This window comes from Arachis ipaensis, chromosome B9, assembly GCF_059453495.1.
Source record: "Arachis ipaensis isolate K30076 ecotype BB chromosome B9, ASM5945349v1, whole genome shotgun sequence".
NCBI classification, from domain to species: domain Eukaryota; kingdom Viridiplantae; phylum Streptophyta; class Magnoliopsida; order Fabales; family Fabaceae; genus Arachis; species Arachis ipaensis.
This window is the reverse complement of record NC_142444.1, coordinates 124,305,445-124,377,533: the sequence shown is the minus strand read 5'-3', so window position 1 is coordinate 124,377,533 and position 72,089 is coordinate 124,305,445. Positions and strand designations below refer to the sequence as shown.

The window sequence follows — 72,089 nt, the reverse complement described above, 5'->3', positions numbered from 1 at the left end:
CATGAGTGGGCTCTCTTGTTTTCTCCATCCTTTTCTTAGTGATGGGCTTGTCCTCATCAATGAGGATGTCATCCTCTATGTCAATTCCAGTTGAATTGCAGAGGTGACAAATGAGATGAGGGAAGGCTAACCTTGCCAAAGTAGAGGACTTGTCCGCCACCTTGTAGAGTTCTAGGGATATAACCTCATGAACTTCTACTTCCTCTCCAATCATGATGCTATGGATCATGATACCTCGGTCTATAGTAACTTCAGATCGGTTGCTAGTAGGAATGATTGAGCGTTGGATGAACTCCAACCATCCCCTAGCCACGGGCTTGAGGTCATGCCTTCTTAGTTGAACCGGCTTCCCTCTTGAATCTATCTTCCATTGAGCGCTGATGAGCGGATAATTTATACGCTTTTTGGCATTATTTTTAGTATGTTTTTAGTATGATCTAGTTACTTTTAGGGATGTTTTCATTAGTTTTTATGTTAAATTCACATTTCTGGACTTTACTATGAGTTTGTGTGTTTTTCTGTGATTTCAGGTATTTTCTGGCTGAAATTGAGGGACTTGAGCAAAAATCAGATTCAGAGGTTGAAGAAGGACTGCTGATGCTGTTGGATTCTGACCTCCCTGCACTCAAAATAGATTTTCTGGAGCTACAGAACTCAAAATGGCGCGCTTCCAATTGCGTTGGAACGTAGACATCTAAAGCTTTCCAGCAATATATAATAGTCCATACTTTTCCCGAGTTTAGACGACGCAAACTGGCGTTCAACGCCAGCTCTCTGCCCAATTCTGGCGTCCAGCGCCAGAAACAAGCTGCAAAGTGGAGTTCAACGCCCAAACTGGCACAAAAGCTGGCGTTCAACTCCAAGAAGGACCTCTACATGTGTAACACTCAAGCTCAGCCCAAGCACACACCAAGTGGGCCCCGGAAGTGGATTTATGCATCAATTACTTACTTCTGTAAACCCTAGTAGCTAGCTTATTATAAATAGGACTTTTTACTATTGTATTAGACATCTTTGGTCTCAGTTTTAATCCATTGTTCATCTTTGGATGCCTGGTTCTTAGATCAGAGGGGCTGGCCATTCGGCCATGCCTGGACATTTCACTTATGTATTTTCAACGGTAGAGTTTCTGCACTCCATAGATTAAGGTGTGGAGCTCTGCTGTTCCTCAAAGATTAATGCAAAGTACTACTGTTTTCTATTCAATTCATCTTATTTCGCTTCCAAGATATTCATTCGCACTTCAATCTGAATGTGATGAACGTGACAATCATCATCATTCCCTATGAACGCGTGCCTGACAACCACTTCCGTTCTACCTTCGACTGAATGAGTATCTCTTGGATCTCTTAATCAGAATCTTCGTGGTGTAAGCTAGAATGATGGCGGCATTCAAGAAAATCCGGAAAGTCTAAACCTTGTCTGTGGTATTCCGAGTAGGATTCAATGATTGAATGACTGTGACGAGCTTCAAACTCGCGATTGCTGGGCGTAGTGACAGACACAAAAGGATAGTAAATCCTATTCCAGCATGATCGAGAACCGACAGATGAATAGCCGTGCCGTGACAGGGTGCGTTGACCATTTTCACTGAGAGGATAGGATGTAACCATTGACAAGGGTGATGCCTCCAGACGATTAGCCGTGCCGTGACAGGGCATTTGGATCATTTTCCCGAGAGAAGACCAAAAGTAGCCATTGACAATGGTGATGCATCACATAAAGCCAGCCATGGAAAGGAGTAAGACTGATTGGATGAAGATAGCAGGAAATCAGAGGTTCAGAGGAACGAAAGCATCTCTATTCGCTTATCTGAAATTCTCACCAATGATTTACATAAGTATTTCTATCCCTATTTTATTAATTATTTTCGAAAACCCCATTACTATTTTATATCCGCCTGACTGAGATTTACAAGGTGACCATAGCTTGCTTCATACCAACAATCTTCGTGGGATTCGACCCTTACTCACGTAAGGTATTACTTGGATGACCCAGTGCACTTGCTGGTTAGTTGTGCGAAGTTGTGAACCATGGTATTGGCATCATGTTTTTGGCACCATTTCCAGGGAAAGAAAGAGCAATGAATTTTACATAATCAAAGTGTAATCACAATTTCTGCGCACCAAGTTTTTGGCGCCGTTGCCGGGGATTGTTTGAGTTTGGACAACTGACGGTTCATCTTGTTGCTCAGATTAGGTAATTTTCTTTTTGTTTTCTTTTCAAAAATTTTTCAAAAATCTTTCAAAATTTTCTCCTTTGTTTTCGAAAAAATTTTAAAATATAAATGTTTTCAAAAATTTTATAATTTTATTCAAAATTTTTAAGAATGAATTCTAGTGTTTCATGAAGCATGTGAAGCCTGGCTGGCTGTAAAGCCATGTCTAAATTCATTTGGACTGAGGCTTCCAATTTATTATCAAGAGCAAGCTAGTTGGTGCTAATCCACCTACTGCTGTTCATGATCTACCTGTTACATGCTAAAGCTTGGCTGGCTATTATGCCATGCCTGACCATTTGATTGGAGCTTTAGACTAAAGAGCATAAGATTCCTGGAATTCATATTAAAAATTTTGGAATCCTTATTTTTGTTTTTCAAAATGATTTTCGAAAAATTAAAAAAAAATATAAAAAAAATTAGAAAATCATAAAAATAAAAAATATTTTGTGTTTCTTGTTTGAGTCTTGAGTCATGTTATAAGTTTGGTGTCAATTGCATATTCATCTTGCATTTTTCGAAAATTCATGCATTCATAGTGTTCTTCATGATCTTCAAGTTGTTCTTGGTAAGTCTTCTTGTTTGATCTTTGCATTTGCATGTTTTGTGTCTTTTCTTGTTTTTCATATGCATTCTTGAATTCTTAGTGTCTAAGCATTAAAGAATTCTAAGTTTGGTATCTTGCATGTTTTCCTTGCATTAAAAATTTTTCAAAAATATGTTCTTGATGTTCATCATGATCTTCATAGTGTTCTTGGTGTTCATCTTGACATTCATAGCATTCTTGCATGCATCACATGTTTTGATCCATAACTTTCATGCATTGCATCATTTTTCTTGTTTTTCTCTCTCATCATAAAAATTCAAAAATCAAAAAAATATCTTTCTTTTTTTTTCTCTCTCAAAATTTCGAAAATTAGATTTGATTTTTTCAAAAATTTTTAAAATCTAGTTGTTTTCATGAGTCAAATCAAATTTTCAATTTAAAAATCTTATCTTTTTTCAAAATCTTTTTCAAAAATCAAATCTTTTTCATTTTTCTTAGTTATTTTTGAAAATTCCAAAAATATTTTTCAAAAATCTTTTTCTTATTTTTATATCAAATTTTTGAAAATAACAATAACAATTAATGTTTTGATTCAAAAATTTCAAGTTTGTTACTTACTTGTTAAGAAAGATTCAAACTTTAAGTTCTAGAATCATATCTTGTGATTTCTTGTGAATCAAGTCATTAATTGTGATTTTAAAAATCAAATCTTTTTCAAAACTAATTTCAATCATAGCTTTTCAAAAATATCTTCCCTATCTTATCTTTTTCAAAAATATGATTTCAAAATATCTTTTCTAACTTCCTAACTTCTCATCTTTTCAAAATTTGTTTCAACTAACTAACTAACTTTATGTTTGTTTCTTATCTTGTTCAAAACCACCTAACTAACTCTCTCTCTCTAATTTTCGAAAATATCTTCCTCTTTTTCAAAAATTCTTTTTAATTAACTAATTATTTTAATCTTTGATTTTAAAAATTTTCGAAAATTACTAACCTCTTTCCAAAACTATTTTCGAAAATCACTAACTCTTTTTCAAAAAAATATTTTCAAAAATCCTCTCCCTCTCTCATCTTATTCTATTTATTCATCTACTAACATCTCTTCCTCACATCACTCACCAAATTCGAACCCCCTCTTTTATCTGTGTTCGAATTTTTCTTCTTCTTCTTTTTCTACTAAAAATAAAGAACCTCTTTACTGTGACATAGAGGATTCCTCTTCTTTTCTTTTTCTCTTCTCTTTTTTATGAGCAAGGACAGAGAAAAAGGCATTCTTGTTGAAGCTAATCCAGAACCTGAAAGGACTCTGAAGAGGAAACTAAGAGAAGCTAAATTACAACAATCCAGAGACAACCTTATTGAAAATTTCGAACAAGTAAAGGAGATGGCAGCCGAACCTAACAACAATAATACAAGGAGAATGCTTGGTGACTTTACTGCACCTAATTCCAATTTACATGGAAGAAGCATCTCCATTCCTGCCATTGGAGCAAACAACTTTGAGCTGAAACCTCAGCTAGTTTCTCTAATGCAACAAAACTGCAAGTTTCATGGACTTCCATCTGAAGATCTCTTTCAGTTCTTAGCTGAATTCTTGCAGATCTGTGATACTGTTAAGACTAATGGAGTAGATCCTGAAGTCTACAGGCTCATGCTTTTCCCTTTTGCTGTAAGAGACAGAGCTAGAGTGTGGTTGGACTCTCAACCCAAAGACAGCCTGAACTCTTGGGATAAGCTGGTCACGGCTTTCTTAGCCAAGTTCTTTCCTCCTCAAAAGCTGAGCAAGCTTAGAGTGGATGTTCAAACCTTCATACAAAAAGAAGGTGAATCCCTCTATGAAGCTTGGGAAAGATACAAACAGTTGACCAAAAAGTGTCCTTCTGACATGCTTTCAGAATGGACCATCCTGGATATATTCTATGATGGTCTGTTTGAGTTATCAAAGATGTCATTGGACACTTCTGCAGGTGGATCCATTCACTTAAAGAAAATGCCTGCAGAAGCTCAAGAACTCATTGACATGGTTGCAAATAACTAGTTCATGTACACTTCTGAAAGGAATCCTGTGAATAATGGGACGCCTATGAAGAAGGGAGTTCTTGAAATTGATACTCTGAATGCCATATTGGCTCAGAACAAAATATTGACTCAGCAAGTCAATATGATTTCTCAGAGTCTGAATGGAGTGCAAGCTGCATCCAACAGTACTCAAGAGGCTTCTTATGAAGAAGAAGCTTATGATCCTGAAAACCCTGCAATAATAGAGGTGAATTACTTAGGTGAACCTTATGGAAACACCTATAATCCATCATGGAGAAATCATCCAAATCTCTCATGGAAGGATCAAAGGCCTCAACAAGGCTTTAATAATGGTGGAAGAAACAGGTTTAACAATAATAAACCTTTTCCATCATCCACTCAGCAACAGACAGAGAACTCTGAACAAAATACTTCTAATTTAGCAAACTTAGTTTCTGATCTATCTAAGGCCACTGTAAGTTTCATGAATGAAACAAGGTCTTCCATTATAAATTTGGAAGCACAAGTGGGCCAGCTGAGTAAAAAGATCATTGAAATCCCTCCTAGTACTCTCCCAAGCAATACAGAAGAGAATCCAAAAGGAGAGTGCAAGGCCATTGACATAAGCACCATGGCCGAACCTGTAAGGGAAGGAGAGGACGTGAATCCCAAGGAAGAAGACCTCCTGGGACGTCCAATGATCAATAAGGAGTTTTCCTCTGAGGAACCAAAGGAATCTGAGACTCATCTAGAGACCATAGAGATTCCATTGAACCTCCTTATGCCATTCATGAGCTCTGATGAGTATTCCTCTTCTGAAGAGAATGAGGATGTTACTGAAGAGCAAACTGCCAAGTTTCTTGGTGCAATCATGAAGCTGAATGCCAAATTATTTGGTATTGAAACTTGGGAAGATGAACCTCCCTTGTTCACCAATGAACTAAGTGATCTGGATCAAGTGACATTGCCTCAGAAGAGACAGAATCCTGGAAAGTTCATAATACCTTATACCATAGGCACCATGATCTTTAAGGCTCTGTGTGACCTTGGTTCAGGAATAAACCTCATGCCCCTCTCTGTAATAGAGAAACTGGGAATCTATGGGGTGCAAGCTGCTAAAATCTCATTAGAGATGGCAGATAATTCAAGAAAATAGGCTTATGGATAAGTAGAGGACGTGTTAGTAAAGGTTGAAGACCTTTACATCCCTGCTGATTTCATAGTCTTAGATACTGGAAAGGAAGAGGATGAATCCATCATCCTAGGAAGACCTTTCCTAGCCACAGCAAGAGCTGTGATTGATGTGGACAGAGGAAAATTGATCCTTCAATTAAATAAGGACAACCTTGTGTTTACAACTCAAGGATCTCTCTCTGCATCCATGGAGAGGAAGCAGAAAAAGCTTCTCTCAAAGCAGATTCAACCAAAGCTCCCACAGTCAGACTCTAAGTTTGGTGTTGGGAGGCCACAACCAAACTCTAAGTTTGGTGTTGAACTCCCATATCCAAACTCTAAGTTTGGTGTTGGGGGAGTCTCAACAATGCTCTGAACATCTGTGAGGCCCCATGAGAGCCCACTGTCAAGCTATTGACATTAAAGAAGCGCTTGTTGGGAGGCAACCCAATTTCTATTTATCTAACTAATTTTTCTTAGTTATATGTCTTTATAGGTTCATGATCATGAGGAGTCACAAAATAAATATAAAAATTGAAAACGGAATCAAAAACAATAGAAGAAAAATCACACCCTGGAGGAAGCATCTGCCTGGCGTTCAACGCCAGAACAGAGCATGGTTCTGGCGCTGAACGCCCAAAATGGGCAGTATCTGGGCACTGAACGCCCAAAATGGGCATCTTCTGAGCGCTGAACGCCAGAAATGCACCCTGGAGAAGAGCTGGCGCTGAACACCCAGAACAAGCATGGTTTTGGCGTTCAACGCCAGAAATGGGCAACAAATGGGCGTTGAACGCCCAAAATGGGCACCAACCTGGCGCTGAACGCCGAGAGTTGTGTGCAAGGGCATTTTACATGCCTAATTTGGTGCAAGGTTGTAATTCCTTGAACACCTCAGGATCTGTGGACCCCACAGGATCATCTCAGGATCTGTGAATCTCACAGGATCCCCACCCACCTCACCCTCTCTCTCTCCATTCATGGTCATCCCTTCTGTTTTCCATTCACCACTCACATCCATACACACATCCCTCTATCTCCTCCATATCTTCTTCTTCATCATCTATTCTTTCTTCTCTTGCTCGAGGACGAGCAATATTCTAAGTTTGGTGTGGTAAAAGCATAAGCTTTTTGTTTTTCCATTACCATTGATGGCACCTAAGACCGGAGAAACCTCTAGAAAAGGGGAAGGGAAGACAAAGGCTTCCACCTCCGAGTCATGGGAGATGGAAAGATTCATCTTAAGGGTCTATAGCTCAGTGGTAGAACGTGTGGCTACAAATCAAGAGATCCCTGAGATACCTCAGGGGATGCACTTCCCTCCACATAAATATTGGGAGCAAATCAACACCTCCCTAGGAGAATTAAGTTCCAACATGGGACAATTAAGGGTGGAACATCAAGAGCACTCCATCATCCTTCATGAAATAAGAGAAGATCAAAAAGCAATGAGGGAGGAGCAACAAAGACAAGGAAGAGACATAGAAGAGCTCAAGGACATCATTGGTTCCTCAAGAAGGAAACGCCACCATCACTAAGGTGGATTCATTCCTTGTTCTTATTTCTTCTGTTTTTCGTTTTCTATGTTATGTGCTTATCTATGTTTGTGCCTTCATTACATGATCATTAGTAGTTAGTAACCATGTCTTAAAAGTTATGAATGTCCTATGAATCCATCACATCTCTTAAATGAAAAATGTTTTAATTCAAAAGAACAAGAAGTACATGAGTTTCGAATTTATCCTTGAACTTAGTTTAATTATATTGATGTGGTGACAATGCTTCTTGTTTTCTGAATGAATGCTTGAACAGTGCATATGTCTTTTGAAATTGTTGTTTAAGAATGTTAAATATGTTGGCTCTTGAAAGAATGATGACAAGGAGACATGTTATTTGATAATCTGAAAAATCAAAAAAATGATTCTTGAAGCAAGAAAAAGCAGCAAAGAACAAAGCTTGTAGAAAAAAAAAGAAAAAAAATATAAGCGAAAAAAAATAAAAAAAAATAGAAAAAGAAAAAGCAAGCAGAAAAAGCCAAAAGCTCTTAAAACCAAGAGGCAAGAGCAAAAAGCCAATAACCCTTAAAACCAAAAGGCAAGGGTAATAAAAAGGATCCCAAGGCTTTGAGCATCAGTGGATAGGAAGGCCTAAAGGAATAAAATCCTGGCCTAAGCGGCTAAACCAAGCTGTCCCTAACCATGTGCTTGTGGCGTGTAGGTGTCAAGTGAAAACTTGAGACTGAGCGGTTAAAGTCAAGGTCCAAAGCAAAAAAAGAGTGTGCTTAAGAACCCTGGACACCTCTAATTAGGGACTTTAGCAAAGCTGAGTCACAATCTGAAAAGGTTCACCCAATTATGTGTCTGTGGCATTTATGTATCCGGTGGTAATACTGGAAAACAAAGTGCTTAGGGCCACGGCCAAGACTCATAAAATAGCTGTGTTCAAGAATCATCATACTGAACTAGGAGAATCAATAACACTATCTGAACTCTGAGTTCCTATAGATGCCAATCATTCTGAACCTCAATGGATAAAGTGAGATGCCAAAACTATTCAAGAGGCAAAAAGCTATAAGTCCCGCTCATATGATTGAAGCTATGTTTCATTGATAGTTTGGAATTTATAGTATATTATCTTCTTTTTATCCTATTTGATTTTCAGTTGCTTGGGGACAAGCAACAATTTAAGTTTGGTGTTGTGATGAGCGGATAATTTATACGCTTTTTGGCATTGTTTTTAGTATGTTTTTAGTAGGATCTAGTTACTTTTAGGGATGTTTTCATTAGTTTTTATGTTAAATTCACATTTCTGGACTTTACTATGAGTTTGTGTGTTTTTCTGTGATTTCAGGTATTTTCTGGCTGAAATTGAGGGACTTGAGCAAAAATCAGATTCAGAGGTTGAAGAAGGACTGCTGATGCTGTTGGATTCTGACCTCCCTTCACTCAAAATAGATTTTCTGGAGATACAGAACTCAAAATGGCGCGCTTCGAATTGCGTTGGAAAGTAGACATCCAGGGCTTTCCACCAATATATAATAGTCTATACTTTGTCCGAGTTTAGACGATGCAAACTGGCGTTCAACGCCAGCTCTCTGCCCAATTCTGGTGTCCAGCGCCAGAAACAAGCTGCAAAGTGGAGTTCAACGCCCAAACTGGCACAAAAGCTGGCGTTCAACTCCAAGAAGGACCTCTACACGTGCAACACTCAAGCTCAGCCCAAGCACACACCAAGTGGGCCCCGGAAGTGGATTTATGCATCAATTACTTACTTCTGTAAACCCTAGTAGCTAGCTTATTGTAAATAGGACTTTTTACTATTGTATTAGACATCTTTGGTCTCAGTTTTAATCCATTGTTCATCTTTGGATGCCTGGTTCTTAGATCAGAGGGGCTGGCCATTCGGCCATGCCTGGACCTTTCACTTATGTATTTTCAACGGTAGAGTTTCTACACTCCATAGATTAAGGTGTGGAGCTCTGCTGTTCCTCAAAGATTAATGCAAAGTACTACTGTTTTCTATTCAATTCATCTTATTTCACTTCCAAGATATTCATTCGCACTTCAATCTGAATGTGATGAACGTGACAATCATCATCATTCCCTATGAACGCGTGCCTGACAACCACTTCCGTTCTACCTTCGACTGAATGAGTATCTCTTGGATCTCTTAATCAGAATCTTCGTGGTGTAAGCTAGAATGATGGCGGCATTCAAGAAAATCCGGAAAGTCTAAACCTTGTCTGTGGTATTCCGAGTAGGATTCAATGATTGAATGACTGTGACGAGCTTCAAACTCGCGATTTCTGGGCGTAGTGACAGACGCAAAAGGATAGTAAATCCTATTCCAGCATGATCGAGAACCGACAGATGAATAGCCGTGCCGTGACAGGGTGCGTTGACCATTTTCACTGAGAGGATAGGATGTAACCATTGACAAGGGTGATGCCTCCAGACGATTAGCCGTGCCGTGACAGGGCATTTGGATCATTTTCCCGAGAGAAGACCGAAAGTAGCCATTGACAATGGTGATGCATCACATAAAGCCAGCCATGGAAAGGAGTAAGACTGATTGGATGAAGATAGCAGGAAAGCAGAGGTTCAGAGGAACAAAAGCATCTCTATTCGCTTATCTGAAATTCTCACCAATGATTTACATAAGTATTTCTATCCCTATTTTATTAATTATTTTCGAAAACCCCATTACTATTTTATATCCGCCTGACTGAGATTTACAAGGTGACCATAGCTTGCTTCATACCAACAATCTTCGTGGGATTCGACCCTTACTCACGTAAGGTATTACTTGGACGACCCAGTGCACTTGCTGGTTAGTTGTGCGAAGTTGTGAACCATGGTATTGGCATCATGTTTTTGGCGCCATTGCCAGGGAAAGAAAGAGCAATGAATTTTACATAATCAAAGTGTAATCACAATTTCTGCGTACCAAGCGCCCTCCTCACAGATGTCTATGAGGACTTGGTCCAACCTTTGATCAAAGTTGACCCTTCTAGTGTAGTGGCGTGCATCTCCTTGCATCATTGGCAAGTTGAATGCCAACCTTACATTTTCTGGACTGAAATCTAAGTATTTCCCCCGGACCATTGTAAGCCAATTCTTTGGATCCAGGTTCACACTTTGATCATGGTTTTTGGTGATCCATGCATTAGCATAGAACTCTTGAACCATTAAGATCCCGACTTGTTGAATGGGGTTGGTGAGAATTTCCCAACCTCTTCTTCTAATCTCATGTCGGATCTCCGGATATTCACTCTTTTTGAGCTTAAAAGGAACCTCGGGGATAACCTTTTTCTTTGCCACAACTTCATAGAAGTGGTCTTGATGCACCTTTGAGATGAATCTCTCCATCTCCCATGACTCGGAGGTGGAAGCAATTGCCTTCCCTTTCCTCTTTCTAGAGGTTTCTCCGGCCTTTGGTACCATTAGTGGTTATGGAAAACAAAAAACTTTAGCTTTTCCCACACCAAACTTAGAATGCTTGCTCGTCCTCGAGCAAACAAGAAAGAAAGGAGGAGAAAAAGAAGAAATGGAGGAGATGGAGGGTAGTGAAGGTTTCGGCCAAGGGGATAGTAGTGTGTATATTGTGTGAAAATAAAGGTAGTGAGGGGGGTATTTACAGGGTAAGAGAGAGGGTGGTTTCGGTCATGAAGGGGAGGGTTTGGGAGGGAAATGGTTTGAATTTGAATGGGGAGGTAGGTGGGGTTTAATGATGGATAAATGTGGGTTGGTGAAGAGATTATGGAGAAGAGGGTAGGATTTGATAGGTGAGGGGTTTTTGGAGAAGATGTATTGAGGTGATTGGTCAATGGTGGGTGGGAAAGAGTGTTATGGTAAGGTGTGAAGAAGAGAGAGAGAGTTGAGGTAGGTGGAGATCCTGTAGGGTCCACAGATCCTGAGGTGTCAAGGAGTTCTCATCCCTGTACAATGTTGGTGTGTAAACACCCCTGTGAGTGCCAATCCTGGCGTTAAACACCAGGTTGCTACCCATTTCTGGCGTTTAACGCCAGCTTTTCTCCCCTTTCTGGCATTAAACGCCAACTGTCCTCCCTTTTCTGGCGTTAAACGCCAGCTTTGTGCCCCTTTCTGGCGTTAAACGCCAGTCTGGTGCCCTTTTCTGGTGTTAAACTCCTAGAATGGTGCCAGGCTGGGCGTTTAACACCCATTCTGCTACCCTTACTGGCGTTTAAATGCCAGTAAGTTCCTCCTCCAGGGTGTGCTATTTTTAATGCTGTTTTTCATTCTGTTTTTGCTTTTTTAATTGTTTTTGTGACTCCACATAATCATCAACCTAGAGAAAACATAAAATAACAATAGAAAATAAATAGATATAATTAAATAATATTGGGTTGCCTCCCAACAAGCGCTTCTTTAATGTCAATAGCTTGACAGTGAGCTCTTAGAGAGCCTCACAGAGAATCAGAGCATGATGATGGCCTCCCAACACCAAACTTAGAGTTTGAATGTGGGGGCTCTGTTTGACTGTGCATTGAGAGAAGCTTTTCATGCTTCCTCTCCATTGTTACAGAGGGAGATCCTTGAGCCTTAAACACAAGGTAGTCCTCATTCACTTGAAGGACAAATTCTCCTCTGTCAACATCAATTACAGCTTTTGCCGTGGCTAGGAAGGGTCTGCCAAGGATGATGGATTCATCCATACTCTTCCCAGTGTCTAGGATTATGAAGTCAACAGGGATGTAGTGGCCTTCAACCTTCACCAGAACATCCTCTACAAGTCCATAAGCCTGTTTCTTTGAATTTGTCTGCCATCTCCAGTGAGATTCTTGTAGCTTGTACCTCAAGGATCTCTAGTTTCTCCATTACAGAGAGTGGCATGAGGTTTATACTTAACCCTAGGTCACACAGAGCCTTCTCAAAGGTCAGCGTGCCTATGGTGCAAGGTATTGAGAACTTTTCGGGATCCGATTTCTTCTGAGGTAATGTCTGTCTAGTCAAGTCATTCAGTTCTTTGGTGAGCAAGGGAGGTTCATCCTCCCAAGTCTCATTACCAAATAACTTGGCATTTAGCTTCATGATTGCTCCAAGGTACTTAGCAACTTGCTCTTCAGTAACATCTTCATCCTCATTAGAGGAAGAATACTCATCAGAGCTCATGAATGGCAGAAGTAGGTTCAATAGAATCTCTATGGTCTCTGTATGAGCCTCAGATTTCCATGGTTCCTCATTAGGGAACTCCTTGGAGGCCAGTGGACATCCATTGAGGTCTTCCTCAGTGAAAATCACTGCCTTTCCCTTCTCTATGCATTCGGCCATGTGGGACGTGTTTATGGCCTTGCACTCTCTCTTTGGATTTTCTTCTGTATTGCTTGGGAGAGTACTGGGAGGGAGTTCAATAACTTTCTTACTCAACTGACCCACTTGTGCCTCCAAATTTCTAATGGAGGACCTTGTTTCAGTCATGAAACTTTGAATGGTCTTAGTTATATCAGAGATTATGGTTGCTAAGTCAGACTGGCTCTGCTTAGAATTCTCTGTCTATTGCTGAGAAGATGATGGAAAATTAATAAATCAATTGGATATTCAGGAGTCAATAATTCGTTAATTGAATTTGAAGAGTCATTTTGAATTATTCGATTTTTTAGGTCTTGAATCTTGATTAATTTTTTTTCTTTCGAAATTCATGGAAGAATAAATCGAGGAAAAACCTATGAATGGGACAGCTAAAAGAAAAGATCTCATGGTAGTCAATATGGGACCTCACCACCCATCAATGCATGGTGTTCTTCGACTTATTGTTACTCTAGATAGTGAGGATGTTATTGATTGTGAACCATTATTGGGTTATTTACACAGAGGGATGGAAAAAATTGTGGAAAATCGAACAATTATACAATATCTACCTTATGTAACACGTTGGGATTATTTAGCTACGATGTTCACAGAAGCAATAACCGTAAACAGACCAGAACAGTTGGGAAATATTCAAGTACCCCAAAGAGCCAGCTATATTCGAGTAATTATGTTGGAATTGAGTCGTATAGCTTCTCACCTATTATGGCTGGGACCTGCTATTGCTAAACCTATTTCTTCCACCATTACTGTTGTTGAAGCCTTGTTGTGGCCTCTGTTAGTCCTTCCATGAGAGATTTGGATGATTTTTCCATGAAGGATTGTAGGTGTTTCCATAGGGTTCTCCCATGTAATTCACCTCTTCCATTGTTGGGTTCTCAGGATCATAAGCTTCTTCTTCAGATGGAGCTTCTTTAGTACTGCCTGTTGCTGCTTGCATTCCAGACAGACTCTGAGAAATCATATTGACCTGCTGAGTCAATATTTTATTCTGAGCCAATATGGCATTCAGAGTGTCAATTTCAAGAACTCCTTTCTTCTGAGTTGTCCCATTATTCACAGGATTCCTTTCAGAAGTGTACATGAATTGGTTATTTGCAACCATTTCAATGAGTTCCTGAGCTTCTTCAGATGTCTTCTTCAAATGAAGAGATCTTCCAGCAGAGTTGTCCAATGACATATTGGATAGTTCAAACAGACCATCATAGAAGATGCATATGATGCTCCATTCTGAAAGCATGCCAGAAGGACACCTTCTGATCAATCGCTTGTATCTTTCCCAAGCTTCATAGAGGGATTCGCCTTCCTTCTTTCTGAAGGTCTGGACTTCCACTCTAAGCTTACTCAATTTTTGAGGTGGAAAGAACTTTGCCAAGAAGGCATTGACCAGCTTTTCCCAAGAGTTCAGGCTTTCTTTAGGTTGTGAGTCCAACCATGTCCTAGCTCTGTCTCTTACAGCAAAAGGGAATAGCATAAGTCTGTAGACCTCAGGGTCAACCCCATGGGTCTTAACAGTGTCACAGATTTGTAAGAATTCAGCTAAAAACTTATGAGGATCTTCCAATGGAAGTCCATGATACTTGTAGTTCTGCTGCATTAGAGAAACTAATTGAGGCTTAAGCTCAAAGTTGTTTGCTCCAATGGCAGGAATAGAGATGCTTCTCCCACAGAAATCAGAAGAAGGTGCAATGAAGTCACCAAGCATCTTCCTTGCATTATGTAAGACCCAGAACCTTTGAAAAGTCTTTTTATGATCAAGTCTCAAATCATATGGTTATTTATAGCCTTAATTTCAGAAATTATTTTATTAAAGGTAATTAAGGCAAGTTTCGATTTATTGAATTTGAGATAAGTTATGATTATTATCCAATTTTATAATTATTGGATTATTTTCTATATTTGAATTATAAAGTTGATAGTTATGAAATAATAAGGATTTTATACGATTTGGATTAGATAAGTAATATTTTAAATATTACTATTGCTATTTTGGAAAAATGAAGAAAGTAAGTATATTATTTCTAATTATTTGATTTGGACATTTTATTAAAAGTAATTTGTAAAAAATTGATGAGCAAGTAGTATTTTCTATATACCTCTAGTGTTGGATTTAATTTGGGTTTCAATTACTACATTATTTCCAATTTTATCTGAAATTACTAAAATGCCCCTAACCCTAATTTTTGAAAATGAAACCCTAACCTTGGAAACCCTAACCCAACCCGGTTTCCCCCAGCTGCTGCAGCCCCTCTCTTCTAACAGCAACAGCAACACTTCCCCTTTCCTCAAACCAATACACTCAGCAACAATAGCAAATCTTCCCCCCTTCCCCCAACAGATCGCAGCACACCCGGCTTCCCATTTCCACGAAAGAAAGGAACTGAGGCAGAGAAGGAGGGGGAGATTGAGTTGCGGCTGAGGAGAGGCGGAAGGAAGCTCACCACGTTGCCGTCACCTCGCCGCCGCGCCAACACGTCCTACCGTCGCCGCCGTTGCTAGCCGAAGGGAGAAGAAGGATCTGTTCGCGCCGTCACCACGTGGTTGCTGAGCCGTGTTGTCGCTGCCATTGCCAACTGGTCCTTGGAGCCTGAGCCGCGCCTCTGTTACCGAACCAGAGGAGCTCATCCTTGCTGAGTCGCCGCCATCTTGCCTCTGTCGGCGAGCACGAAGAGAGAGGGAGGTGGGAGTTTGCACAGCAGAGAGAGGCAGAGCGCGACAGGGGAGACCATCACCGCCTGGGTCGTCGTCTAAGCCCGTCATCCCCAGTCGCGTTGTCGCCATCTCTGCCCAGCGCCGCCGCAGATGATGGGTCGCCGGGAACCGCCACTGAAGTCGTGTGGTCGTCATCCTTGCCAACAGCGAGAGAGGAGCAAGATAAATCCTTCTGTCTCCGTTGTTCTGGTCCGCTGAGAAAGGGAAGATGCTGCCTTTGTACTTCATGCGTCGCCAACGAGCACGGAGAAGAGGAGCTGTGTCCGCGTCAGTGCCGTTTGAGGGGCTGTGCTTGGCCGCCGTTGTACCGCCCTGCTTCACCATGGTTGAGCTCTGTCACTCCCTGCTCTTTGGGCTTGTGATGTTGCGGGAATCACTACAGGACGAGGAACAGGCTGAGTCACCATGATTTGGGCTGCTGGGACTGATTATGTGACTTTCGGGATCACCGCCGGAGCTCCGGGCTGAGCTTCTGCCACTTGAGACCCTGCTGCCACCGTGTTCCACCGCCGGTAAGATTTTTGAGTTTGGTTTCTGTTCTGTTGGAATTCCAGAAAGGTTAACGCCGCGTGGTTGTTACAGTTACCGTCATCGGTGTTTTTGCTCGCAATTGTCACTTAGGGTTACTGACGGAGCCACTACCGGGTTGATAGGGAGCTGCAGCTGCTTCATTTTGTTATTTCAGTGAGTATTTCGATTTTCGAAAGCCCTGCGTTAGTGCTCTGTTCCGTGTAATAAAGTATTTGCAATGCTAATAGTTTTAGGAGTTAGAATCCGGTTTGCTTATACCGCTTGTAGCTATTTCTGCTTTCAAGAGAGCAAGCCGAGCCGGGTTCTGATTGCCGGTGATTTCAGGCAGAGCGAAAAGAGTGCAGTTGACACGCTTGGGTTAAGTTTTGCTTGCCGAGGTAGGGGCGCTTTCCAAAAACTATGTTTTAACTATTGGAATTATTACATATGGATACTGTTGTGAGATATTGTGTATTTGGTGATTGTATCTGCCTTATGTGTTATTTGATTGACTCGAGTGATTATGGATGTTGGTTTGGTTGAATTGTTGTGCGGCTTTGTGAAATGTAATGTTTTGAAGTGATTCTTTAAAGATTTGAAATCTGAGTTTAATCCGTTGAGGATTGATTTGATTTGAGTCAATCATTTGATGATGTGGAAAGTCGAATGCACTTTTGAATTCAGCCTGGTTTACTTTAATTAACTTGATCTTGGACAAATGATTTGTTACTGAACCATTTCTTTAAAGCTTTGGAAACGAGTTAGATCGGTTGATATTGAGTTAATTTTGAAATGGTTTTCTTGAGATAAGCCACTAAGGCGACTGTTGGATTTAGCTTGCTTTGAATTGATTTCTGGTTTTGAGCTGTTGAAAAGGAATGAGAAACGGTTTAGTTGGGACCCGAACCGGGTGGCAAAAGTCCAAGTTTTAGGGGAGGTGCTGCCGAAATTTCTATGAAATCCTAGTCTTGTTTGAAAAGTTATTTAAAAAGGATTGGATTTGAGAAGTTGTATTATTTGATTTATTAAGAAAATATTTATATTTTCAAGCTTAATTTATTTAGTGAACTTTATGCCTTGAGTTTGACTTATTTAGAAATGAACTATTTTTACCGTTTGAATCACTGAAGGAAAGAATGATGCTCTAATATTGATTTCAATATAAAAAGGAGCTTTTAGTGATTTCAAAGGAATCTAGACATTTGATTTAGTAATTAAGTTTGAGGCATTTTGGAAGAGTTAGAAAAATGGATTCCAAAAAGAAACCTGAAAGTGGTTTGATTCAAATGAACCGGTTTCTTTTCAAATGAGTTAATTTTTGGACCGGGTTGGAACTTGTGATTTTGTATGGTCGGTTTCATAATAAATTCAGTTTTATTTACTTGAACCGAGAATCCATGATTTTAAGAGTTTCAATGAATTTTGAGGAATTGATATAGGTTGACCTTCCCTAAAGACTTGGGACTCTGCCGAAAAACTTTTGTTATAAAATCCCATTGTTGTATGGGTGATTTTGAATACTTTGAAATAAATTCTTAACTTGCCATGGTTTTGGAAGTTTTGGAAAGAGAATGCCGAGAGTGGCTTTGTTTTAAAAAGGGAACTCACTTTGAGTAAATTTGGCTTATGAGCCTGAGATGATTTGAGAAACGAGATTTCTAAAGCCAAGGCTGAAAAGAGTTAAAACTTAATTTCAAAGTAGAATGATTTGGGAAAAAGTGATTTATGGCTTAAATGCCAATTTTATGAATTGATGATGTTGAATGTGGAAGTGCTGTTTTGTTGTGAGCCGGAATGGCTGTGTATGATTATACATATTGGTTGGTTCTGGATTGAACCGTGAGCCGGAATGGCTGTGTATGACATGAATATTGGCTGGTTCTGGAATGAACCGTGAGCCGGATGGCTGAGATGGATGTTGATCCATGGATGAGATTGAATGCATGTTTATGCTGAATCATTGATAAATGTGAATGTTGCACTTCCACTATCGGAGATAAGAGTTTTCCTGGGAGAAAGCAGTGGCTAGCCACCACGTGCTCCAGGTTGAGACTCGAAGCTCTTTTGACCCTATGTCGTAAGTGTGGCCAGGCACTGTGAAAGTCTCGGATGAGCTCTCCCCCGTAAATATTCACCAGTGAAGGTGATGGATATGGATCATGATTATTATCAAGTTTATGATGAGTATAACTCGAGTTGGGGATGTGCGACAGAGGGATAGTCCAATGGTTAGCTACCAGGACTTGTCGGGTTGGCTCTATAACCGACAGATGATATCATCAGCCACTAGGGACAGGCATGCATCATATGCATTTATGTGACATTGTTTGGGTGTGCATATTATACTTGGTGTGCCTATGTGATTAATTGCTAATTGTTCTACTTGCAATAACTGTTTGTTTGTGCTTGCATCTTCCTATTTGTGTTTGCTACTGGGACTCTGTTGGCTGTGGTGATTGGTTGATGGTTGGATTGTTTGGGCCTAGGGCCGTGGTTGAAATGAGATGAACCGATGGTTGATTTCGGTTTTGTGTTTCTGGTTTGGAATAAAATATGAAAGGCTGTTTTGGTTCAGCATAGATAAACCGTTTTGAAAGGCTTTTGAGTTTTGAGAATCGAACGGTTCTTCTTTCAGAAAAGATTTTCAGACTTTACTTTTACTGTTAACCGTTGTTTTTGGAAAGGAGGCATAAGACGGTTATTAATCACTAGTACGGTTTATCTTCACGTATCCTATTACAGTAATTCCCAAAAACCCTCTACTGAGAACCCTTTCGAAGATGATGTTCTCACCCCCCTACATTTTTCCCCTTTCAGGATATGGGTGCAGAAGTCACGAAGAGTTTATTTAGTTATTGTTGAGATGCTCTGTATTATTTTAGTTATGGTTTATTGAACCCTCGCCTTTATCTTGATATATTCTGTAAGAGGGATAGGAATTGTATTGGTTATTGCTTGTAATATTATTTATATATATTTATGTATATATATGGATGTACTCTTTATGAGTTGTTGTAAGTTGTATGGTATTTATGGATGTACGTTATCGAACGAAAGTATTTTTGGGAGCGGTATTGCGGTTTAAAGTTTCAAATAGGCTCATATTTTAGTATTAAATAGTATAAGTGTCGTCGTAATGCCCGAGCTATCAGAGTTGCACAGTCGGAAGCGTGAACTTCGGTAGTTAGGGTGTTACATTATGGTATTAGAGCAGTCCTTCCTGTAGAGCCTAAGGAATGGACCGACTATGCTTTAGTTGCATACTCTGAGTGCTTGTCATGTATTAGGTCTTGTCGAATGACGAGAATTAGAGCTTTATGCACATGACGATCTATTGATTGACGTCGTTAGTCTTGCATTGCATAATTCTTGGTATTAAGTTTGGCCGGCTTAATACTAGTGAATTATGTACATGAGAGCACCGATGGGTTATCATAGGCGATATACGAGTTTTGAGTAAAGCGAATCGCGGGTTTTGGGAACGTTGGAAACTATTTCTCGAGGCTATTCAGTTGTGTATCTTGAATTCTGTTCGAGTCGACCTGTTCTTTCATGTCCTAACTTGAAGTTCTTGTTTGCTAATCCTTTTGAAAAGTAGTTTGATTCTTCAATTCTATTCCTCTATTCCTATGCATTTTTGTTTGATCTTAATTGCATATGCTTGTTTGCAATCCTTATTACATCTATCTTTCTCTGTTTGAGTTCTTCTTGATCCAGGTATTCTTTGATATAGCTTTGAACTTGTCTTAAGGCACTGTGCCTTTTGACTCCGGGTTCTGAGTCCATTCTTTGAAAAATTGTTGATTCGGTTTTTCTCTTACTTGACAGTGATTACAGCCAATTTTGAGATTTTTATAAAAAGTTGCTGTTGACTAGATATACACTTATTTATATGTGGAACTTTGAAGATTTCTTATACAGTTTAACAACTATTTATTTCTAATACCTCCCCTGTACTTTTACTGGTGTGTGGAACTGCATTTACTTTAAATACAATTTGACTTCCTAGTAATTTTACTATAGTTCCAATGCACATCTTCAATTGATTATATATTTGGGGTATTTTTCAAAATTTTGGAAAGAAAGGGGATTTCTTGCTTTTATCCTGGTTGAGTTTCGTTTGGTGAACTTCACTTAATTTATTTTGATTTGAGTTTGGTTTAGCCTACTACATTATTTATGTCATGGTGGTTCTTTTGAAAATGATGGACTCGTAGCTTTCTTCTTATGAACGGGCTCATTCTCTCTTAAGCTTTCCATCTCCATGAATGTCTTGTTTGACTTTGTTTTTTTAACTAATCTTTTACATCATGTGAACATTACCATTGATCTTGATTTTTCCTCTCTTGTGAATCTCATTCTTATGTGAGTCAGCTTGATTTGTTTCAATTTCGTGCATCGTCTATCCTCTCATTATCTCTACAAGAGTTTTTAGTCAAAGATTTATCCTTGAGAAGTTACTAATGATTGAGTTGTCTTTTTCTATGACTTTTGTATTCTTTTGAATCAATTGAAAGCTTGTTTGATGTTTCATGCCTAGTGGATCTTGTTTGAATTATCTTGGTTTAAGATCCTTTCTTGCATGGCTTGACTCCTTTTTAGTACATCTTAAACTTCTTGAATGTTCTTCTGAGATGGTGATTTCAAGAACACTTTTGGAGTCTTGTTTTGAACTTTTTAAAGAAGTTTTGGATTCTCTTTGAAGAAATACGAAACGGAAATTATTTTCTGTTGCTTGATTGAGATTGAAATCATTGTTCAATTTTGACGAAGTTTAATTTAAATTTGGCATGCGCTATTTTAAATGAGGTTTTGGAAAGCTTCCTTATTTAGTGGAAACCAGTTCGTTTGTAACGCACCACTTATTTCCTTTACCAATTTGTAAGCAAACTTTTATCTTGGATTTTCTTTTCCAAATAGAGTTTAATTTTCTCTTTCGACCTTGCTAAGATTTTTATACACGCTTGTTTGAATATGGACTTTGGAGATTTTTGAACAAGCATTTGATTACTTCCAAGTTTTTATGAACTGCGTTTGGTTAGGCTATACACCTAATTATCTTTCTAAGATATTTGAGGAAATATTTTAGCTCTTAGCCAAACTTGTGTGCATTTTGTTTTTAAAACTTTACATAATCTGCTTCAACATGAAATTGTATTGAAGTAAAGCCACGTTTATGCTTTTGCTACTCTCTTAAAGAATGTTTGTTGCTCAACTTTTCTTCTAGACTGCGAAGTGGTTTTTTTTGCAAGTTTTCGACTCTTTCATGAACAGTGTATTCAGAAGTATTTTTAATCATGCTCTTGAGATCTGTGAGCTTTGTCTTGGGTTTGAAGTATTCTCTTCTGTAAATCTCATGCTTCCTCGACTCAACTTGAGTTTGCTTCAAAATAATGCGTTGAATTTTCTTCTTATTGGTCCTGTTGGATTTCTTTGATACAAGGGTTATCTTTGAAGTTGTCAATCGATTTATTTCTAGCAAACTTTATTGGTTGAGTGTCTTTGTTTACCTGGATTGGATACATTCTCCCAAATCTATGAGTATTACTCTTGACATATGTCTTTCCTTTCTGAATCTGGTATCCTTCTGAGTAGACTCGAGAATTGTTTTGATATCACGTGCGACTTGTAGACATAGTAACACGATGCGTTAGTTCTTTAAGACGTGATATGGGTATACAGAAGTTGAAGCGGTAGGTGTGTAACGTTATGATGAATTGTGGGTGTTTTGTCCCTTGCAAACGAGCTTGCGGGTGTTAGGCTTATGATTGGCTATGAGGTTGAAAAGTGCTTGACGAAGTTGGAAAGTTGAAGCCTTGAGGTTGATATGAGATTAGTGTGCGGATGTTAAGCACGTCATTTTAACCCCATCATGTTTTATAGCCTTCGATGCCTTGCTTTACTATCACATGTTTGAACCATGTCATCTTTGCTTTTTGAACGCCTATCTTGATTTGCACCCTATTTTGGCACCTCAAGTTTTTGTGAGGCATTGAGATCATATGACCTTGTGCATTGAGCCTATCTTATAACGTTTGCTTTACTATCACACTCCTGCCTTTGTATCTTTATGCATACGACCATCCAAGTATTTGAAAACCGTATATATGTTTATATGTTGAGATATTTTTGCTTCTTCCTTAAATGTGTTCAAGGGTGAACTGTTATGAGATTTCTTTCGTTTTGTATCAATTTTCGAGGACGAAAATTTTTATAAGGTGGGTAGAATGTAAGACCCAAAACCTTTGAAAAGTCTTTTTATGATCAAGTCTCAAATCATATGGTTATTTATAGCCTTAATTTCAGAAATTATTTTATTAAAGGTAATTAAGGCAAGTTTCGATTTATTGAATTTGAGATAAGTTATGATTATTATCCAATTTTATAATTATTAGATTATTTTCTATATTTGAATTATAAAGTTGATAGTTATGAAATAATAAGGATTTTATACGATTTGGATTAGATAAGTAATATTTTAAATATTACTATTGCTATTTTGGAAAAATGAAGAAAGTAAGTATATTATTTCTAATTATTCGATTTGGACATTTTATTAAAAGTAATTTGTAAAAAATTGATGAGCAAGTAGTATTTTCTATATACCTCTAGTGTTGGATTTAATTTGGGTTTCAATTACTACATTATTCCCAATTTTATCTAAAATTACTAAAATGCCCCTAACCCTAATTTTTGAAAATCCTAACCTTGGAAACCCTAACCCGACCCGGTTTCCCCCAACTGCTGCAGCCCCTCTCTTCTAACAGCAGCAGCAACACTTTCCCTTTCCTCAAACCAATACACTCAGCAACAATAGCAAATCTTCCCCCCTTCCCCCAACAGATCGCAGCACACCCGGCTTCCCATTTCCACGAAAGAAAGGAACTGAGGCAGAGAAGGAGGGGGAGATTGAGTTGCGGCTGAGGAGAGGCGAAAGGAAGCTCACCGCGTTGCCATCGCCTCGCCGCCGCACCAACGCGTCCTACCGTCGCCGCCGTTGCTAGCCGAAGGGAGAAGAAGGATCTGTTCGCGCCGTCACCACGTGGTTGCTGAGCCGTGTCGTCGCTGCCATTGCCAACTGGTCCTTGGAGCCTGAACCGCGCCTCTGTCACCGAACCAGAGGAGCTTATCCTTGCTGAGTCGCCGCATTCTTGCCTCTGCCGGCGAGCACGAAGAGAGAGGGAGGTGGGAGTTTGCACAGCAGAGAGAGGCAGAGCGTGACAGGGGAGACCATCACCGCCTGGGTCGTCGTCTAAGCCCGTCATCGCCAGTCGCGTCGTCGCCGTCTCTGCCCAGCGCCACCGCAGATGATGGGTCGCTGGGAACCGCCACTGAAGTCGTGTGGTCGTCATCCTTGCCAACAGCGAGAGAGGAGCAAGATGAATCCTTCTGTCTCCGTTGTTTTGGTCAGCTGAGAAAGGGAAGATGCTGCCTTTGTACTTCACGCGTCGCCAACGAGCACGGAGAAGAGGAGCTGTGTTCACGTCAGTGCCGTTTGAGGGGCTGTGCTTGGCCGCCGTTGTACCGCCCTGCTTCACCATGGTTGAGCTCTGTCACTCCCTGCTCTTTGGGCTTGTGATGTTGCGGGAATCACTACAGGAAGAGGAGCAGGCTGAGTCACCGTGATTTGGGCTGCCGGGAGTGATTATGTGACTTTCGGGATCACCGCCGGAGCTCCGGGCTGAGCTTCTGCCACTTGAGACCCTGCTGCCACCGTGTTCCACCGCCGGTAAGATTTTTGAGTTTGGTTTCTATTCTGTTGGAATTCCAGAAAGGTTAACGCCGCGTGGTTGTTACAGTTACCGTCACCGGTGTTTTTGCTCGCGATTGTCACTTGGGGTTACTGACGGAGCCACTGCCGGGTTGATAGGGAGCTGCGGCTACTTCGTTTTGTTATTTCAGTGAGTATTTCGATTTTCGAAAGCCCTGCGTTAGTGCTCTGTTCCGTGTAATAAAGTATTTGCGATGTTAATGGTTTTAGGAGTTAGAATCTGGTTTGCTTATGCCGCTTGTAGCTGTTTCTGCTTTCGAGAGAGCAAGCCGAGCTGGGTTCTGATTACCGGTGATTTTGGGCAGAGCGAAAAGAGTGCAGTTGACACGCTTGGGTTAAGTTTTGCTTGCCGAGGTAGGGGCGCTTTCCAAAAACTATGTTTTAACTATTGAAATTATTACATATGGATATTGTTGTGAGATATTGTGTATTTGGTGATTGTATCTGCCTTATGTGTTATTTGATTGACTCGAGTGATTATGGATGTTGGTTTGGTTGAATTGTTGTGCGGCTTTGTGAAATGTAATGTTTTGAAGTGATTCTTTAAAGATTTGAAATCTGAGTTTAATCCGTTGAGGATTGATTTGATTTGAGTCAATCATTTGATGATGTGGAAAGTCGAATGCACTTTTGAATTCAGCCTGGTTTACTTTAATTGACTTGATCTTGGACAAATGATTTGTTACTGAACTGTTTCTTTAAAGCTTTGGAAACGAGTTAGATCGGTTGATATTGAGTTGATTTTGAAATGGTTTTCTTGAGATAAGCCACTGAGGCGACTGTTGGATTTAGCTTGCTTTGAATTGATTTCTGGTTTTGAGCTGTTGAAAAGGAATGAGAAACGGTTTAGTTGGGACCCGAACCTGGTGGCAAAAGTCCAAGTTTTAGGGGAGGTACTGCCGAAATTTCTACAAAATCCTAGTCTTGTTTGAAAAGTTATTTAAAAAGGATTGGATTTGAGAAGTTGTATTATTTGATTTATTAAGAAAATATTTATATTTTCAAGCTTAATTTATTTAGTGAACTTTATGCCTTGAGTTTGACTTATTTAGAAATGAACTATTTTTACCGTTTGAATCACTGAAGGAAAGAATGATGCTCTAATATTGATTTCAATATAAAAAGGAGCTTTTAGTGATTTCAAAGGAATCTAGACTTTTGATTGAGTAATTAAGTTTGAGGCATTTTGGAAGAGTTAGAAAAATAGATTCCAAAAAGAAACCTGAAAGTGGTTTGATTCAAATGAACCGGTTTCTTTTCAAATGAGTTGATTTTTGGACCGGGTTGGAACTTGTGATTTTGTATGGTCGGTTTCATAATAAATTTAGTTTTATTTACTTGAACCGAGAATCCATGATTTTAAGAGTTTCAATGAATTTTGAGGAATTGATATAGGTTGACCTTCCCTAAAGACTTAGGACTTTGCCGAGAAACTTTTGTTATAAAATCCCATTGTTGTATGGGTGATTTTGAATACTTTAAAATAAATCCTTAACTTGCCATGGTTTTGGAAGTTTTGGAAAGAGAATGTCGAGAGTGGCTTTGTTTTAAAAAGGGAACTCACTTTGAGTAAATTTGGCTTATGAGCCTGAGATGATTTGAGAAACGAGATTTCTAAAGCCAAGGCTGAAAAGAGTTAAAACTTAATTTCAAAGTGGAATGATTTGGAAAAGAGTGATTTATGGCTTAAATGCCGACTTTATGAATTGATGATGTTGAATGTGGAAGTGCTGTTTTGTTGTGAGCCGGAATGGCTGTGTATGATTATACATATTGGTTGGTTCTGGATTGAACCGTGAGCCGGAATGGCTGTGTATGATATGAATATTGGCTGATTCTGGAATGAACCGTGAGCCGGATGGCTGAGATGGATGTTGATCCATGGATGAGATTGAATGCATGTTTATGCTGAATTATTGATAAATGTGAATGTTGCACTTCCACTATCGGAGATAAGAGTTTTCCTGGGAGAAAGCAGTGGCTAGCCACCACGTGCTCCAGGTTGAGACTCGAAGCTCTTTTGACCCTATGTCGTAAGTGTGGCCGGGCACTGTGAAAGTCTCGGATGAGCTCACCCCCGTAAATATTCACCAGTGAAGGTGATGGATATGGATCATGATTATGATCAAGTTTATGATGAGTATAACTCGAGTTGGGAATGCGCGACAGAGGGACAGTCCAATGGTTAGCTACCAGGACTTGTCGGGTTGGCTCTATAACCGACAGATGATATCATCAGCCACTAGGGACAGGCATGCATCATATGCATTTATGTGACATTGTTTGGGTGTGCATATTATACTTGGTGTGCCTATGTGATTAATTGCTAATTGTTCTACTTGCAATAACTGTTTATTTGTGCTTGCATCTTCTTATTTGTGTTTGCTACTGGGACTCTGTTGGACTGTGGTGATTGGTTGATGGTTGAATTGTTTGGGCCTAGGGCCGTGGTTGAAATGAGATGAACCGATGGTTGATTTCGGTTTTGTGTTTCTGGTTTGGAATAAAATATGAAAGGATGTTTTGGTTCAGCATAGATAAACCGTTTTGAAAGGCTTTTGAGTTTTGAGAATCGAACGGTTCTTCTTTCAGAAAAGATTTTCAGACTTTACTTTTACTGTTAACCGTTGTTTTTGGAAAGGAGGCATAAGACGGTTATTAATCACTAGTACGGTTTATCTTCACGTATCCTATTACAGTAATTCCCAAAAACCCTCTACTGAGAACCCTTTCGAGGATGATGTTCTCACCCCCCTACATTTTTCCCCTTTCAGGATATGGGCGCAGAAGGCACGAAGAGTTTATTTAGTTGTTGTTGAGATGCTCTGTATTATTTTAGTTATGGTTTATTGAACCCTCGCCTTTATCTTGATATATTCTGTAAGAGGGATAGAAATTGTATTGGTTATTGCTTGTAATATTATTTATATATATTTATGTATATATATGGATGTACTCTTTATGAGTTGTTGTAAGTTGTATGGTATTTATGGATGTACGTTATCGAACGAAAGTATTTTTGGGAGTGGTATTGTGATTTAAAGTTTCAAATAGGCTCATATTTTAGTATTAAATAGTATAAGTGTCGTCGTAATGCCCGAGCTATCAGAGTTGCGCAGTCGGAAGCGTGAACTTCGGTAGTTAGGGTGTTACACATTATTGGCATTGTTGTCATTTTTGGCTGCCATGTCTTCTTCTTTTTCGAAAATTTCTGTTAGGTCCTCTCCAGAGAGTTGTGCTTTAGCTTCTCTTAGCTTTCTCTTCAAGGTCCTTTTAGGTTCAAGATCATCTTCAACAAGAATGCCTTTGTCTTTGCTCCTGCTCATATGAAAGAGAAGAGAACAAGAAGGTATGGAATCCTCTATGTCACAGTATAGAGATTCCTTGAGGTGTCAGAGGAAAGGAAGAATAGAAGGAGGAGGTAGAGAAGAGAATTCAAACTTATAGAGAGAGAGCGAGAGAGTCCGAATTGCTAATAGAGGAAGAGTGTTAGTCCTTAAATAGAGGGAGGTGAGAAAGGGGGGGATTTTCGAAAATAAATTTAAAAAGATTTTGAAATAATTAAAAGGAATTTTGAAAAAGTGGTTGATGGTTTTCGAAAATTAAAATTGAGAAAGTAGTTAAGTGATTTTAGAAAAGATTTTGAAATTAGCAATCAAAAAGATATAATTGAAAATTATTTTGAAAAAGATGTGATTGAGAAGATATGATTGAAAAACAATTTAAAAAGATTTGATTTTAAAATTAATGACTTGGCTAACAAGAAATTTAAAAGATATGATTCTAAAATTCAAATATTGAACCTTTCTTAACAAAAAAGTAACAAACTTGAGATTTTTGAATCAAATCATTAATTGTTAGCAAGGATTTTCGAAAATAGAGAGAGAAAAATGAAAAAGATTTGATTTTAAAAAAGATATGATTGAAAAGATATGATTTGAAAAAGATTTGATTTTGAAAAATTATGAAAATTTGAAAAAGATTTGATTTAAAAACTAACTGACCTCCCTTGTGCTGTCCTGGCGTTAAACGCCCAGCCAGGTACCCTGGCTGGTGTTTAAATGCCAGATTTCCTTCCTCACTGGGCGTTTTGAACGCCCAGCTTTTTCTCTGTGATTTCTCTGCTGTATGTTCTGAATCTTCAATTCTCTGTATTATTGACTTGAAAAGACATAATTTTGAAGAATTTTTTTTTGAATTTTTAATGAGGAGAAACAATCAAAATGAAACTAATCATGGAAAACTAAGATCAACTAAACAATGCATGCAAGACACCAAACTTAGAAATTTTCATATTAGAGACACTAACAAATTGAGAATGCATATAAGAAATAACAAAAGACACTAAACAAGAGAATTTAAAGATCAGAGCAAGGAAATCTTCAAGAACAACTTGAAGATTAATGAAGAACATAATTCATGTATTCGAAATACAAGGACATTAAAAATATGCAAGGAAATTAAAAACATGCAAGACACCAAACTTAGAAATTGACACTAGGCTCAAACAAGAAACACAAATTATTTTTTATTTTTATGATTTTATAAAAAAAAATTTGTATTTTTCGAAATTTATTTAGAAAAAAGAAAACAAGGAATTCAAAATTCTTAATGAGAATTCCAGGAATCATGCAATGTTAGTCTAAAACTCCGGTCCAGGAATTAGACATGGCTTACTAGCCAGCCAAGCTTTCAATGAAAGCTTCGATCCAAAACACTAGACATGGCCAATGGCCAGCCAAGCTTTAGCAGATCATTACATTCAACAGCAAGATTGATAGAAATCAACAAGCTCTTGTGATGATAGGTTGAAACCTCGGTCCAACAGATTAGACATGGCTTCACAGCCTGCCAGACTTCAACAGATCATCATGAAACTCTAGAATTCATTCTTAAGAATTCTGAAGAACAATATATTTTTTTTTGAATTTTTCGAAATTAAAATGAAAAGCTTTAAACATAAAATAAAATTACCCAATCTAAGCAACAAGATGAACCGTCAGTTGTTCAAACTCGAACAATCCCCGGCAACGGCGCCAAAAACATGGTACACGAAATCGTGATCACACACTTTTCACACAACTTTGTGCAGCTGACAAGCAAGTGCACTGGGTCGTCCAAGTAATACCTTACGTGAGTAAGGTTCGATCCCACAGAGATTGTCGGCTTGAAGCAGGCTATGGTCATCCTTGTAATTCTCAGTCAGGCAGATTCAAATGGTTATGAGTTTTGATGATAAAAAGATAATTAAAACATAAAATAAGATAGAAATACTTATATAATTCATTGGTGGAATTTTAGATAAGCGTATGGAGATTCTTTGTTCCTTCTGAACCTCTGCTTTCCTACTGCCTTCATCCAATCATTCATACTCTTTTCCATGGCAAGCTTATGTTGGGGGATCACCGTTGTCAATGGCTACCGTCCGTCCTCTCAGTGAAAATGGTCCAAATGCGCTGTCACCGCACGGCTAATCATCTGTCGGTTCTCACTCATGTTGGAGTAGGATCCATTGATCCTTTTGCATCTGTCACTACGCCCAACACTCGCGAGTTTGAAGCTCGTCACAGTCATCCCATCCCAGATCCTACTCGGAATACCACAGATAAGGTTTAGACTTTCCGGATCTCAAGAATGCTGCCAATTAATTCTAGCCTATACCTCGAAGACTCTGATCGCACGGAATGGAGGGCTCTGTTGTCAGGAGAGGCAACCATGCGTCGTGAACCAGGAGGCTAAGAGATACACACTCAAGCTATTGTAAATAGAACGGAGGTGGTTGTCAGGCACGCGTTCATATATGAGAATGGTGATGAGTATCACGGATCATCACATTCATCAGGTTGAAGTGCGAGTGAATATCTTGGAATAAGAATAAGCTTGAATTGAATAGAAAAACAATAGTACTTTGCATTAATTCATGAGGAACAGCAGAGCTCCACACCTTGATCTATGGAGTGTAGAAACTCCACCGTTGAAAATACATAAGAACAAGGTCCAGGAATGGCCGAATGGACAACCCCCAAATGATCTAAAGATGAACTAAAGATGATCTTAGAAATCTCCAGATAAAAATACAATAGTAAAAGGTCCTATTTATAGAGAACTAGTAGCCTAGGGTTTACAGAAATGAGTAAATGATGCAGAAATCCACTTCCGGGGCCCACTTGGTGTGTGCTTGGGCTGAGCATTGAAGCTTTCACAAGCATAGGCTTCTCTTGGAGTTAAACGCCAGCTTTGGTGCCAGTTTGGGCGTTTTACGCCAAAAATTTTATGCTGACTTGGAACGCGCATTTGGACCATCAAATATCAAGCAAAGTATGGACTATTATATATTTCTGGAAAGGCCAGGATGTCTACTTTCCAACGCAATTGAGAGCGCACCAATGGAGCTTTTGTAGCTCCAGAAAATCCACTTCGAGTGCAGGGAGGTCAGAATCCAACAGCATCTGCAGTCCTTTTTCAGCCTCTGAATCAGATTTTTGCTCAGGTCCCTCAATTTCAGCCAGAAAATACCTGAAATTACAGAAAAATACACAAACTCATAGTAAAGTCCAGAAATGTGATTTTTGAATAAAAACTAATAAAAACATAATAAAAATTAACTAAAACATACTAAAAACATACTAAAAACAATGTCAAAAAGCGTATAAATTATCCGCTCATCACACGTATATCCTCTAATGATATTAATGCGCAACAGAGAGACTGTGTCCGGGTTAGCTACCGGACACGTCGGGTTGGCTTGATAACCGACAGATGATATCATCAGCCATAGGGCAGGCATACATCATTTGCATATGTTTGAATTGTTTGGGTTTGCCTATTTGTTTTGGATTACTATATCATATATGCTATGTTACTTGATTATGTGCTACTTGTTCTACTTGTACCTTATTGTGTATTACTTGCCTGTATTGCTTGTGTTTGTACAATGAGAGGTCCCTCATGCTGGTGCCGGTTGACATTGAGGGCTATTATTGATGAGATGAGTTGATGATGAAATTGAATAAAGATGATGATTATTGAATGAGGTAATTGAGCTCCCTGGGTAGATACAGTGAAGTGATTTCACTTGCTTCAGGCAGAGAATGGGATAATTTGAGCTCCCTGTGTAGACGCAGTGAAGTGATTTCACTTGCTTCAGGTGAGGATATGAGGTAATGATATAGAATTGTTGAGACAGAATAGCTGGGGATGGTTTCATTTATAATTCTGATTGTGAATTGTCGGAGAGTTAGAAAGTTGAGAAGCATGAGGAACATGAATCAGATTTAGCATTCCCTTGTGATAGTTGCCTATTTATGGATTAGCAAGGACATAAGATGAATATTTGGTGTAAGGAAGTTTAGGATGCTTAGTGAGTTTTTATTACAATGCATTGTATTTATTTGGCACTTTTACCGTACTGGAAACCCATGGGTCGGGGGTTCTCATTCCATATATATCTCTTATTTTTCAGATACAGGTCCAGGTGCTCAGAAGTGAGCTATGGTTTATTTGAGAGATGGCAAAGATCTTTATATTCTCTACTTTATATTTTACTTAGAATCTCTCCACCTTTATTTTGAAAAGCCTATATTATGAATTGAACTCTTTTGAACTTGCCTATAGAGGTTTTTATTTTTCTTTTGGGAGAGATTAGGAGATACTGTTGTGCACTACTGTTATACTGTACCCTAGCCGGCTTAAACTTCGCGGGTCGCGACTAGTGGCTATATACTTATGTTATATATCTATATACTGTCATTCCCTTATTCTCCTTAATGTCTTTATCTGTATATTGCTTTTGACTTCACGCTTTACCTTCTTTTTGTCGATACGTGAGCGCTACGAATTCGTAATTTTATTTTTACTCCTTTTCAGGCTTCTCAATTAATACTCCTTTCAATTATACTTATAAATTATGTATTAAAAATCCCCTTGAGAGTCGTACCACCTTATTATCATTAACTTATGACTCAAGTATAAGGATTTGAATATTAGGGTGTTACAAAATACACGCACAACTGGCGCCTAACTTCAGAAAGTGAAGTTAGGTGCCACCCTGTCCGCATCTTCTTCCTCTAGGGTGTCTGAAACTCTGTCTTAATGCACCTGTTTCTGTTCTAATCACTCTGCATGATCAAAATACATGTAAAACAAAGGAAAAACAATAGAAACTCAAACAAAACTAATGAAATAAAATAAAAAATTCAGGATAAAATTCAAACGTAAGGATACGAAAATATCGGATTGCCTCCCGACAAGTGCTTCTTTACCATCACTAGCTTGACGGTCAGCTCCTCTAAGGTGGAGGATCATAGGGTCTCAGCTCTTCACCCCTCACTGTGAACTTCTTTCATGTGCTCTCATTGATCAACTTTATATGCTCAAGAGACAGGATCTTGTTCACTGTATGAGGCAGGATTGGGCATGCAGTGAATACCACCTTCATTTCTGGGGAGAAGTCTTCCGTGGAAATCTTTTTATTTCTCCATCTCTTGGGTACTTTCTTCTTTTTGAGAACATCCTCCTTGGTGGATGATGCATTTCTGACACCAAAATTAGGTTTGATGTCAGGGGAAATTTTGTTGATTGTCACCAAAGGAGGTTTGAGCTGCAGATTCTGTGGTGCATCATCAGGGGGTTCTTGAAGGTTTGGATCAATAAGCTCAGTCTACATGCACCTCTCTTCATCACCTGCTGAATGTATATCTTTGAAGACATGAAAGACCAGTTGCTCATTATGCACTATAAGCACTAATTCACCTTCTTCCACATCAATCAGCGTGCGAGGCCATCTTCTTCTAGAAATCATGACCCGCAACAAAAATAATGACTTTCAGTCAATGTTATTAGATAATATTGAATTTAAATTGTTTTAGTTTTTTATGTTTATTTTCTTGAAATTATAGAATTTTAATTTATATTGAATGATGCACTTATGATCTCATTATATATATATATATATATATATATATATATATATATATATATATATATATATATATATATAATTTAGTTTATGTTATTTGTTGTTTTATTTGGTTAGAAGTTCTTTAAATTAACCAGTAACTAATAAATTAAAGTTAAATAAACAAACAGTTATAAAAGAGGCAAAATAATAAAAAAAAACAAAAAAAATAATAGGAATTTAGAATTTGGCGGCGGTTCCCAACTGCCACAAAACGACTATCGTTTTTCAATTCATTGATATTTAGTGGTGGTTGAAAACCGCCGCAAAATTGATATACATTTTGCGAAACCTTCATGGTAGCGGGTAAAAATCGCCACAAAACCATTTTGTATTACGCGGCGGTTATTCCAGCAGTTAGCTTAAATCGCCGCACACCATTTGCCCATGGCCTATCTTTCAAGGTTATTTAACTGCCATAATATGTTTAGCGGCGGTTGAAAACCACCAAAATATTGCTCCAGAACCGCTGATACCTTCTGGAAGTGTTGTAGTGTTTTAAAGGCTAATTTTTCTAAGTTATTTTTAAAAAATAAGAGATTCATCAAACCAAGTCCTAGATATTTTCAAAAGTACCCCATCTTTATTTTAAAAGCTGCAGACACAATTATATAGCCTTTTTTGTTTATCAAATGCGAAATGAGGAGCTTATGCTTATGAAAAATACAAGTACCTCTTCAAAAAAATTTACCAAATTAAGCCCTAAAAATATCATACACTAATTAAACAAGATCAATATATAAAGGTTCTCATTATTATAAACATGATATATAATAGAGTATAATATAATGTTATTTGGTCCGTATAACTTACTCTAATTAGTATGATATAATTTTGTTGTACATATGTTTAATATAATTTTTCTATTTGTGTACATTGCTTATGTTTATTAAAATTAAAAAATTTAATATAACTTCATACATTAATTAATATCTAAATTTAATTAATTTTATATTAATGTCTATTATAGTATTTTTAAATTTTAAAAGTTATTTTACCAAATACACTTATTGTTACTTGTATTTATTAAAAGCCATTTTTAATTTTAAAAGTTATTTTACCTAATGCACTTATTGTTACATGTATTTATTGAAAACCATTTTTAATTTATTTATCAAACATAGATGCTATAACTTTTAAAAGCTAACTTTTATAAGTTATTTTTAAAAAATAAAAAGTTTTACCAAACTGAGCCTAGGTGTTTTCAAAAGTATCTCCATCTTTTAAAAACTACAAGCACAGACACATGGTCTTTTTTATTTATCAAACGCAAAATGAGGAGTTTGTACTTTTCAAAACCACAAATACCTCTTCAAAAATATTTATCAAATCAAGCCCTAAATATATCATACACGAAATAATTAAATAAGATCTATATATAAAGGTTCTCATTATAAACAGGATATATAATAGAGTATAATATTACGTTATTTGATTCATGTAACCGATTCTGATTAGTATGATACAATTTTGTTTTACATATGTTTAATATACTAGAAGAGGTATAATTTCTTTATTTGCATAGATGACTTATGATTATTTAAATTAAAAAGTCTAGCATAACTTTATACATTAATTAATATCCAAACTTAATTCTTATATAAATTTCTATTATAGTATTGTTGGTCGAATATTTTGATTGATTAGATTGATAAAGAGACCGAGTTGAGAGGAAGGAAGTCGACACCTAGGATTTCGATTTATTCAAAACTGTCGAAGGATGAAGTCAACAGATCGACACATCGAGATTGAAGACAAGTTGTGCAAAGGTGGCAGTTCCTTGGGTTTGTGATTGGCAGGAACAGTTACTCTGTAATTTCTTAGAGATAACATTTGGCAGCACAAAATTGATCAAATTGGTTTATAAATAAGCAAGGCTTGGAAGGAGCAAGGGTTGAAATCAGTTTCAGAAAAAATTCTCCCATTCTCACATCCCCAGTGACTTTCTAAGTCTGCCAAGAGCTTTCGTTTCTGTGGAATTCCTTCTATGTCTTTACTTTTTATTTAAAATTCTTTGTAATTTCTCTTTTCTACAAATTCACTTTTCTCTTTCAAAGTCTTTTCTTTTCTTCTTTTAAATTTCTGCATTGTCTTTTGAATTCAAGTCTTTTGACTGTGTTGGAGGCATTTTATTGCTTTCTTTTAAATTTAAAGTTATTTACTTTGTTTCTTGTAATTTCAGTTTCATGTTATTTACATTTACTTTACATTTTGAGTTTTTCTTTCTTTGTTCGTTTTGGAACTGGTATCGCAACGAGGAGTAGATTTTGCTCTCAGAATTTAGATATCAAACCAACTAGAATTTGCTAAAAATATGCATAGGTATTTATAAATTTTAAAATATATTTTACCAAATATACTTATTATTATTTGTATTTATTGAAAGTCATTTTAAATTTAATTTACTAACACTGCAAGAAAAAGGTCTATTGGCACACTTTTTTCTTGCCACGCTTTAAAAGCGTGGCCAAAAATGGTCAATGACCACACTTTTATGAGGGTGGCAATTAGTTAGTGATTTGGCCATGCTTTTTTTTGCCACGCTTCAAAAGCGTGGCCATAGAGGAAAACTGACTCGCTTTTACGATGGTGACGACCGATTAGTGATTTGGCCACACTTTTTTTTGCCACGCTTCAAAATTGGCCATAGAGGGAAACAAGTATGCTTTTGAAGCGTGACTAGTTTGTCTTCCTACAGTCACATTTTTAAAGCGTGCCCATATCCTCTAATTATTTGGACACCCTAAAAAAGCGTAGCGATAGAGATCCCACAAAAATTTTAATTTTCCACCAATTATTTTCCAAATACTTTAACTTTTTTCCAAATTAAACACTTTAACAATAAATGAGAAGTGATAACCCTCTCACTACTACTCAAGTTGTCGAACGCCCAGCCCTTCATCACTGCTGAAAACCTTCATCACTGTTGAGAACCCTCGCACCTAGCTCTCTCTCTGAGCCCTCTCTCACAACCCTCTGTCGCACCCTCTCTCGTACCCTTTCTATCGCAACCCTTGCACCCTCAACGCAAGCCTCCTCCTCAGATTTGCAACCCTCACAACCCTCTATCGGCACTACTCCATCGGCAAACTCTGCATCAGCGTACCCTCCCTCAGCAGTCTCTCTCTTGTAAACCCTAAATACTAAAGACAATGCTTCTCTGTCACTCCTCCCTTACCATAAACACTTCAAGGTAAGTATTTCTTCCCTTGGTTTCTCTGTTCCTGTGATAAAGGCCATTATTTTGGTTCCCTGGCTATTTTTCTATTCCTCTGTTGCAGTGATGTAAAAATGGAAGTTTAAATATTGACACATTAATTTAGGAAAATGTTAGGATCCAATATTTTTATCGTAAAAAATTGAGAAAATCGGCTAGATTGGATTGAGTATATAAATATGAAAAGAATATAAATAAAAACAGATACCCAGCCATTTATCTTTTGTTAATTCAGTGAAATTTTATATTTGTAACACTCTACCACACAAAATTTTACACTTAAGTCATAAAATAGAGGTAAGGTATTACAACCTCTAAAAGTAAAATACATACATATATATATATATATATGAAAGAGAGTTTAACTAGGAGCCTAAAAAGAAAAAGGTAAGCAGAACAAACAGAAATTACATTGCACTCAAACGGTTAAGAAAGAAATGTGTAGGTAAGAGTGGAACAAAAGAAACTTAATACATATAAAATAACAGTTTCAAAAGTAATACATATTAACAAGCTTCAGAATTGACTTGCGAAGCAAAGGCTAGCTAGAGCATATATATACATAAAGCCCAAAAAGAAACCAAAAGAATTCTCCGAGTCAACCTTTAAGAAGGACCAAACATAATATATATAGGGGGAGAATATATATACATATATATACATAAACAAAATACAAAACACCAAGTCCCAAAATAGTTCTTCTCTTCCAAAGAGTCTCGAGAATACTCAGCGAGGTGCCTCTCGACTTGCATATGAAAAACAACAGCATGTATGAAATAAGAACCGAAGGTTCTTAGCATGGTAACAGTGCCCAATAGATAAGATATAAGGCTTCATGAAGCCAAAGGCAATCCTAACTTATACAACTCAGATCACATCCTAAGGTTCTCATTAAACTAGAATTTAGGTAATTTTATATGGAGATTCTAATCTATCACTTCAATTTCAATCTACTGCGAACCTCTCAGTCACCAGGTGTAACAACCCTCGGCCCTCCTCCACCACCTGAGGGATCTCTCAAGGTCAAACACATACAAAGCATACAAGTAATACACAATTAAGAAAACAGATACAGCAGTTAAGTTATATAATATATAGACATAGATAAACAGTTAGGCAAGCCAAAACATGCATACTCAAACAAATCATACACGTGAAAATGATGCATAACTGTCCTACGAGCCGTGAGCTCACGTGTCGATTACTTTGCCAGAAACCAACACATCCGATAACTAACCCGAATATCATCCTCTTGAAAATCGGTAGGAGGTACACCACCACTTTTCCCACCATTGTGAACGGTACACCATCACGATCCTCACAAGATTTTCAATTGAAAAACACACACTCGTGGGTGATAAATAACTACGATCCTTACAAACATTTTCATTTAAAAACTCGTGGGCGGTAAATAACCACGATCTCCATAGAGATTTTCATTTAAAGTTCATTTTCATCATCACAATGTGTTTCACTTTATTCAAAAATCATGATCAAAGTCAATCATCATCACCCTTCATCATCATAGTCATCCTCATTATTCTCAATCAAAATCCGTCGTCATCATTTCACATTCCTAACTCCTCTACCCTCTATTACACTAGCTCTAAATTCATAAAAGAAAAATATCGCTTTTATTTCACCAAGTACACTCTCGCTTTTCCCAAAGGCTAAACATTAGCTATCATGCCTTACACAGGTGTTATATATGTTTGAAAAGTTAGACGAAAGGTTAAAACTCAAAAATACAACTTTTTTCCAAATAGGGTGGTCATGCGTACGCATGCCACCCGCGTACGCATGATTTGATGCGTACGCATGCACCTGTCCGCGTACGCGAGAATTCCATTTTTACAATGCCGCGTACGCGAGACCATGTTCACGTACACAAGATAGCTGGGCAGAGCCCAATACTCACGTCGCGTGGCACTGCTCGCGTGTGCATGCATCAAAGTCTTTCAAAAAGCTGTTAAGCTGCAGAAATTAGTTTTTTACACCAAACTTCAAACGCGCATAACTTTTTCGTTAAAATTTATTTTTGGTCTATTCTTCGAACGTTACAAATTTCACAGATCCAATTCTTATTTGAAATAAATTTCACCAAATTTAGGGATCTGAAAGCCATGTTAATGCCCATCAAAATTTGTCAAAAATCAATTTTTACCAAAAGTTCAAATTTTCTAATTTTTCAAATCTCACACTTCAAAAAAAACCCAATCATACTCAAAAATCAATGCCGACCCCTTCTACATATTACCAAATATTCTTCAATAACTTCTCAATTATTCAAACACCTAAATAACTCTACTTTCCAGTCCATTCAATCACTTATATTCATAAATCTCCAAATCCAACAAACTCTCAACCCAATCATATCAATACCCAAAATTCATCAATCATCATCAAATTTCATATCATCATTCATAACTCTCCAATTCTAAAAATTCTCGATTTCGAACACAACCAACGTCAACACTCATCAAGCATCAACAAACTCAATAATTTCCATTCATAATTCTCTACCAATTTCAACATTTATCATCACTAAACATCAACAATTCTCATTGCATGCATATACCATATCTAATCAATCAAATCAACCAATTCACATCATTCAAATCTATCCTAAGACAACTAGCCTAATGTTCGCACAACATTATATATTAACTAAAAGAAACCGAAACCATACCTTGGCCGATTTCTCTCGAAACTCAAAACACCAACTTTCAAGCTTCCAAGACTCCCAAAAAACTCTAATAAGTTTTTTATCCACCAAAGCTATGTTCCAAGTACTCCAATCCACCAATTTAACTCCAAATTCACATGTATTCCATCTAATTTCATATAATTGCATCATAGTCAATACTAGATTTTCACTAATCCAACAATTCACAAGGGTTAGGATTTTCTTATCTCACCCACTGATAATTGGGATAAAATCCAACAATTATTCAATGTTAGATTGCACCTAAACCACCAAAATCATCAAAACCCCACAATATCAAAACAAAAAATGTGAAAAAGAGAGAAACAGAGAAATGGGCCCAAAAATTAAAGATCCTTACCACTTTGATAGTTAGAATTGAAGAGCTTGATGAGAAGAATGCGTAGTCGCAAACTGTTAGTGTTGCAAGTGTGAGGAGTGTTGAAGTTAGTCCCACATCAAAGAAAGCATGGAAGAGTGAGGAGTTTATAAGATGAGAGACCCATTAACTTGACACCTTAAGGTTTTGAGTTGGATGTGGTGTCTTCTCATCTTATGTTCTCTCGCTTGATTCCTCCCCGAAATCTCCCCGGTGGTCGAGAGCTCCCCACGGTTGGCCCAACAAAGTGGTATCAGAGCCGATGGTTTAATCGGTCTGGTTTAAGGAGTATTCAAGGTGAAGTATCGAAAGTCTTCCCGGCAAAGGTGGTCTGGGCGGCGTGTCCCGCGGTGTTTTGCGGTGGTGTGATGGACGAATACTCGTGGTGGTGGAGGAGCTAGAGGGGAGTTGATGCTTGATGTGGAGGCTCACACTTGAGGGGGAGATTGTTAGTGTTGCAAGTGTGAGGAGTGTTGAAGTTAGTCCCACATCAAAGAAAGCATGGAAGAGTGAGGAGTTTATAAGATGAGAGACCCATTAACTTGACACCTTAAGGTTTTGAGTTGGATGTGGTGTCTTCTCATCTTATGTTCTCTCGCTTGATTCCTCCCCGAAATATCCCCGGTGGTCGAGAGCTCCCCACGGTTGGCCCAACACAAACGGTGCGACGATCGGAGTTCCGAATTGAAAGTTATGGGCGAAAGAAGATTGGAGTGAATAGTGTTCGAGGGTTTGTTTCCCTTCTCCCCCAAATTCAGCGTGTAACACACAAAAGAGGGGTTTGAGTGGCTGAAAAGGCTGATGAGTGATTATATAGGTCGGTCTAATCGATTTAGTCTGTTGGTCCAATTTTAGGTTAAAATCTTTAAATTAGTGTTTTAATCCTTATTATAAATATTTTTACTCCTCCAAATTAAAAATTTTAATTTCCTAATATCCTTAACTCATAATTAATTTATTAATTAATTATTTATTAATTTACAAAATTTTACAATATTAACATATAACATCTAATTTGTTTAATTATTGGTTAGATTGGACTGAGTATATATAAATATATGAGATTTACAGTTTATCTTGCTGCTTTCCTTATTGTTGTTGTGAATTATGTAATATTTTCACCAAATTGATTTTCTTGAATAGATTTAGTTATGTTATGCCGTTGAACACCTAAAAAGTCTCCTTAAATTATGTTTATTAATGGATGCGTTTTGATAAGTTTTTTAATTATTTTATTTGATAATTTTTTATAAGAAATAATTATTTTTAAAGTATGTTATACCAAATCAAATCAAGTTTACTAAAAGTATGTATTGGAACAAATAAAAAAATCAAGTTGACTAAAAGACTCATATAAAACATGTTTGAGCTTTGATTTGTAGCTCTTATGCTTGCATATAATTTTGTTTAGACTTAATCAAATCTAGTATTTATGTGTACTTATATGTGTATTAGAAGCTACATATTAGTAATTAGTATTTAACCACCTCAGTTAGACTAAATGTATTTAATTTATAGTAATTTTTTTTCTCTCTCTATTAGGGTTGGCAATACATATTTTACTTGCGGGTATTTAATCCGGACTAACTCGTTCGAGTAGGGTAGGCTACCCAACCCGCTACGAATAGAGTAAAGATCGATCCGGGTATGTCTGCGAGTAGGGTAGGATACGGGTTTAGGGTATACTCTATCCTGCCCTATCTGTATCCCATATATAACACATATTTTATAAAAATGAGATATATAGTAAAAGAGGCGGAGTTAAACCCACAATCTCCCTCATGTAATGACTTGCAATAGGTGAGTAACATAAAATTAGTTAGTTAATTTTTTTTATTTTATTAATATGTATGAAATTTGAAATGATTGAATTTCATATTTATTTTTTGAAAAATTTTGATATTTCTACAAATAAAATAGAATAAAATAGGATAGAGTAGGATTTAAAACTTTATGATATGATAGAATTAGGATTGAAAAATTCTCAACCCGCCTACCTATTGTCAGCCCTACTCTTTATCACAAACACTCTGTCGACGCTCACTCTCTCTTGCAAGTCCTCAATCGTCACTCCTCCCTCCCTGATTCAGCATCCGTCTCTCCCTCTCTGAAGCCATCGCACCGCCATGGTTTAGCATATTTCTTTACAATGTTATTTAATTATGTTCTCTTATTTCTTTACTTGGTAGGTTGATGTATGTGGATATAGTCGCTTGACTATGATTATGGAAAGCATGGTAAGAAAGCAGAACGAGCTCTACATACTGAGTTTAATACGCTAATCTCTAAGTAGTCCTTTAATTGTATGTTGTTTCTCTTTCCTCTTAACCACAGGACGTCACAAGATTCAGGGTATTAGGGCAGGTTTTGTGCCTAGATATTTGAACCCAGATATACTTGATGAAGTTATAGAGGTCTGTTGTTTTGCTTTTCCATCTTCTTTCTCCTCTCTTCCTTCCTTTTTTTTGTATAAAAAATATAATAAAAATAAAAAATTTTTGAACAAGAATTTGATTGTTTATGACAATCTTCTTTATTAATAAATTCTGTGTACTTGCATATTTTAATAGAACAGAAAATATAATATCTCCAAGGCCGAGATTGGGGAAAAATAATAATACTCTAAAAACTGCATACATATACAGATTCATTATTTTTTTTCTTTTTTGAAAAGCATAAATATACAGATATCAATTACTTAATAAACATTATGGCTAAATTGTACATAAAAAATATACACAAGAGGCAAGTAAAACAATCATTAGGAAAAAAAAAAAGTTATGATTGACTATTCTTCCATACTTGTCTCAAGAGCCGATATCTAAGAACCTTACGACCACCCTTTATTGCTGCAACTGAAGAGTCATCAATGCCAAGTCCAAGTGCAGAAAGGGGAGAATCCAATTTTTCAAGTTCATCATCACTGTTATATAGCTTTATAGGAGCAAATGAAACACATCTTAGTGAACTTTGTCTTCCCACATCTTGTAACATGGCCGCAACCGAAGAAGATGGAGGCGGTGTATATGATGTGGAACCAGCATTGCATGGGAAGCTTGTGATGGACCCTTCATCATCTTCAATATTCTAAAACCAACAAAATCCCCCACAAAAAGAGAGTTAGATATGCTATATATGATTTAAGGACAACACTATGATGCACCATTAGATTTTCTTGTTGCATCAAGAACCAAGTTCACAGACATTCCAATTTTTCAAACACTAAAATCGATGTCTGGTGAGTCATGTTCAGAATATCAAAAATGCTATCCGTATACCAAAATCAGCCACTAAAATCAGCCATCAATATATTTGTGTATAAATACATGTGTGGTTTAATTTATTTTCAATGTGTATTTGTATCTCAACAGGTATTTTATACAGGTAGCTGACTTTGGTGGCTGATTTTGGTGTACACATAACATAACCGTAAAAATATACATGAATTTCAGTTATGTAAATGTTAGTATCTTAGAAACATTTTTCATCCATTTTAACTTGTATCAAGTTGAAACTTAAATAATTGAAGAGTAACGATATACAATCAAGTTTAGTCTTTAATCTCTATTAAATTTATTAAGCATAAAGCGCAAAAGTTCAAACTATCTGACACTGATTTGAGCATCTAAGAGTAAAAGCCTGTTCAGATTTATTTTTTCCAATGTTAAAAGGAAAAGGGCTAAACAGTAAAGACATAGGCACATAGCAATGATCCAGTGACTACCACCATTGTTACTTCTTATAATCTAGGGAAGCACAAGCATGCTAAAAATCACCAACCTCATCATTCAAGGCCTGAATAACAGCATCTGGGACAGGCCCTGGACAAAACTCGTCTGGGACGAAATTGTTGACAACCCTCCTTATCAATGCTATGCCAAATCTAGGGCATACCTACAGGTTTTACATGCAAAATAAAAATATTCAGTGTTAGTTTCAGAACCAAACAAAAAAAAAAGAAGCAAGTAGTTTGGTCTAACCTCTTTTCTCATAGCCGCGTCTGTGAGCTTTTCAAAAGGGAGCATCATCAGATCACTTAATGCATTAAGGAGACTGAAAGGCTTGTAGGATGATTCAAGTTTTGGAACATCACTTTCATTGCCATCGTCAAGATCGTCGCTATCATCAACGCCAAATAAATCCGAAAGCCATATTGACCAAGTACCGATCTGATTATGGACAACAAAATTGTAAGCCTAACCAAGAGCACAAACACTACAAATCTTTCATGGAATTAGTAGGTGATATCATACTATGTAGCTCCGTACATCTATTAACCAGTGCCATTGCCGTTTCGGATCTTTAAAACACTAACTTCCATTTAATTCACTTTGCTCAGGAAACCTCTAATGGTTTTATTTTCATATGATGAAATCAACAATGGACCCTAGGTGAGTTTCCATCTCCTATTAATCAATTGCTATTATAAAAGGGAAATAAAATAAGAAATTTAGAACTCACAGCATTCTTTAGTTGAGCACCAGCCCCAAAGCCTGATTTTCCAGATGGAATAGGAAGAACTTTAGAATCACTAATGGGGTCAGAAATAGGATCTGTTGGCATGTCTTCTGTGGAGTCACGTAGAATAGCGTTGAACATCGCCACATCAAGTCTGTTTATCAACTGCTCCATCACCTACAATCATAAATATCCTATTTTAATTGTATAGGTAGGAACAGAATATTCATTGAGAGAAAACAAGAAAACGTACCTAATCTATGCTACATATAACTATATATGCCTATAGACATACCCAACACAGGCATAAAAGTAGAATAAAAGTATAGAATACAGCAATGCAATATTGCATCAAGAAATTTCAATGCTAAACTGTACCAAGCTAGCTATCAAAGGCAAGCAACCACACTCATGCCCTCCAGCTCGAAGAGGGCAAAGCCTTTCACAAGCATCGTTGAAAGCTCTTTTCCATAAATCAATGGAAAAGCTTCCTTGTTCGTCATCACATATACCTTTTCTCTTCCCACTAGTTTTCCTTGAGCCAGAGCTCTTAGCAGCTGCTGATTGCATATACGGAGTCAGAGTCTAGGGAATAACCACCAAAAAAATAAGGAAAAAAAAGTATCAGTAAAATGACAAAGGGAATTTTATTTATACTTTATAATATGTCTTCTACACGGTGACAGAAGCCAAACTTATCAGAAGAAAAAGGAGACAATGACAGATTTGAAATTCAACCTGCCACCACACAGACTCGACTATTCGAGAGAATATCCAAGCTTCAACTTTTTCCAATGCAACTAAAAACGTTTCTGGCTCCTCCCAGCTAGGAAAATGATTCTCTGTATTTTCTTTTTCATTCTCACGAGGACAAGGGTCAATTCCATTGCATTCATTGGGTGCATTGTCAAGCTCTTTGCTCACAAGTGCTCTCAGCAATATCATGTTTGAGAGCCAGAATGCCAACCTATTCAAAGTTAAGAAATTGTTAAACTATGAATCAATACAAGTGCATGCATTTAACAAGTGGAATCAGATGTCTTTTGAAATTGATGTCAAATCGCCAAAGTTTCAATAATACAACCACCTAGCCTTATCTCATTAGACAGCTGCTGAATACATTGATCATATGGCTACCATAAATACAAGATCTTCTTCAGTTAAATTACCATGCACTTCTATATCACTTCTTCAGTTATGAAATATACCTTGGAACATCATTTCCACATGCTTTAGAAACCAAAACAAATCCCGAGACAGCACTTTGGGCTACACTAGCTTTATTAGCAGGGGTGCCAACCCTACAAGCATGGGAATAGAATCTAGATAGGCGCCGAGCAGGTGTGTGAACCTTGTTTGACGAGCTACCATGTTCAGCAATAACTGAATACAGTGAAACTTCAAGAGCAGCAGCCTCTGTCAGCTCTTGTAGAAGCATTTCAACTTTAGCTTTCGATTCAATCTTATCATCAATAAACTCTTCAGTCCGATTAACGTTTTCATGACACGTGCCACCAACATCAACATCATTAATTTCCTCTGCTTGATCTAGGGTCTCACTCCTGCTCTCAACAGATTGTAAATCAAACCTTGCAGTACTCGCATCCTCTGCATTATCATTAAGCAGATTATGCGTTGGAATTTCATGTGATATCATTTTGGGTGAAGGCACGCTGTTATTCAATTCTGATTTCCTAGTAAAATCATCTTCACAAAAATTATCAACAACTTCATTCCTCATGGTAAACTGTTCCTGTTCTTTTATCTCTTCCATTTCCTCTTTTTCCTTCAAATCGTCAGTGTCAAAAAGACTATTTGCATTCCCTTGATCATTTTCATTATACCCATGTTCACTTCCGCTATGCTTCTTAGAAAGCCTATCCTCTCGAGCAACTTGAGATTGGGAAGATCTTCCAAAGATGGATTGTCTACTTGATGAATTGTATGAAGCGGAAGATACACTTTCAAGAATATCACCGTCAGTGAAATTTCGCCGATGTGATTGTTGAATGCTTTCTGGAGGTTCAGAACTTTCATTGGTAACCTTTGCATTTTCCTTACCAAACCTATCCTCTCGAGCAAATTGAGATTGGGAAGATCTTCCAAAGAGGGGTTTCCTACTTGATGAATTGTATGAAGCAGAGGACTTGCTTTCAAGAATATCACTGTCAGTGAAATTTCGCCGATGTGATTGTTGAGTGCTTTCTGGAATCTCAGAACTTTCATTGGTAACCTTTACGTTTTGCTTAGTAAACCTACCCTCTCGAGCAACTTGAGATTGGGGAGATCTTCCAAAGATGGGTTGCCTACTTGGTGAGTTGTATGAAGCTGAAGATATGCTTTCAAGAATCTCACCCTTACTGAAATTTCGCCGATGTGATCGTTGAATGCTTTCTGGAATTTCAGAACATTCATCAGTAGCCTCCATGTTTTCCTCGTAAATTTTAGACGAAGAACTCCTGCCACTTGTAGCATTTCCCATATCTGATGGTAGAACTATGGATGAAGAAGGAGATTTATTGCAACTGTACTCTGTCAATGCTTCATCCTCGGTGTTTCGAATTCCCATGTTTGAGTGAAAAGCCGCAGGTGAAGAGGGTGATGTGATGCCATTGAACTCTGTGGATGCTTCACTTTTTGTGTTTCGAATTCCCATATCTGAGGACAGAGCTACAGGTGAAGGGGGTGATTTGACGCCATTGAACTCTGTGGATGCTGCTTCACCTTTTTGGTTTCGAATTGCCATATCTGAGGGCCAAACTGCAGGAGAAGAGGGTGCATTGATTCCACTGAATTGTGTGGATGCTTCACCTTCTGCATTTCGAATTCCCGTATTCGAGGGCCGAATTGCAGGTAAAGAGGGTGATTTGATGCCATTGGACTGTGTGGATGCTTCATCTTTTGCGTTTTGAATTCCCATATCCGAAGGATCAACTGTAGGTGAAGGGGGTGATTTGCTGCCATTGAACTGTGTGGATGCTTCACCCTCTGTGCTTTTAAGTGAGCTAGAAGTGGTGCTTCCTAAGGAGAGAACAGATTTTCCATTGGATCCTTTTGTTCCAACCTTGATAGCTTTGATGCTGTCTGAAATCAAATGGCGACAAGAGTTATTAACATGATAAAATTAAATTATTGTACTTTTGGATAGAATGTTATTCATCAAGTGAGCAAAAAATCAATTCAAAATGCATAATTTGCAATACATATGCATTTATATAGCTCTATCTTGTTCCTTCACAAGATACATGCTTGGTATTTTAAAAGGATTACAAGTCAGCACATTTAGTGTTCAGATTCTTGAGTATTTTATGCTGAAGCAAAATTGAAAATTACAAACAGGTAAATGATTAACAGTGTACTCTCACATCTTCTAAATATAATAACTTAGTAAGATCAATTAAATGAATTGCCGTGGTACACAACTAAACACAAGAAGCATACTGATGTACAACATTGATTCATGAATGCATACCAAAAATATAGGAAAACAACTGGTACTTAATTGAGCGAATCCAGCTCAACAGTTTGAGAGCAAGAATTTGATCAATTGCTTTCAAATGTATAAAGCATCCCTTAGCAATGATATGGTGAAATAGAAAATTAAAAAAAAAAAGTTTTACCATTTTCACTTAGAGGGGAGACACTCCCAGTATTCTGTGAATCGGATCTGATGTTTTGCAATTTATTTGCAGGAATTGCATCATCATCATCATCATCATCGGTGAAAGACGCTATTTCAAGTTCATCATCATCATCATCATCAACAGAATGCGCTGCTGATACAATTTCAGACCGTGATACTGAGACGGATTCGCTATCTTCCCTGTCTACTGAAAATTCTTTTGACAAGCTGCTGTTTGGCGATGAGCTGGAACTCTCTGTGTCAATTGGCTGAATAGCAACATAAAGAGTCGTTTGTGCCGAGCTCCTGAAACTCCTCTTAGTGCTCAACACAGTGCTTATATCTTTTGTTTCCTTAATAATTCCAAACTCTGCAAGGTTTATCGTAGCTGATCCAATGAGCTGACTTTTTACTGTCTTGTCATACAAGTTGAACTCTAACAAGTTCTTCTGAAAACCTTCACGGAATTTGCCTTTATTGGACAGAAGTACTGAAATTGTGAGAGATTGATTGAATTCAATTTTCCCATTGCCGCAACTGGCCAACAGAGACCCAGAACTTTGGCCATCATGATCCCATTGGAGCTCTACAGATTTAGCAGATTTCAGTGATGGTGAAGCAGGCGATGATGAAGGGGGCCATGGCTTAATCTCCTGAATATGGATTATGTACTTAACTAGTGTTGGCCCACTCTTTCTGCTCCTTGATTTAATTCCTAGAACCATCTTCACAGTGCTATTCTTTGTGATTATGCTATTGCTGGTTTACCCTCAATGATGGAACCTAAAACACAAGAAAATTGAAGTACAATGGGGATCAGAACATTATAAATATACTTGAACTGATTAATACAACAAAAGAACTAATATACACATGGCAATATTTTTAACAAGTTAAAGAACCTATAAATATAAGAGGGAGAAAAGAAAGCAACACATAAATACCAAGCTTAGTGACCAAAGCAAAACAAGTTGTCAAGGCAATCCAAAAATGTGTTTTCTTTTTGCTTTCAATAAGGGAAATTACAGAAAGACAAAGCTGGACTGATTCCTCTTCTTTTTCTTTTTTTAATCAAAGAATGAAAGATCAGAATAGAACACATGCATGGATTGCATAGAAAAATATATGATATTTTAGTGGAAGAGACAAAAGCTACCGAGTGAAATGAGGTAAGAAAGAAGAACCTCAGATAGAGCTACACACAATCCCTAATTGTAGATTTAGCTAAAAGCTTGCAAATGGAGACACAACAATAAAAATGGCATTAAAACAAACACTTGAAGCTCGACCAAGCTTAAGTCAGCTAATAGAACATCCAAAGTGATCAAATGAAAACAACAGTTAGAAGAAACGAATAACAATAAAATAATGTTAAGTGACAACGGACAATCAACCAAACGAGTTAATTAATCTAATCCAATCAACATTCAACCAAGACGCAGAATTGATGACGAGTGAAAGATACCAGCTTTGGAATGAGATCAACGAAAAGGAAGGAGGATCCAAAAATGGGAGCAGAATTGAGAATAACAAAGGACGGTACTGGTACCCATCCGGAAAAAGAAACGAGGAATCTAGGTTTTTCTGGAATGATTGAGAAGAATGTGTTATGTTGGATGAAAAGGAAGAAAAATGAGAGGGTTAAGGGGAAAAGGAGAAGTAAGAAAAGGGGAAGAAAGAAGGAAGAGTGAGATGGGAATGAGAAAAGCGTGTCATCCGCAGAGAAGGACGTTGTTGTTGAAAAAAGAAAGGAGAGCGCCAACTGCTGGGTACTGAGTGGGCCCAACACTTTGGATGATTCTGTTTCTCTCTCATTCTCATTCACGGTCACACTCGGGAACTAAATCAACTACCGAGGAACACAACAAATGTAACACCGGACATGGATATTATCATTTTGTTTTGATTGATATTTTAAGATATTGGGTTAGATGGAATAGCTGTCATCGAGTTTTAAAACTGATTCGGGTGGATAAAAGTATATTAATAGACATTAATCCCACTTTAATAATAAATATGATGTTTGTTGTTAATATGATAAATATTAATTAAAAAATTGTGTACTATCAATCAATTATATATTGAATAAGAGCGTGTATAAGTCGGGTCGACCGTGATTTTGTTAAAACAAATCGGATTCTAATATTTTACTGGATTTATTTTAAAACTTAAAATCAAATTCTAAACTAATCTAAAGTATATCAGGTTAAATCGAGTTGACCGGATCAATAATAAGGTTACATAACTGTATAAATTTTATAAAACAAATTAATAAATTATGATTTTTAAAGATTAAATTTAATAAATATTATATACATTTATATCAAAATAAACCATTTTAAAGGTAAAACGATATCATGTAAAATAAATTATATTAATTAAAATATAAAAGTATAATATTTTATTTATATAATAATGCTTCGGATCAAGTTCAGGAGGATAATACAAGCATACCTTAAAATTATACTACATAAAAATGATAAATTTAAACTCGATAAATTATACTTCAATTTGAGATTAGATTTCAGGTTTAGCCGAATTTTGCACATAGTCGATTTAAATAAAAGAGTAATCTATTAATGATTTTTTTTAGAGTAATTATATAAACTGCAAATTACTTATTTAAAGGTTTTTATTTTATAAATGAACATATTTGTCACTAAAATAAAGATATAAGTATGTGAATTTTGGAATTGCAAGAGAAAAAGCATTTAACTCTTAAAAATACTAGGAGACATAAAAATTTATTGTTTTTGGCCATTATTTAGGTATCAACTCAATTTTTTTAGTATAGTTCCTTTAATTTAGTAATCCAATAATATACTTTATCCTATATTTTTAAATATTAATGGTTAATTGATAGTCAAAAACAATAAATTCTGATAATCCTCTAACATTTCTTCTTTGCTAAAATTGAGAATTTAGATGCAATAATCTTATAATAAATTTATATTCCAACAAAAAAGACTAACTTTTGATTTTTCTAATTGTAAATTATCCTAATATTCAAATTTAATAGGACAAAATATTTTTAGTTAATTGTTAAATAGAAATAACAACCAAACACATTCTCTATTTTCAACTCATGATCAAATTGGTTCAGATGTCTAATTGAAACACTTATCTTGCTATGTATGCTTATCTAATGACATGTCAAGTGTAGTTAATGTTTTAACTAAGCTCTTTGTTGACGTTATTAACTAGAATATTGATAGAAAGACTAAATTCATAATTTAAAATTAGAAACACAAATGTGATATTGTGATCCGTTTAAAAAAGGAAAGACTAATTATTAATTATTGTATGAAAAGTAAGAGAGAATTCGATTGTTAACTTATTCAAGGAGTCATACATCAATAATTCAATACTGCTTAGAATGGAAGGGAACGATAGAGCAAAAATCAACCCTGTACCACTGCTTTAAACTTAAAACACAAGAAAATAATAAGGTTAAGTTAAAAGCCAAGACTGCAAATCTTGCAGCAAAAGGCCCTATGACAATTCCTAACATTGTTGAAAGAGATTTGACATATATGAAAACCATTTTCAAGGATACAAACTCAGTGAAAGAGGATATTAAAGTGATCGCAACTATGGAAATGACATGACTCCATAGAAGTACTCTTGGCTTAATTTTCCTTCATGATCAATTTCAGGAATTTTACTATGTCATAAGTGTAATTGTTATAAACTCTACCCGTAAAGCTTAGCATCAATTCATTATCATGTTTAGATAAGAATTTCAGTATTAATTATCACCAAAAAGTCTTTAAATTATACTATAGATTTACACATAATATTCACATATTTGTTTCTGTTTTTTAAATCTTTTGTTTGGCATTTCTTTACCAACCAGGCAACCAACCTCTCTCTCTCTTCTTTTTTTTTTTTTTCCAACTTCAAAATCTATAATTGACCCGAAAAAAAATTTCAAAATCTATATCTCTTTCCTAATGCAAAGGCAACCGAATGATAATAAATTAATGATATTTAAGCCCAAAAATAAGAAGTCTAGCTCAAAATTATTAATCTCCTATCATCAAGTTTTATTCCATATAAACATTAATCAACACAAATCTCAAAAATGTTTAATGACAGGAACAATTTAAATCCCAGAAAAACCTTAGCACGGTGATTTTGCTGAAGATATCGCTCATCACTCATTGATAAACAATAAACATGATCATGAAATGCTTAACAAAGTCAACAACAAAGTCAACAACAGTGTATATATATTATTTGAAAAAAATTACATGAAAATGTGCCAAATGACAACACAAGTTCAGGAAACAAATTTTATACTTGCTCAGACATTTTTCTCTTCTGGCACAAGAACAAGTCTGCCACAGCATTAAAGTAAACGAAAGTTGATGAAACCAGAGGACTTGAGCTGCCCTATATTTCCGAATCAAAATGCACAGCCTTATTTCAATTTTTGCTATCTACCAGCATTGTTTACCTACATATATTACAAGGAAAATTCGTCAACGTAAACACAAATACACATTATAGGCGCATCATAATAAAAAATATTCCTTAGCAAGGCTGAAACTCTTTCACCAATGTCAGTATTATAGTATAGGAAAGCTTTTAAGTATACCGAAGTTTGAGTAAATTTTAACCGTTGATCTTAATTATATATATATTATATATTTTTTTTTATAATTAAAATCACCGGTTAAAATTTACTAAAACACCAGTGTACCGGTACACTTGAAAGTTTTCCTATAGTGTAACATGAAAATTTTTTACAAACACTAGCATAGCAAATTACAGAAATCCAAGATAACCAAAAAAGAAAAAAAAATTAAAAGATAGAAAGCAAGAAAAAACAAATGAATGAAATCATGATATAGCCCACATTCCACAACTAACTGGCTATTGGACACTTTGGTGAGAAGTGAATGTTAAGCAAATAAAAGATAAACAGATTAACCATAGAAAATAACAAAGATATTTCCATTCAACATGCAACTCATGAGAAATCCAAGCCTTGAAATCAAAGAAAATATGGATCCATGCATAAAAATGGGTGCATTTGAGTTCTGTATGATATTTAATAGGCAGTGTTATTATGAAACCATAGAATGGGAATTTAAGGAAAAAGAAAACCCGTAGATTGACAAGCATTTGCTTTCATCTAATTACTTTCCATACAGAAGAACAACAAACAGAAGACTTAAATAACATGGTTAATCAGTTAAGGGAACTATTTGTGTCTAACCCCACAATTTAAGACATAAAGCTCATCCATGAAACTTTACCCCTAATTTTAAGTTTTAACACCTAACCCTTCACCCTTGTGTTTTTCTCTTGTTTCCAATCCTAGACATTTAGAATTATAACTAGTAAAGGAGAAAATACATTTCCTTCAAAGAAACTAAGTGATTAAATAAGATTTAAGCAACAACCTTAGCATACGCCTAACCGGTAGCTTGCAGCAACTCCCTTTCTGCTCGCTCCCTAATCCTCTTCTCAAGTTCTGGCCTAAAATGCCTGATAAGACCCTGCACTGGCCATGCGGCAGCATCACCCAATGCACAGATGGTGTGTCCTTCAATTTGCTTAGTCACCTCCTGAAGCATATCAATTTCTTCTAGCTTTGCATTCCCAACTTTCATTCTTTCCATGATCATCCAAAGCCATCCTGTTCCCTCCCTGCATGGTGTACACTGCCCACAGCTCTCATGCTTGTAGAAGTAAGAAAGCCTTGCAATGGCATCCACAACATCAGTTGATTTATCCATCACAATAACAGCGGCAGTTCCCAATCCAGTCTGGACAGCCTTCAATGCATCGTAATCCATCAACACATCATCACAGATATTCTTTGGAATCAAGGGAACAGATGATCCTCCAGGAATTACTGCAAGTAAATTATCCCATCCTCCTCTAACACCTCCACAGTGTCTCTCTATTAACTCCTTCAGTGGTATACTCATTTCTTCTTCAACAGTGCAAGGTTTGTTCACATGTCCAGACACACAAAACAATTTTGTCCCAGAGTTGTTCTTCCTACCAAAACTGGCAAACCATTCTGGCCCACGCCTAAGGATGGTTGGAGAAACAGCCACAGTTTCCACATTTGTCACGGTTGTGGGACAGCCATACAATCCTGCATTGGCTGGGAAAGGCGGCTTCAATCTTGGTTTACCTTGTTTTCCTTCAAGGCTCTCCAAGAGGGCAGTTTCCTCGCCACAAATATAAGCACCAGCGCCATAGTGTATATGAACATCAAAGTCATAGCCTGAGCCGCAAGCATTCTTACCCAACAAACCAGCTGCATAAGCCTCTTTCCTAGCCTTTTCAAGATTTATACGTTCATTTACATATTCACCCCGAATATAAATGTAAGCAGCACTAGCCCTCATTCCCACTCCAGCAATCAAGCAACCCTCTAGCAACTTATGTGGGTCATGCCTCATAATTTCCCTGTCTTTGCAAGTCCCAGGTTCACTTTCATCAGCATTGACAACAAGATAGGAAGGGCGTCCATCAGATGTTTTTGGCATGAATGACCATTTTAGTCCAGAAGGAAAACCGGCACCACCACGTCCACGGAGGCCAGACTTCTTCATTTCATTCACAATCCAATCAGTGCCCTTAAGTACCAGGTCTTTGGTGCGATACCAGTCACCCCGCTTCATAGCACCTTTAAGAAAAGGATCGTGCAACCCATATAAGTTGGTAAAAATCCTGTCCTCATCCTTGAGTCCACCAAAATGGGTTTTCTCTGGAGGTGGAGGTGGTGGTGGAGGCTGTGGTGTGCTAGCATTTGATGCAGCCTGGGTGCTAAGCAATCTGAAACTGACACCCAACTTCTCGCTATGACGGGAAGCCAAAGCTGCCCTCTTCAGAGAAAAAATTCCTCTCATGGTTGCCTGACAGAAACAAGTTTTGCAAACCAGATTTCAATTTAACTATCCTAACCAAATTTCCTTTTGACCACATTTCATCAAATGCAAGATCGCTAATAAAAATATTTGGGCCCTTAACCAATATACAGATAATATAAAACCACGAATTAGTAGCAGTCAGACCCAATTTGGAATTTACTAATCATTAGCAAGACCATGCCTTAATAACCAAATAAATAGGTCTCTAACTCCCAATATTTGGGTGAAAAGTCAAGTTTATCTACAAAACAACAATTAACATACACAAACACAAGCTCAGTACAACCAAATTATAACCAGAAATGGAAAACCGAAGCTACAAAGGTGCCCAATTAAAAAAGAAAAAAACTTTGAAATCAATCGAGGTTCCAAAACAGATATCTAATCTAACAGAGAGAAAATTTAAGTGCGAGAACACAAGTTGTGTGAATCCCAGTGAAAAAGAGCACATTTGGGATAAATCCCAGAAACCCTTAAAGGGAGAGAGTAGGGCACATTGGAAGTAACGAAACGGGTGCGTTATGAGCGGTGAGAAATGAGTAAATGGAAGAAGGTGGCGTACGTACCTGGAGGCGTTGGCGGTGGGATCTGGCGGAGACCGATGAATTTGAAGTGATTCTGATTGTTCAATTGTCGTTGTTGGGTGGGTTTCTTCTTTTCGATCCCTTTGTTGTGAGATTATAGTGTGATTTTCACTTCCTCTCTTATGGACTCTTCTTTGGCCACGCCTATTCCATGCCCACCCTTCATTTTCCTTTTTGCTCTTATATAAAAAACAAAATTAATCAATTATTTGGACAAATCCTAGCTTAATAATCTCTTTAGTTTTTTTGGTTTCTTTTGTCATAAATGTATGAGTTTAATTATACCATAAACAAATAGTAATTAAAAATAAAAATATTACGTATATATCAAAATCAACTACTAAAATTAATCACCATATATTTGTGTATTAAAATTAATCAATAAAATTAATCATTATATATTTGTTTACATACATTATTTAACTCATTTTTAATGTATATTTTATTCTAACATGTATTTTATATTAGTAACTAATTTTAGTAGTTAAATTTAGTATACACCTAACAAAATTGTTAAAAATATAATTGTTGTAATTAACATAATAGTAATTATTACGTATACATCAAAATCAACCACTAAAATCAATCACTATATATCTATTTTATTATATAAAAATTAGATTTTTACACTTAATGATAAAGCTAATGTGGCATATTTTTAAGAGTATTTTTCGATTTAATTATTTTAATTCATTCAATATAATTTATTATAATGACTTAATTATATCAGCTAATTGATTTGATTAGATATTTAAATATCAATGTAATTTATTATAATTTATATTGCTTAATTAATTATACTACATTAATTGTAATTCATTATATTAGTTAATTGGTTTATTCATTCGTAAAGTCTAAAATAAAATAAGTAATTTATTGTTTATTCTAATTTTTTTGTGACTATTGTTTATTCTAATTGAATTCATTAAATTTAAATATATATTATATATGAATTAATGGTAATTTATAAATCACTTTATATTATATACGCACGATGCAATGAGTACAAAGATGGTTTATATAGTATTGATAATATTATATATGCACAGTGCATTTCTTTTTTTACTATTAATAGTATTGATAATATGCTAATTCCAGAATCTACCCGTATCCCATATTCCCATTCCAACCCGCCGACTCAAAGCACTTTTTTTTATCTTCTCTCTCTCAGCAAGCAGAGACGCTAGCGATGGAGAATGGCGTCTTTGGACTGGTGACTTCAGAATGGCGACATAAGAGTTTTGAAGACGAGAAGACTGGTTGCTCTTACGGTGACGGGATGACAATAGGGTTGTGCCGGCAAGGAAGTTGAGGATGATTGGGGATATTAATGTGACCAGAGGAGGTAGATAGCGGACCGACAAGAAGAGACTTTTACTGATGCTGTCGTCGTTCAGATCGTCATCGCATCGGGACGCTTCCGATCGTGTAATTGATGAAGGTGAGCTACTACAAGGAAGGCATGGATTTAGATCTTATTTTCATACTCTTTTTTACTTTGTACATTTTGATTTGCCAATATTTATGATATAGAATGAGTGTTTTATTTTCAACTCAAATCTTTTTTCATTTTTTGAATCATCAAGACAGATTTTTTCTTCTTTTGGGTTATGGAGGATCTGTGATTTTGGATGCACTCCAATTTTAAAATTATTTACCTGAAAATATACCTCTTCTTAGATTCTATAAAAGCCTAAGAGGTGTGGTTCTACAATCTTACCGTGCATGCTTTGCTAGAATTTACGTTTGCTCTTATTTTTGTCACTAGAGAAAAAATAGTTAGGCGACATGATTTGTTGGAGATGATTGCACCGCCAAAAGAATGTTGGAGGATTCATGTAAGAGTGATCAGACATTGGTCACTACCGAGATTCAAAGACCCCAAATCCATTAGCTCCATTGAAATGATGTTGATAGATGAGAAAGTACCTCTAATTTATTCACACACACAATTATTTCTCTGCTTTCATACACTTAATCTATATTTTCTGATAATCTTGATAAGATTTTTTTGTTTCAATGATAAGGTGATTGATGCTCATGAAATATACAATGTCTGATGCATGCATTATTGTTTCAATACTTTCATATACTTAATCTATATTTAAAGTTTATAGTTTTGAATTTTGATATAAACTTTGTGATAATTTTATAATTCTTTTGTGGTGAGATGATGCATACATATATAATGTATTGTGTTGATTTTGGTTGCTCTAATTAAAAAAAAAATAACTCATGCTAATGGCCATCTTTCAAACAATTTATATAGTCAAAATTAAACTAACTATAATTTTTTTAAATGGCAAAAAATATGCACGAGTTATATACATTGTTTGTGAATTAAAAGTTTAATGGTTTAGCGATTTAGTAATAATTATTGAAAGTAGAGTTAATTTGGGTATGATTATTACTTAAACTCCACATGCATTTAATAGATAGTGGTCATACACTTAAATTAGTTTGACACTTAGGTATGATAGATTTGTTTAATTTTTTTTCAATTTCATTTATGTGACCTTTTTTTCAACTTGTGTTGTTTTTAGTTTTGTACAATATAGACCAATCAAATATGCTGAAATGAGGTTTAGTTTTACTTTTTATTGAGATCCTTATTTAAATAACAATGCTCATTAAATTCAAAATTCTCTTCTCATTGAGCTATCCATGATTACTTTCAAAGTATACTTTTAGTCTTGGTGGTCAGCACTCTAATGTTCGCCCTTAGATAATTTGAAGTAGTTGTACCCTGCTATGTTAGCCTTTCTTTATTTTGAAATGTATAGTTTTTTATTTTGATTCAATTTGTTATTTTTTTATGTTATTATTTTTTTTGTTGCTTTTGAATATTGAGTTTATTTTTACTTTACATAGCCACTAGCAATATCATTTTAGGTAGAATTTCATAAAATGAACATTCTAATTAATTGAACGTAATGTTAATTTTTTAATTTATTCAATTATTTTTTATGAAAGAATATTTTATATAAATTTTATTTGTTTATTTAGTTGGACTTTATTGTTATAGTGTGTAGAGAGTGAATAATAAAATATTTTGCTTTGTGAAAAAATAGGAAACAACTATGCATATTTTTGTAGGTAAAGATCTGATATATGTGTTCGAATCATTGATATCGGAGAGAGTTGTGTATGTTTTTGCATACTTTGGAGTTAGCAATAACATTGGGTTGTACCGCATAACATCACATCATTTTCGATTGTTTTTTCAAGCAAGGACTACCGACTTACCATCTTTCTGTGATGCAATACCGTTATATGGTATTAAGTTAGTCTCTTTTAGAAAAATTATGGGATACTCTCCTCAATATCCTTTTTTGGTTGGTAAGTATATGGTTCATAGCAAGTATATAAGTTGATTTCTTTTTATGACAAAATATCACTAAGACGGGTGATTTGTGCACAATCTTCTGTTTGATATTTATTTTAGACGTTGCTAGAGTTATGACCAGTGTAGAGGGTGAGAAGAAATATGTGAAGAATGGCAAACTTATTGACATGATCATTCATATTGAGAATGACAAACGCGTTTTTTTATGCCCTTACTTAGCACTTAATATGTTTATATAAGCAATTTTTTATTTTCTAAATAATTTGCATTTTCTTTGCAGCTTAAAACTTAATGTTGCTGTTCTTGGAGGGATGGTGGATCGGATCAAGGGTTTTGTGGCAGTGTGTGAGCAGCAGCTACCGGTAGTTATTTTTCAATGCGCAAGAGTAAAGACTTTTCGAGGTATGTGAGGATTTGATCACTATCAAGTAGTTATATCTTATTGTAGATATCTTCACTAATTTTGAGACATGATTCAATTAATATTTTTTAGTTTTTAAATTTTATGGTGTGATACTACATATAATAGTAATTTTTTTGGTTTTTAAATTTTAGGGTATGATATTACATGTAGTGGTAATAAAATTATAAGTACTGTATTTTGTGCTTTAATACTTTTTATCATGTGAAATTACAAGTAAAATTATAGAAAACAGTAATAATAATTCGAGCAAATGGCTCGCATTCTAGAAATTAAAATTTGAAGTGATAAAAAGTATTATTATATGCACGTGGATAATTGTATCACCAATTTTTTTATTTCTTTTGAAGGTAAATTCTGTGTTAAATTACTCAACAATTAATTCATCAATATATAATTTCAAGCTATATTTTCGCTATTATATAATACTTTTTATTATTTTATATTTATAATAAATACTTTTTTATTTTTATAGCTCATTGCTGAAATAATTTTTATACTAATTAATTAGGTTCAAAGTAGATTATAGTTGTTTTTTTAATCTAAAGACACTTTTGGTTACTTTTCATTTTGGTAATTTTTCTATCATGTATAATTGTACAATTCATTTGAGCAATGATTGTTGTACATAAGTACCAATATTTGATAGAACATTATGTATGGTACTAGACTCCTAATAAATCCAGATATTCCTAAGGCTTGGATGCTTCGAAAAACGTATTATATCAACATTGTGAATTATTTATGGTTGTGCATATTGACTGTATTTTTATGGCTTTGTGATTGATAAGTAGTGTATACTGTAGAGAGATCTTACAGTACCTGTCTGTGCTTTCTGGCAAATTGGCGTATGTTGTTAGAGATGAAGTTTTATATTTCACTGAGAAGAAGACGATAAAGAAATTATGTATTGCGGTTGTGGATGTGAATGCCTTATAGAAAACTACTTTTTGATGTTTGGTCAATTATTTGTTTTTTGACTTTCAAACTATTCCTATGTAGGTTGGGTTCTATGTTGTTCTGGGCTTCTGGTCACTATTCTTGATGTTGAACCTGTTCCATGTTGGTGGTATAAAACCTGTGTTTACAGCGTGAAGGCAGAAGCTAACGCGGATACATACTTCTGCGATAGCTGTAATAAGGACATCAATAATGTGGTTGACAGGTATGACTCTAATTGAACTTATTTGTGCAATATTTTCATAAAAAAGCAATGTAGTTATGTAATTGATTATGTCTCTTTTATTTATTTAGCAATATCGAGCTTAATGCCAACAATTAATAGACAATAAGAAAACAATTTATTAGGCTAAAAAATTGGCTATTTTATGCTTTATATGTAGTTTTGAATCTTGGGTATGATAGAAATTGATTATTCGTTTAATTTTGTTTTCAATTTTATTTGTGTGACCCCTTTTGAAGCTTGTGTGGTATGTAATTTTATACACAAATTAGACCAATGAATTGTAATGGAATGAGGTTCGATTTTATTTGTATATGAAGTCCTTTTATTAACGTGCGGAGTGAGTTTTTTTACCAATAAATTATATCTTTGAGGGATGTAAACTTATAATACATCTGTTTCGGTCTTATTGTTCTTTGACATTCTCATTCTTCAAATACTCAACAAAACACTCTTTTGTCATGGAACACCATACTTCTTTCTCTATGTATGGTGTACACTGTGCATCGCATAGAATTGGACAGAAAAATATTCCTCCTACTTATGTAAGACCTTCTATATTAGAGATAAGATCTAAATTTTTAACTCTATTAACGAGTCCCTCATTGATAAGAACTCCACTGTCCGTGTTAACAAATAGGACATATAATTAATGATTATCAAATGATTCATGCACCAATATTTAAAAAAAGTATGCTTCTTTGGGAATTATTTATATAACATAGATTTATTACAATTCTAGCATACTTCAGTGTACAAGAACCCACCAATAATCTAACGCAAATTGTTCCACAAAATTAGCTTCTGTTATATTGCGGTTCCCAAAGATCGTGCCTAACAAGAAGGTAATTTAGAAAATAGGATAATCATTATTATATTATTTTCTTTCTTATAGTGTCTAACGTTTAATTGAATAAAATTGAATTTTTTGTCAAGCAATTCTACTATAAATGGAAAGTAAAAAAGACAATCTTCATTTATTGTTGCTTCGGTGGCTATTAATTTGGCACAACTTTATGAAGATGTAAACTTATCGATTATTAAGGTGCACCCACCAAGTGGTGACATACAAAGTGGCTAAAATGTTGACTCTTTTGTTAATTATGAAGTTAATCTTCCACTATATCAAGAATTTAAGTTGGTAGTTTGCAAAAGATAAGAATTATTAGTAATACATCAACATATATATTTTCACTTTTTATAATTTTTATTGATTATAGTTGTTAGTGATTATGATGATTCAATGTTGGATGTAAATTTAGAAGATTATTTTATACCATCCTCATTAACTTTAGACGGTATGTACAAATTTTATCTGTATGTTTATTTGTATCTTTGTGTACATCATGGACTAAATTGCATTGGTATGACAACTGAGTATCTAAAGAGAGTTCATGCGGCAGGTGTGTGGGATATAGGAGATCCTATTTATCAATGTCAATATTGTAAAGCATGGATGTGGTCTGATGAAAGGCTTGCTAAATCCAAACAGTCATACAACTAAAGTTTTCATTATATTGTATAGAAGGAAAGATCGAGCTTCCTCTACTTTCTGCACCTCCTGATGAGCTCATTCAGCTTCATACTGAAGGAGATCAAAGAAGTATTCATTTCCTGAAAAATGTAAGGGCATTTAATTCAATATTTTATTTTACATCAATGGCAAAAAAAATTGACCGTGGGGTGAACAATGGGACTGCTCCTCTAATTTTTGAGCTTGGTGTCAAAACTATCATATCATTGGTAGCCTACTTCCTCCGAATAGTTTGCAATGAACATTTGCCCAACGACATATCTATGACACAAAAAATGAGATTGATAATCGAATAGGCACACTTCGGTAATTTTCATGCAAACAGTCAAACATTTTAGTTATTTTTTATTTGTGAGAGAGAATAGCATAAACTTTTTATTTTTTGCAGTTCCAATTAATCTAAAAATGAGTGGGATAGAAAAATTGTGGCAATATTAAGAAACATGCTAGACAAATATAATAGTTTGGCAAAGAGTTTTTGCTATGCAAGAGATAGGTACCAACAGGAAAATTGCACAGACATAAAGCTTAAGTGGTAGGACATACAACTTGCCATCTACATCTAAAATGGCTGCATTGATTGTTGGCAATGTCGAACAACTAAGCAAAGATAGTGATATTATTACAGAGAGTCAAACTAAAAAGCTCCAACAGATTGATGTTTTTCACCCATCTTATTTAGCCTTGCAATATCCATTGTTATTTTCGTATGGAAAGGATGGGTTTCGTTTGGGTATTGCAACATCATATTCTATCTCTACTAGGCCTACAAAGAAAAACAAAACAATCATTTTGCGATAATTCTTTGCTTGTTGCCTACAAAAAAGGACATGAGAATCTTCGTTAATTTTGAGATCAAAGAGATTATTCCAACAGTTTCTGGTGAATGCCACACAATGGTAGAATAAAAGAGGTTAAAATTCTTTTGGTGTAAACAACCACAGTTGAGAGTTGCTAAATACAAATGTCTGCATGAAAGTCTTATAAACGGGGATGTAGATGCTGCAAGGGTTAGCAAAAAAATCATTCTTCCCAGTACTTTTACCAGTAGGCCTAGGTACATGATGAATAATTGCAAAGATGCATTTGCAATTTGCAGATATGCAGGATATTCTAGCTATTTTATCACTATGACCTGTAACTCTAAATGGGATGAGATAAAAAGAGAAGTGACTCCCATTAGATTGAAGACAGAAGACCGCCCTTATATATTGTGTCAAGTTTTCAAAATCAAGCTTAATGGTTTGATTGATGACCTAAAAGAGTGAAAAATCTTTGGCAAAATTTTAGGATGTAAGTCTATGTTTATGCAACACCTTATTAAAATCTTATGTTGTAATGTTTTAGTCATTTGTCTTTTTCAGTTTTCAGATGTTTGCACTTTAGAGTTTTAAAAGAGAGGGCTTCCACATGCATATATCCTTTTATTCATGAGTAACGAGTTCAAGCTACAAATAACAGATGACATAGACAAATATATAACGGCTGAGATTTCTGATGAAAATCTCTTGAACTTTTTACTAAGATCGTAAATCTCTTGTTCCTTGTTTCTCGATTTATCTATTTGACCAAACATTATGCCCATTGAGATGAACAATATTGTCAAGTACAATATTAATGTCCATAATAATGTGGGTGGTACCGAAATAGGCAGATTCATCAAATAAGATTTTATCTTGTCAAAAACTTCTTGTCATTCACTATTTCATTCACCTAGATGACGTTTCTTTAGAAGCTTAAATATAGGCTCACATGTGTAACACCCTCACCACCAGAATATCACGCTTCCGTCTACGCCACTTTGATAACAAGGATATTACGATGACTCTTATATATAACTATAAATAGTAGGAGCCTTTACCTGAAAACCGTATTGACTTTTCTTTGAAAAATAGGAAAAATATTTTTCTTTTGTTCAAACATAGATACATACATAAAAACTATCAATGACACTATTACATTCACTAATTATAACACAAGTAACATGCCAATATTATATGCATATATCATTACAACTTCTATTCCTCTTTACAAGATATAATAATAATGCCGAGAAAAAAAATAATAACTAAGATATTAAAATAGATACAGCACAACTGAATACTCAGTAAAGTCTTCATAGGCTTCCTCTTTTGTTTCTTGAAAGATATAGGACTGTAGGAGGTGAGAACCTAACTACACGGTCTCACCAGAGGGTTTTAGAATTGTCATAAAAGAATATATAAAAAGGGAAGTGATTTTAACCGCAGTAATCATCACTCGTCTTATAAATATTTTCAAACAATAACAATTAATCATAAAAAATCCAATTTCATATTTCATTTATAAAAATTCCAATCTCAACAATATTCCGTAACATTTGACTACATACCAAAGAAACAATTTCACCAAGCTTACCAATAATTCACCCAACCATGGCCTCTGGCCCAAAACTCGTGCAATCACGGCCTCCGGCCCAAAATTCAATCAAACCACCACAATCCAAACCAACAAGTCACAATCACAAATAATCAAACAAACAGTAAAAAATCACACATAAAGAACAATTATGACAAATAGTACAATTAGCAGTTAATATAATATCAAATAGGCAAACTAAATAATTATGCAGACCCAAAAAATTTCAAACAAATGCAGTATGATGCATGCCTTACCTACTAGCCATGAGCTCACATGTCGGTTATATTGCTAGACTCAACACATCCAGTAGCTAACCCAGATATCGTATTTCTGTCATGCATACCCAAGAGGTAATTGCTTCATGTAATATATATATATATAGCCTCGCTGGAAAAGTGCCATGTACACCTCGAAGGGTGAGTGCTCTGTACTCATCACAGGGTGAGTTCCCTGTACACCTCATAGAGTGAGTGCCCTGTAAACCTCGCAGAGTGAGTGCCCTATACACTTCGCAGGATGAGTGCTCTGTATACCTTGCAGGGTGAGTGCCTTGTCATACTTCCCCACATCCCATAACACAATCACAATCATAATCTCAATCACACATAATCAGATCATAATTTAAATCGCAATTATATAATATCATATTTCAAGCAAACCTCATCATAATCATAATTCATTATGTTCTCGTTTATCACAAGAGTAATTATCCTCAATCTATGAATGGGATAAAATCACCGGCCTCACCAAACTCCCTGATGCGACAAGAGAGGTGATCCATGAGCATCTTAAATACTTTTATTGGTCAATTCTTATAGAAAATTTATAACTTTTTCTTGGTAATTATATGATTTTCAAGGCTATTGTATTAGTACTTTGATTTCCTTGGTTTGTAGAGAAATGTTAGAAAAAGAAAAGCAAAAGAACAAAGAGGAACCAAGAATTGAAGACAAGTGCAAAGAGAATTCATGGATGCTATCAACCCTGACCTCTTCACACTCCAATGAGCATAACTTGAGCTATAGATGTTCAAATGACACGTTTTTAGTGGCATTAGAAAGCCAACTTCCAGAACTTTCCAAAAACATATAATAGCCCATACGTTCTCTCTGGAATCACGATGCTAAATGCTGCGACATTGGCGTTTAGTGCCAAACCGCATCCAGCATCACCATCTTCTCGGGATTCCTGATGCTAAACGCCAGATGGGTAGCAAGGATTGCAGAATTTCATCAAAAGTGGCGCCAAACACCACCAAAGTGGCGCTAAATGCCAGCAACGGCTTAAAGCCCAAAAATCACATTGATATAAAGGGAAAAAGGGCTCTCTCTTGCTGCTTTCTCTCAGACTCACTCATTCTCTCTCCTCTACTATTCCTTATTTTGCAAGTTGACACTTTTCTCTCCTAGGATTTTCTTTACACTATGAGCCACTAAACCTCTATTTACGTTGATGGATTAATAATTATTTATTTTCAACTCTTGATTAATGCATTAATTTGTGTTTAAGAATAAGAATTAGTTTCGTTCTTTATCCTACGGATTAGTGTGTATTGGAAAATAACTCATCTAAATTGAATTCTCTTGAGTTTTGGAAAATTTACATCATTAGAATTACAGCTTGAAATCCTTTCTCACAACTCCGTAATTGTCTGGATTTAATGTGATAAATGACATATAATCACATCATCTTTGGGTTCTTAGGGTTTGTGTGGCCTATAAATTAGAATATGAACTTAACCCTCTAGTATAATTGATTGCTCAAGGAATTGACAGTTGGTTGGATTAGAGGAGATTAAATTGCCTGGGAATATGAATTCAATCACTTAGGGTTTGCCATAAACTCAATCTTTGCATGAACAAGGTAGCTGACACTGAATATTAATCCAGATATTTAAACATCTCCAAAGCCTTAACTCCATTCTCATACTATTTTCTCAACCATTCACTGTTTGCTTTTCTTAATTCATTGTCTTTTATGGTATTTGATATTCAAAAAACAAAAGATAATAAAAACAGAGGTTTGCGATGATTTTTCAATCTTTTATACTGGATAATATAGTATACTTATGCATGAGGATAATGAATTCGGTCGTTGTGGTCAAACTCTATTATGGATTTCTGAGAACATTCTCCATAGGGCCCTTTTATCTCTTCCTTCTTCGAGCTCTGATTATGCAAGAAGGGACCGAGAAGAAACTATCAGTAACAGCTGGGTTTATTATGGGACAGCTCATCATGTTCATATCGATCTATTATGCGTCTTTGCATCTATCATTGGTAGACCTCATATAATAACTGTCATACCTCTACCCTATATTTTATTTCATTTCTTACGACGGTGAATTCGTTCTCGGGCCTTGTACACACCGCCCGTCACGCTATGGGAGTTGGCCATGCCCGAAGTTGTTACCTTAACCGTAAGGAAGGGGATGCCGAAAGTAGGGCTAGTGACTGGAGTGAAGTCGTAACAAGGTAGCCATAATTCTTCGCAGATAACCCGAATTTCGGTTTAATAGTACATCCCAATACGGGGCGACTATACTTGTTTAATTTACCTCTTTCAACTTGGATGCCATGAGGCGGACCTTGGAAAGTTTTAATATAAGAGACAGGGATTCACAAATCTTCCAAATGTAGGGCGCGAAGGGCCTTGAACTCAAATACATTACCTACAATGGAAGTAAACATGTTAGTAATAGAACTTTCCTCAAAAAGGTCTAAAGAATAAGCTACATAGGTAATATATTGATTTTCTTCGCCAGCAACCGGCTTAATATTGTAGCATCGTCCTTTGTAATGATCAAGACTGGTAAGCCCATTGGTCAAAATAGTTGTCCATGTACCAGTAGAAGATTCGGCAGCTACTGCGGCACCCGCTTCTTCTGGAGGAACTCCAGGTTAAGGAGTTACTTGGAATGCTACCAAGATATCAGTACCTTTTGTTTCATACTCAGGAGTATAATAAGTCAATTTATAATCTTTAACACCAGCTTTGAACCTAACACTTGCTTTAGTCTCTATTTGTGGTGACATAAATCCCTCCCTACAACTCATGAATTAAGAATTATCGTAACAACCAGATCTACTCAATACTATTATACTTAATAGTTAACGAAATCTTTCACTTCACAAGAATCTTTCAAAAAATGATAAACTAATATTATTAATCAATCCAAATAGTTTGTTATTAAATGATAGTATTCGATTTCTCAAATACGTAATTATTGTATACTCTTTCATATATATGGCGCAACCCAAATCTTGGTTTTTTTTAATTCCCAATCTCTTATCCTTTTTTTTAATAAAAAATATCTAATCTAAATAAAAAAGTCATTCTTGACATTGACAGTAATATAAACTTTCATTTCAACTTGTTTAACTAGAACAATTAATCAACCATTACTTGCTTAGTTCATTAATCCTCGTGGGATCGACACTCACTCACCCGAGTTTATTACTTGGTATGACCCGGTGCACTTGCCGATAAGTTGTGGTTGTAAATTCTGCATCAAGTTTTTTGTGCCGTTGTCGGGGATTAATTGTGATTAACAACAACTAGTTGATTGATTACGTAGATTAGATACTTTTTTTCTATTTTCTCTTCATAAAAAAATCCTTTCCATTCTCTCCTCTTTTCTTTCCTTTTTACCACATGGTGTATTTAATTCTGTTTGGTATTTTATGCTAAGAAAAATAATAGAGAAAGACCACATGAGTTACTACTCACACTCGAGGAATGATTCATATCACTGTGAATGGAGAAACTATTCAGATTTTGGTTGGAAAAGTCAATAACAAGGAAACTTCCATATTTCATATCCCGTCTATCAAGAACAATTATCTCTTTATCATATCAGGAATCATCCTCCAATTACTCATATCAAGAACCACCATCTCTCTATTCATATTAAGGACCATTATCTTTTTATTCATATCAAGAACTATAAGCTCTTGAGCTTTCCATGAAAGAATTAGCGAATACTACTCAAAGTTGCACACATGATATAAAAGCGAGTGTCAAAAATATAGAGAAATATGTGAAGTTGATTACCAAGCATTTGACAGAGAAATAAGAAAATTCCTTCCCAAGATATACAATGCAAGATCCAATGGAAGAATGTGAGAAAATCAATCAAAGGAGTTCATACTCTAGGGAATTAGAGAACTCTTCACCCTCACACATGGAAGAAGAGGAGGATACTTAAACAAAGGAAGAAGCCATGCACACTCCATGCTTGCACATTCCAATAATTAAGGAGGTAGTCATACAAGTCCCTTCAACTCTATGCATGCAAGCTTCTAAGAAGAAAAATCTGAATGTACCGCCCACATTTGAATTGAAGTGTTATCTCCTATCACTTGAATATGCTTTTCTTGGTCCTAGTGAATTAGAGAGTTGTATGGGATTTTGGTGGATATCATTTTTCTTCTCATGTCCACTGAAGTCATTTTTCTTAACCAACTAGAAGAAGAGGAAGAAAATTCAAGAACCAACCATAAAGCTAGTAACATTAAAGAAGCACTTATTGGGAGGCAACCCAACGTTAGGTAATTTCTTTTCATTTTTCTTTTTACTTTGCTTCATGTTGTATATGTATTTCATGGATTAAGTTTGGTGTTGCTACACCAACATGACGCTTGCATTTCATTAGGTACTTGGCTCAACCTCTCATTAGTTGTGTCAAACTAAGTTTGATGTTCTCACGCCAAGTTTGGTGTTGCCACACTTAACCCATGCAAGGTTCACTCCCCCCTGCCAATACATTAGTAACATATTTATTTTGCTTTATTTTATCTTTCCTTTTGTTTTATTTTTAATTTTTGTTTGTTTTCTTTGAATGAGTTTCTGCCTTGCTGTCTTGTTTCCACTAGATAATAATGATTATTCCTATTTCCATCAACACTGTTTTTCTTTGTTACTTGAGGACAAGCAACCATTATAAGTTTGGTGTTGGAGGCTATACTCTACATAGCTTAAAAAGATGATGAAGAGGAAGATGATGAAGATGGTGGCAATGAGAACTAAGGTTGTTGACTTCAACTATTTTTTTAATTTAATGTCAATAAATAACCTTAACTATTTGAATCAAATTACTAAAGAAAACTAATTGAATATTTATCATAAAAAAATAAACAATTATATACTTAGTGAACCAAAACATTTTGGATGCAGTATAGTTTTATCAGTGTCGGTTACAAGTAATTCCGTATATTTTCTTATTACTCCAGGAAGATAAGCTTTAGAAACACCAACCTCAGAAAGGAATTCAATCTTCCTTTGAAGAGTTTTATCAATGATGGCAGCAAAAATTTTTGGGCAATGAGAAAGAATTCTCCTAATAGTTTCTCTATCCAAGCCCATATTTTCAAAAGACAGAACAACCTGCAGACAACAAGCAACACAAACTTCTTATTTGAGGAAAAAATGAAGCATTTTGAATCAACAAGATATAAAACTAAAGAACAATGGCATGCATATAACATGTAACTGTAGAAAAAAGAGAAATACTTGTAAAAAATTTTTGGACTTCCGCAATAGTAGCTGCGGGCTTCTAGCAATTACCCTGTCTAACTTATTTTCCTTAACTCCAAGATCAACCAACTGATCCAGCATCGACCTCAACTTGCTAGTAGAATAACCCAATAGGTAAGATTGACCTTTGATCGCACAGTCTATACATATCTTTCTAACCTATAATAAAGCATTTCTTTTGTTACTAGTCTATTACTTCAACAAAATAATTTTTCTAGTCATACTATTGAAATGTATCTACCTTAACTACCTACTAACTCATCCATAAAATAAGTATCAATAGCATCAATGGATACAAGCATATAGGTACTTAACAAATTCAATTCTTAATAAGGCATCAAAAGGATCAAGCAACCATAGTCATATGGAACTGACTGCTAAAGATCTCCAAATAATCTTATATAACCATGAAGATCCTAAAGAAACAATTACGCAAAATTAAAGATGGTAAGTATTGTTTAGAATATTAATGAGTTGATTATGCAATCATTTTTGAAGAATAAAATTCAATTTAATTTTATAATAAGCTTTTGAAAAAGTTCTTACCATATTCTCTTGAACTAATCTTACCACTAGCAACTTGTAAGAGTCTAAAAGGTCAGATATTGATTAACTTGATGCCTAAAATTTATACTTAAAATACTGCAATAGCACATCATATTAGAATGTATACCAACTAGAGATTTTTTATAGTATTAACATGGTTGTGATTTTAATATGTTAAGAAAGGATATTTAACTTGTAAAATACAATACAACAAGTTTATTTCAGTTTAGCATCTTATTTAATTGAAATTGTTTGATCTCATTGTAGAAGTGTCTATTTTTATATGCACAGGAAAACACCAATTCAAACTAAAATCTATTTTAATTTGAGTAATATTTATGTAATATTTTCATTTAGCAAAAAGTACATTACTTATGCAATGCAAGCATGTTTATAAGTTATAACTTACTATAAAAGTCAAGCACTATCTCCCACAATCTCAAAGGACAAGATTGGCTTATTCAATTCAAGCATATAGATTCACTATGATTTTCACTAACTATAAAAGTCTAGCACCATCCCCCACAATCTCAAAGGATAACTACTAGGTATACCTAATTGTAAAACAAAACTAATTAAAATAATAGTACTTTCAAAACAATTTTTTTAAAGATAAAGATAAGTGTTAAAACAACCAACAACAAAATTATTACCAAAAATTAGTTTGGATTAGCATGATGCTAAAGTTTAGTTTTGACAGTTGAATCTGAGGAGTCAGGTACTGACTCAAGCTCAGGAGCTTTCTCCAAATGATCTAACAAAAGGAGTACAAATCTCTGCTCTAACTTGGCTAATCAAAACATCAAATAGAAATAAAACAACCAGCATTTCAAAGTAACTACCAAGATAGCAAGCACTTGAACTTTAATAAAAATATAATAATAGTAACAATACAAATTCTTTGGCATGCAAATTTCTATCTTTTAGGAAATTATTAGTATAACCATGGTTTATCTTAAGAATTTAGATCTCAAATTGAGTTTCATGCTTCTAGAAGACTCTTAAAAGAGTTTTTCTCCTTGCCATAAACGAGGGACTTAACTTAGTAATGAAGCAGTACTAAACTAAAATTAATAAGAGATTAGTTTATCTTAGGAAATTTCTGAACATTACTTCATTTGGCTTTAGCTTTTTTATAACCTGTGAATTCAACTAATTAAATTGTCTCTAAGTACTAAAGCTAAAATCTTGATCAATAACTAAATTAGCTAAACTTTAACTTCAACTATTTATTTGGCTTAACTTTGATTTCCTTTTCACACATTTTAACTTGGGGCAGTACCAGACAAATCATCTAATACAGGAATCAATAAAAGTGAATATAGGCGTATCTTTGAAAGAAACTGGATTTGGAAAACCTGCAAGTTTGGAGCTCAAATTAAGCTTGTTGGATGTGTTTAGACATAGGAAAACCTTAAATCCTCAATATAATTTTGTTAAAGTGTAGTTATTTTCAAGCATGAATGTGCTAAATCCAAACTTTAACTCCAATTAACTTTTTCTCAATAAGAATATGTTTGAGCATGCTTTAAAAAGGTTGTAGAATAATTCATAGACAAATATAAAAAGATATGCTCAGAACATTATTTTTCTTATGGTAATGATAAAATATCATTGAAATAAACCAATGAGGAGTATTAAGAATAACGAAGAAAATAAATCAATGAATAAATAAATAAACTGGACAGTCTTAGTAGCTAGAAAATTTAAATTTGAACTAACTTAGAATACAATGACGACGCTGCCAACCACAACGATGATAGCGCTACGAGAAGACGACGACAGCGACATTACGAAAAGACAACACAATTCAATTCACACACTTTTGCAATCCACATTCAATTCAAGAATGAAAAAAAAAAAGTTCTGATAAACAAAGGAACAAATCAAACAGCAATTTCATGAACAAATTCAGAAAGAAAACACTAAAGAGTTCTTATACTTTATCTTTTCTACAAAGATCTTTGATCTATAAGAAAAACTAATACAAATTTTATTGTAACCTTTTGTTTGGTGTTTGAATCACAATAGAAATTTTGCCCCCCAAAACTCAAAAGCGATGAGAAATAAGATATTAAAATGGGAAAGAAAAGGTTACCGGAGTTTACATACTCAAAAGCTGTTTTCCCCTACTAGGGCAGAGAGTAGGGACGACGAGTAGAAGTGGCTGCGATGCCGAAGAGTTGTCAGTGACGGCAACACCGAGGAGAAATTTAGTGACGACGACGTGAGTAGGAGCGATGAGGACGCCAGGAGCAGAGTTAGTGACGGCGCGTTGAGAAGAAAGAGACAAATAGAGGCGTGGCCACGGTGGTAGTTCCTTCCTTGTCCGGCGCTGTCCTTTCCTCCTTCCTCTTTTCTTCTTCCCCTTTGATCCCACTCTCTTCTCTCTTGTACTTCTCTGTTCTTTTCTTTCTTCTTCCGTTCGTGAGTGGCTGAGTGAGTAAAGATAAAGTGTATGTATGTTTAATTTGGAAATTAGGTTAGGGTTAGGTTAAAAAAAAAGGTAAAGATAGTTTAAAGATTTT

The 72,089-nt window shown here is 35.9% G+C and overlaps 2 protein-coding genes, 1 long non-coding RNA gene and 1 other non-coding gene across 5 annotated transcripts; 1 reads left to right on the top strand and 3 right to left on the bottom strand.

The window, feature by feature from the left end:
* Window positions 1-4,551: 4,551 nt before the first annotated feature.
* LOC148546196 (small nucleolar RNA R71) lies at window positions 4,552-4,659 on the bottom strand. Its single transcript, XR_015901117.1, has one exon. It is a non-coding gene; the product is annotated as a small nucleolar RNA R71 (small nucleolar RNA).
* A 36,481-nt stretch (window positions 4,660-41,140) lies between these two features.
* On the top strand, window positions 41,141-41,557 carry LOC110267142 (uncharacterized). The gene is made up of 2 exons (XR_002354492.2): window positions 41,141-41,273; window positions 41,371-41,557. It is a non-coding gene; the product is annotated as an uncharacterized LOC110267142 (long non-coding RNA).
* Window positions 41,558-41,637: 80 nt separating this feature from the next.
* Window positions 41,638-49,024, bottom strand: LOC107617947 (uncharacterized). Its single transcript, XM_016319842.3, has 9 exons — window positions 48,582-49,024; window positions 47,115-47,899; window positions 44,703-46,578; window positions 44,233-44,461; window positions 43,873-44,079; window positions 43,498-43,671; window positions 43,017-43,205; window positions 42,817-42,930; window positions 41,638-42,123 (listed from the first exon to the last, which is right to left on the bottom strand). The coding sequence occupies exons 2-9, from the start codon at window positions 47,839-47,841 to the stop codon at window positions 41,815-41,817; spliced, it is 3,825 nt and encodes a 1,274-aa protein (XP_016175328.1). The 5' UTR covers window positions 47,842-47,899; window positions 48,582-49,024; the 3' UTR covers window positions 41,638-41,814.
* A 2,227-nt stretch (window positions 49,025-51,251) lies between these two features.
* CI51 (51 kDa subunit of complex I) lies at window positions 51,252-54,807 on the bottom strand. Of its 2 annotated transcripts, XM_016328516.3 has the most exons (3): window positions 54,579-54,807; window positions 52,528-53,997; window positions 51,252-51,575 (listed from the first exon to the last, which is right to left on the bottom strand). In XM_016328516.3, the coding sequence occupies exon 2, from the start codon at window positions 53,989-53,991 to the stop codon at window positions 52,540-52,542; it is 1,452 nt and encodes a 483-aa protein (XP_016184002.1). In that variant the 5' UTR covers window positions 53,992-53,997; window positions 54,579-54,807; the 3' UTR covers window positions 51,252-51,575; window positions 52,528-52,539. The 2 variants fall into 2 exon arrangements, with proteins under 2 accessions (XP_016184002.1, XP_088354042.1); XM_088497916.1 differs by lacking the exon at window positions 51,252-51,575 and having other exon boundaries at window positions 52,526-53,997; window positions 54,579-54,758.
* Between the last annotated feature and the right edge of the window lie 17,282 nt (window positions 54,808-72,089).

What these genes read in the sequence shown, in the direction of transcription:
- LOC107617947 (XM_016319842.3), bottom strand. Translation starts at nt 47,841, where the DNA reads ATGGTTCTAGGAATTAAATCAAGGAGCAGAAAGAGTGGGCCAACACTA. An exon ending in GTGCTCAACTAAAGAATGCT is followed by an intron (nt 43,206 to 43,497) that starts GTGAGTTCTAAA and finishes GTCCATAATCAG; the next exon opens with ATCGGTACTTGGTCAATATG. An exon ending in ACGCGGCTATGAGAAAAGAG is followed by an intron (nt 42,931 to 43,016) that starts GTTAGACCAAAC and finishes TAAAACCTGTAG; the next exon opens with GTATGCCCTAGATTTGGCAT.
- CI51 (XM_016328516.3), bottom strand. Translation starts at nt 53,991, where the DNA reads ATGAGAGGAATTTTTTCTCTGAAGAGGGCAGCTTTGGCTTCCCGTCAT.